Here is a 72089-nt window from a genome sequence, read left to right as displayed (position 1 = left end):
TTGAGGTTGTTTTGTGCTTGAGCTTTAAGAGGTAGTTCATTTGCTTAGTATACTTGCTTTGACTACTTGTTTTGCTATCATTTTATACTGTTTTTTTGAGCTAGTTTTCAACTACAAAAAACTTTTGTTTTTGAGGCTTAACATGGTGGATTGAGGTCATTTTGTGTTAAGGGGTAGTCCACCATTCTTGATGCTTAATTGTGTAAGCTTTTGTACCATCTTTTAGTATATTCAAGCCAAACTTTTTGGGCCTTTAAGCCACTGAAATTCAGAGTTATTTCAGTGGTAAAAACCTCATTTTGAAGTCCAAAATTGGAGGGGGTAGCCTCTCATCCTTGTGTCTTGTTTGCATGCCTAGATAGCTTAACATGTGAGCATATTTTTCTAGCATTCTGTACCTTAATCTCAGCATGTTTTTTCTACTGTTGTAAGTGATTTCAGCTCTATTTTGAGATGGTTTGGTCCTTTGAGGCTTACAGTGTGTGGTTATAGTGTAAAGAGGCTTCACTAGCTTAATGTTTTAGGCTTTTTGGCATGAATTGCATGAGTTGCTTGCATGTTTTAGTGTCTTTTTACACTCCATTTCAGCACTGAAATTTTTGCAATCTCCCTATATTCTTCACTCTTTCATTTATTTTGAAAGGGGCTTTGAACCCCTTGTTGGCTTAAGTATGAAATTGAGACACTCGTGCTTAATGGTTTTAATCCTCTTTTGAGGGTTTCTACTAACCAACAGCATGAGGTCTCTTTTATACTCAAGGCACTTATGGTTTAAGCCCTCTTTCCATTAGAGGACACTCACCTTTTGAACTAATAAATTAAAGAATGGATTAGTAAGTTAAAATGAGTAAATAAAATTGGACAAGTAAAAGAGGCAAGATAAAGCATCTTTTGTGTTGCATTGCATGTGTTCGGATCGAACGTTAATTCGAACACGAGAAAAATGGGACATTTCATACTCAAAGTGATGAAACGTGCCACTTTTCTTGGTCACCATCACCCTTGATCATGCATGATAGGGTTGTGGTTTTGTTGAGTCATGTTTTGCACTCATTAAGCTTCTACAAGCTTGGTTCTTTGGCCATCATGCATGAAAATGCTTGGTTGATGGTTTGAGGGCCAAGAGCTACACTCTTTTGAACTTGTGTGATGATAAGGAGAGTAGCAGTACATACACTCATTGAGAATATACTGCTTTGCCTCTGTTTGCTCTCTGTTGCAGCAAAAAAGAGAAGTTCAGGCAAGCGGTGGCCGACTGGCCACCTGTATCAGCGGACCGGTCACCAATGGTAGCAGACAGCCACCATTGGTAGCCGATCGGCTAGAAATGAAATTTTGCACAAGTATGTTCCTGAGTTAGAGCAGAGGTGTTCTGGAAGCTGGCAACACTGTTGGTGTTCAAGCAAGTGCAAACAGAGGCTGCAAAGGCAAGGCGGTGGCATTTTCGGGAGGAGAATTCGAGCATGCATGCATCCCTCGTCCCTCGAGGCCGTTTAATTGCTTTATTAGTTAGTTGTAGCTAATTCATTCATTCAATTGTTGTAAATAATTAGTTAGTTTAACTAGTTATTTGTTTTCGATTTGTAATAATTAGTTAACTAGAGTAGTTAATTAGTTTCGTGCTGTAATAGCTTAGCTTAATTAGCGTAGCTAGTTAGCTTATTCATTCAGACCCTCCTTCGCGAGGGTGTAATGTTGTAATAAGTGTGCGTGCGTGTGTGCATGTCTTCCAACCCTACATCTTTCTCCTTTTTATTTAACCGCTTTCGATGGTTAGATTAGGGACATTTTCAATTAGCATACCTTATGCTCGCATGTTTGCATCTATTCATTTGTCTTGCATACATCAAGGCTCGGCGCATCATTCAAACTGCATTGCAATTTCAATACTTCCTTGAATACGTGTTTCAAAGCATGGTATCAAAGTGTTGCAAATACCATGATTAAGTAGCTGAGCCTATTTAGTTACATCATTGCATGTGTTGCATTAGTCATTTAACATAGTTAGGATCATGCATCTTTCTAACTAGTTTTTGTTTTAGCTTGGAGTACTCGGTGAGTCTTTATGCTTTAGCATACTTGCATGAGTGTGATTGCCATATTACCATGTTCCGCATGCTTGCCATGAGGCTATGTGCTTAAATGCTAAACTGCATGAATGCCTGTGGATGAAGGCTTGTTGTTTGAATTGAAATAATTCAATGAATGTGAGTTTTAAGCCCACTTTGTTGTGGCAAAATCATGTTTTAAGCCCACTTGAGGTGGCAAATCCACGTTTTTAAGCCCACTTAAGGGTGGCAACGTCAAACCATTTTCGAAAACAAATGTGAGTTGAATTGTTCTAATTCTTGCGATTTTAGTCTATACTTGCTTGTGTGCATCACATAGTAAAGTTAGCTAATAACCGGAATAAGAACACGTGATGTTTATAAAACAACATATCATGATTAGTAGAGGCCGATCTTTGATCGGGCGAGCAGGGGTGCTTATTTCAGGACATTCCCCTCTCGTACTTAAGTTCCCAAGCCGAGACAACTTTGGTGATGACGGACACGTGGCCTTTGGCACGAGTCAGGGTTTCCTAAATTTCTTAAAAATAAAATATTTAGGTGGTGACTCTGTAATCTGGAAAAGCAATCTAATTTTGGCATTATTTGATTTAAAATCGATTTTCCAAAACGATTTGCCGTATTGGGCTCTTTGGTATTTATCAGTTTCACATTGCATTTGTGAGACTAGATTCAAAACCACAGGTAAAGTCCGAACTATGAGGCCTTCTTTCCTAACCCTTTTCCAAAAGGCAGGGGCGCGAAAAAAGGCAAGCCTACATCAACCTTATAATAACCTTATCACCACAAATATCAATAGAACTAAGGCAAAGCAAAGAGAGAGAGACTGAACCTAAAATCAAAAGTCAATTTTAGAGACAGACACAGAGGCTAATTTCAGACCTTACTTTGATCGTGTGAACTAGAGGAAGAGAGAAAGGTCACCAATACGAGCCACATAGAGGAATTACAGAGCTTCGATCGAACCAGATAAGGGGCTACGATGGTCGATGATGACCTAGGGCTCCGACGTAACTAGATGAATACGCAACCTAGAGTTCAGAACCAGCAACCAGCAAGAGCGAAGTGAAACGAAGAGAACAGAGACCCCAGCGAAGGCCTTGCAATGAGAGAGAAAGAGGCTGCAATGGTCAATGATGACCTGCAAAAGGTATGCTAACATCTGAGTCATGGCTTTGATACCATGATAACAAACTTGTGTATATAATTATTGAATGATCAATCAAACAAGTTCAAATATATAATCTAATAGCGTCAAACCCTAATCAAACCCTAACAACCTAAAGGACTAAACTATCCATAATGAATAATATAAACAACATAATTCACAAGGGTAAAGGATAGAGAAGCAATGTGGAAAGAAAGGTGAACCACTCCTTCACCCTTTAAGGCCTTAAACCACAAGTTTCGGCCTAAAATTATAGAGTTTATATAGCCCAAAAACAGTAGAAAAATAGTAGGAAAAAATAGCAAACAAAGCAAGGAAACAAATCAAGTTTTATGCCTCTTGAAGATGAGAACACTTTTAAGCAACAATTCAACACAAACACGCCCTCAAGAGCTCAAAGTAGGCTCAAGAGTACCTCAGCTCAAAGATGGCAAGGTTTGGTTTAGAGTGTTTAGGAAAAGGTTCAAGAAATTTGCAAGAGATAGAGAGAAAATAATTTGCTCCAAAATTTTCTAACCTTGAAAACAAGAGGGGAGGTCCTCTATATATAGACAAACATCAAACTCCCTCAGAACTATCAATACATACATGTGTAAGCAAGTGCATGCATCTGTGATAACAGTTGGCACAATTGGCAAAAAATATCTGCAAAACACACTTATGGCCAGCAGGCCACTAATTCTGGCCGGTAGGCCACATAAGTGGCCGGCAGCCAAAGGTAGTGGCAGGCAGGTTCCAAGGGTTTCCAAGCTTGAAGAATTAGGGTTGTGGTCCAAAACAAGGCAAGAGGTGTGTAGGGTTTGAACGCTCAAAGCTGTGGCATTTCGCTGAGGACTTCCGAACACTTAACAAGCATATACATTCATCATTGGGTGTGCAAGTGGTGACGTCCAAGTCGTAAGGGTGGTCAAAAATGGGGTGTCTATAGCAATCTTCATAATAATGATAGATATGAGTTTTGGGCGTTATCTTGGATATATGTGCATATAAATGGATATATGTGAAATTGTGGGAATGGTGGATTTGAAGAACATTGTTGATCATATGATGTTTCAATATAATGAACTAATCTTAGGGAAATTGAATCTGAAAACTCATGCATCATGTGCATCATAATTTCTCTTGTGATCCTATAATTTTGTAGAGGTTTGGAAAATGTTAAAAAGGGGTAAATAGCGTATAAGTCCGGGTTGTTGAGTCTGCTTTTTGAGTAATGGGATGCGTGTTGTATTTGGTACCATCGTATGGAGTCAAGATGTCCAATTGCCCTGTCTTGAGCATATCGTTGGACGAATGTGGGAAAGGTTTTTGGGTGCCCACGAGCTTGCCGTTTATAGAGTCCCAAATGTGAAAAATATGATTTTGGGTATCCACGAGCCCGCCGTTTTAGAAGTCGGCAAATGTGGAAGGGAAAGCTTTTGGGTGCTCATTGTCCTGCCGTTTTTAGAGTCGGCAAATGTGGGAATACATTTTCTGTATATAAATCCATATATATGTATGTTTGGTTTTACGGCTCTTGCTCAAGAAATCATAACGTATTTACCACCCTATATTTTGGTAATGATATGTTGTTGGTATCGAGCATTCCGCATCATGACTTTATAAAGGAAAAAGGTTTGGGTTTTCTCATTTCTAGTAGAGCATTATCATATGTATTTCGGTTAATTATATTACTTGTTAATGGTATTTCCTAGTGGGTGATTGCTCACCCCAAAACTTGTAACCTTTTAGGAGATGATGCTATTGTGATGTCAAAGTGAGTTAGCTAAGGATGGATTTTTGGATAGGAGGACAGAGGCTCTATGAATGTTAACTGTTGAAACCTTGGGCTATTTTCATGTTGGAGATATAACTCCATCTTTTGTGTATTTAAGGAAAATCCTTGAAAAGATGTAAATTCTTAGGATATTATGCTTTGTATTATCTCTTATGTTTTAAACTATTTACTCTATTGATGAATGTACTTGACATTGACAATGATGTAATCATTTGAATAGTTCAAGAAGGAGGAGACAACTTTTGGAAAGAATGGATTAGATTCATTTAATGGTTCAACGTGTTGTTGTACGATAGATTATCTTGGAATTAACACTGTGAAATGATGATAATTTTTGAGGGGTTACGAGTCTCTTGTTGGGGCAATAAAAAAAAAACTTGAATTTTTCTTTGGAAAATTAAAATTCAGTGGTAATTCTAAAAAAATTACAAAATCATGAAAAAGTATAATATTTTAATTATTAAAGGTTATAAGTTGTCACTTATTTGTAATATTTTTTTCTAAACATAGACTGTGCTTTTGCCATTCTTTCTTTTTCATTCAAATTCAATTTCACGGCATTAATAACTCTTTTAAATGAGTACCTTCCTTGTTATCTGCTTTCAATGAGATTTAATTATATTAATGAGAAAAAAAAAACTGTGATTTAGGTGAGAGAAGAAGAAGAAGAAAAAAAAAAGGAAATATTATATATCACTTAATTTTTGTAACTGCTTGTATCACCACTTATTTGACATTTATGATTGATTTCCTCGATCAGAGATTACTATTTAAAAATTAATAAAAGTAAATACTCTCATCTTACCGTGTACCCGTGATATAACATGATGATAAAAATTAGAAGAACTTATAAATCAGTGGTTTTTAAAATAATTATAAATCAGTGTTTTATAAATAAGGGAGTACATAAAATATTTAAATTAGGGTTGAGTATAAAAATTGAAAACATCGCAAATCAGTTTAATCCAGATCAAACCGCTCGATTTGGTTCAATTTTCTTACTACACGATTCGGTCTTGATTCTTAAAATATGTGAATTGTATTTCGTGGTTCGATCCATAATTTTATAGTTACGAATCTGTTTTAGAATCGAACAATATATATAATTTGCTAAATACCAGAAACATTAAAGTATCTGTAAATTTCATCCTCTACTTTTGCAAGTGTGTTCTTGTTTTCATCTAAATAATTGTGTTCTTGTGTTCATTTAAATAAGGAAAATGTTTGAGGGCCACAATTTTTGTGACCACATGGCTCAAAATTGTCAAAACGACGTCGTTTTGAGTGTAAAACATGCCAAAACGATGTCATTTTGACAGTTTTGAACCATTGTGGCCACAAAAATTGCGGCCCTCTAGCATTGTTATTTAAATAATTCTTAGATTGTGAACAATGTCTTGTCAATATATTATGGATGATGACAAGGTTTCTAAAAACCATGGCTCTAAATTGAATCGAATCACGTTTTGGTGGCTTGGTTCCAAAATTTTAATGATTTGGATTGGTTTTAAAATTCATAGAACTGTAAGTAATAGTTTCGTTTTAGTTTACTCTTAAACAGAAAACCTGTCTGAACCATGTTTAATTCTTTTTAAAATATTCTCTTTTATTGAGTTTAATAGTTAAAATATTATTTTTTTGCCAATTGGACTTGATAAAAATAAACAAATAATTTAAATTTAAAACAAAATTAAAATATTAAAATTTAAATTAATAAAACTAAAAAATCAAATCTATTTTTATTCTTTTCACACTAAGCTTGGCCCCGCAAATATAATTTCTGGTTCTACAACTGTCAACGGAGAAACAAAACGAGAGTTGAACTTCTTTCATACCTCAGAGCACCTATATCAGCCTTAATAAATTTTGACTCAAATTATAATTAAAAAGTTACTTTTTATTTATTTATTTTAGTTAGTATTTTTTGTTTGTACACACTACATTAAATTCTCCATTCTAAAATTAGATTTTACAAAATATTCATTTTGTATTATTAAAAAACAGCCAAAGTAGTATAGAAGAAATTAATTTTATATTGTTTAAATATATATATATATATATATATTCCAAAAAAAAAAATTTTGTGCCAAGCAGCGGTTGTTTGGCTGGACATCTAAAGTGTGTATATGATATATTCCAAAGTTTCATATTCCTATAAAGAAAAATAAAAAAAATTTGCAGCAGCCAATCGACCAGTAGGATGTTCAGTCAAATAACCGGCAAGATATCCGGTCACTCTTAGGAATAAGTGATAAAATATTGTATAACCTGTGAACAGTGTATCATTACATGCAACAATGTACTGTAGCAAAGTTAACCAACAGCTAGCTTAAAAATAAATTGTTAAGGCAGATGGAGTAAGAATTTTATGATTTGTTAACCATATTTACCTAAAATCTACATTTGTTGAGGCTGATGTGGATGCTCTTACATCTTTATATCCCCTTTGTGGGCTCCAACTTGGACCCAAATCAATGATCCAAATTGTCTCGCCTACCTCATAAGTTTTGTTGTAAAGATTATTCATGCAAAAAATCAATTTTATCAGACAATTATAGATACAAGAACAAATCGTATTTTATATTAATTTTTTACATGAATAATTTTTATTACAGGACTTATGAGTGAGATGGTTCAAATTATCAGAGAGGGCTCAAATTGGAACCAGGATCCTCTCCTTGAGGTTCCTACTTGACTTCCTACTTACTGGGTCATTGGGTCCACTTTTAAGCCCAATTTCGATAATCCAAACCGTTCACATTTTAAGATTTGCTGAGTATATCATACGTGTAAAAAATCAAGTTGATCGGATATCAGAAAATATGTATTCGGAAAACTGTTTATTAATTTTTTTTTAAATAATTTTTAGTTCGATGATCTGAACACATGCTTTCTGATATCCGATTAACTTGATTTTTTACAAGTATGATATACTCAACAAATCTTAAAATATGAACGGTTCGAATTATCAAAATTGAGGCTAAAAGTAAGTCTAATGACCCAACAAGTGAGAAATTAAGGAGGAACCTCAAAGAGAGGATCCTGATTCCTCAAATTGAGTCACACAAAAAGAATATAAAAAGTTTAAAAAGATATAAAAATACAAAGCTATAGAGGGAGCTTATCATTAAAAACAAACGCAAAGAGCAGCTTCCTAGAAATTTCTTTTTCAGGAATTATAAGTAGTTTGGCATAGAGCGAAGAGCAAATTCCTGGAAGCTGTGCTGTTGAAACTAGTTTCAAGCCTGGAGTTTGCAAGGCCTAGCTTCTTGGCTTTTTTCTTATTCTGTTTTTTTCTCGTACGTTTGATAATGTGCACTTCAATTATGACGTGTCCATGTTTCCATTAAAAACTTAGAAAAGTTGCATATTCTGCATGCAACGGCAGAGGTAGGAATTGCAGTATGAAACCTTTATAACAATGTTTGGTTTTTTGAGTTGGTTTTGAGTTTTCAAATAGAGTTTTTGAGTTCTTTTTTTTTTTTTTTTTTTCATGTTTTGTTATCTTTAGTGAGCATTTTATATATTTAAATTAAGTTTTTATTTAATTTAAATGCATCTAACCAAGATGCATCTAATCTAATAATTTAAAATATTTATGGATAAATTTTTTTAAAAAAATATTAAATACAAAAATATATTAAATTTTATATTATTTATTTAGTGAATTTTAAAAATTCACAATTTTTTTTTAAGTACATATAAAAATTATAAAAAATTGATTAAAATATTTGAAAAATCAATAAAGACACAAAAATACAAAATATAAAAAAAAATTATTTAAAACCAAACAGAGTGATATTTAAATTTGGTACCAAAATTCTAGTTATTTTATTCATAGTGACGAAGCATTGTATATAAGTTACACTACAACATACACTTTTGTAAGCATAAAATTTTTTAAAATATCAATACATCTGCATATAAAATTTTCATTTAATATCAAGATAGACATGTATAAAAACAAAGACGAGAAAATAGGATAATATACATATATTTTTTCACATTTTACAAAGTATGTCAGTGGTTAGAGCTTAAGGAGTTGTTTGAATCATAAGATTGTACTCCATGTCGAATAAAACAGTTAGTCCAACGTTCTGATAATAATAATGGGACTAATAATCTCTCATATGTGGAATAACTCAATCCTATAGGATTGTGGGATACAAATAAGCAAATTGAGCTAACCTCCGAATTAACTAATTAAATAACAAATTGACCCTCAAGTATATAGCATTTTTTTTAAACATGTATAAATTAATCTCACGATATATAATAGTCTTCTCTTTTTATTTTTTATATTAGCAAAATAATAAAATAAAATATATTTCCAATATTCAAAAGGAAAACAATATATAATATATTTTTTGTTCGTTTTATAAAACTTTTTTTTTTAAAATACGTTACTTTTTTTTTTTTAATAATTTTACTCACCTTTTTTTTTCTTTTTTTTTAAAAAAAAAATTTCTACCTAAATTTATAATTCAAACACAATCTTACTGTACAATATGCAAATAAACAAGCATATTTAAGGAAACATAAGTGACATTAACTAAATCAAGCATAACAATTAATAAACAATAACTAATGCTCATTGCTAACAAAATAAGTCATTAGTAACAATAAATAATATTATGTAACAAACATATTTATTAGATATAAAATTTTGATGAAATTATTTATTAAATTATTAAGATTTACAATAAAATTATATTAATCAAATTTTTATAAATTTATAGCTTATGAGTTGCAGGCCCAAAAAAAAAAAAAAATTTGTTCGAAACTTCTAAAAAGTCTTATTTTTGACCTGCAATGTTTGACGCCCATCTTTTGTGTTTTCAATATAATATGATAAATCTTACTATTTTTTCTATAAATATAATGAGTTATATATATAACTTTTATTAATATAAATAAAAAGTAAAATAAAAATATGAAATAAATGCAATAATAAATAGTCTTTGCGTTAAAACTAAAAGAAAAGGTAGATTTTATAAATCCATAACAGAAAAGCTTCTATCAATTCTATGCAATTTGCTTGTTTTGGATTAATTTCAAGTTAATCTGGACAATTTAAACTATTCATCTTACCAGGTCCGTTTAAAAAATTATTCATAAAAAAATAAAATTTTAAATTAATTAAATATCAATAGTTACCAAACAAATTACAAAATCATTCCAAAAAAAATTAAAAAAAAAAAGAAAAGAAAAAGGACAATCTACTCTACAAAATGAAACCATACTACCATAAATCAATGTAATAACGACGAAAGAAATAATAATGTTACAGCAGTGCACATCTACATAATTTTTTTATTTTTATTTTTATTTTTTTTACAATGTTCTTATTGAAATGGCACATTTTATTTTATTTTTTTTGTGAATAAAATGGCAAGATAAAACACGTATAAGGAGAGTTTTGAAAAAATATTTGAATATCGGTTAACTTTTGAAATTTTGTTTGTCATGTCATTTGAGAGATTTGGAGAGGGAAAAATTGTGTAGATGAATCATTTTTCTAACGCTGTGTTTGGTTGGAGGATTTAGGAAGGGAGATTGAAAGGTGTGTGAAATTAAATGAAATATAAATATATTTTATTTACATTTCACTTACCTTTTTATTTTTCCCTTCCCAAATCGTTTGACAAATCCCCTAACCAATAGATTTGGGGTGGTTGTTGTGCGGGGTGATGGGCCCATTTTGGAGCTCATTTAGATAATTCAAACCGTTCACATTTTAGAATATATTAAGTAAAATATACCTGCAAAACATCAAGTTAATCGGATATCGTTTATCCATTCATTCACTCACATTTCTATTTATTTTAATACTTTAAATCACAATTATTTTTCATACAAATGTGAGTAGATAAAAAGATAAACGATATCTGATTAACTTGATGTTTTGCAAATATGTTCTACTTGACGTATTTTAAAATGTGAACTGTTCGGATTATCGAAATGAGCTCATTTAACTGCACAACAATGGCTATTATGCACCCGTACAGCAGCAACTCCAAATCTACCAAACATAGCGTAAAGTTATATATAAAAATAGGAAAATTCTACCATACACAACTGTTAAAAAGGATGTATTATATGCACCATTAGTTATGTTTGTTTTTTTCGGTGGTACTACATGCACCAATTAATGTACACACTAGTATACCAACTAGTGTTATGTTATTATTACTGATTCCACATATTATACAAATTATAAATATTCAAAACCTCTAAAATTATTTCAGATGATCTGTTAATCTACTAATTAGTACATTAATTAATACGTATAGTCTTACTTTTTTTTTTTTTAATTATAACTCTGACATCTTCAATTACGTCTTATCTAGCGTTCTAAGTTTTTTTTAATTATCACTCACAAAATATAAATATTTTTAATTTTATTATTATAACTTAGTCTTTCCGACAAAATTGTGCATATCCTGCCATTAATGTACGTGGTGTGTGGGTAACGTATACAGGTTTCAGTGCCTACTCCATCCATACCTCATCGTCTCCATTTCGCCTCCTCTCCTCTGAAGACCCCATAATCGAACGAACGAACGACTGTGATATGAAGGCATGCAATGTAATCTTCTCTTCTCTGCGTTCCTCTCTCTCCTCCCTAGTTATTTCTTCTTTTTTTTTTTTTTTTTTTGTCTCCTCCCAACTCCTAATTAATTTAGTTGCAGACAATCAAATTCGTGCTCAATCCCAGCATCACCACTCTGTTCGTCCTAACTTTTCTCTCAGGTTTCTCTTCGTCTTTCAAGGTACTCCTCGATTACTCTACTACTCTCATCATCAACATCAAATTTCAAATTCCAGAGCAAAAAATTACATTGAAACATTTCCAAATTGAATAAGGTACACACTCCTTTTCAAAAGGTGTAGCATATGGATCTTGTAACTAAAGAAGAAAATTGTATAATTTCATACTTTTTAAATTATAATTATAAAAAAAAAATCAAAACAAAATATAATATAAGATATAACTACAAATATAATGAATAATAATTAAAATAATATTATAAAGGAGGTGTATAGTATTAGAATTTCCCAAGTTAATAAGGTCTCGCTCGACAATTTTCAGTTTTAGTCAAAAAAATAAAAATAAAAAATCATTATAAGTTGTAATATTATTCTCTTTATTTTCTGTATATCATTTTGTAAAAAATAAAAAAATTGTTAAAATAGTTTGTTTCAAACGAGGCTTTAGTTACTGTATTATTAACAGGAGGAAGGACAGACATGCGTGGCAGACCGAAACTGCAACGCTGGGCTACATTGCGAAATGTGCCTGGCTAGTGGAATGAAACGGCCTCGATGTACTCGAATTCGACCAGTGATTCCCACTTCCAAGGTCTCTCTCACTCTCTCTCCATGGCTTGTATCATCTACTATTGTAATTGTGTGTATGGTAGGAAATTTGATTTGTGTAGATTGGATTAGGTGAAGGGGTTGCCATTTAATCGGTATTCGTGGCTAACCACGCACAATGCGTTCGCTCGATTGGGAGAGAGGTCGGATACGGGGTCTCTGATTTTGTCTCCAACTAACCAGCAGGACTCCATTACCGATCAGCTCCATGTAACTCTCTCTCTCTCTCTCTTCCCCACACAGTTGCCTGTTTGTTTGGCTTTGACGATATTTTTTGTTCTCGTGCTTGTTTTCTTTTCTAGAATGCGTGAGAGGGCTGTGGTTCGATGGTGGAGGTTGTGGAATTATTATTATTATTATTTTTTTAATATTTTATGAATTTATTTTTAATTGGACAAATTATACCGATGATTCCTATATTTTATCTCTTTTGTCATTTTAGTTCATACACTTTCAATTAACTCAATTTTGATTTTTAATTTTAAATTTTGTGTCGATTTGGTCTACTAAATTGGATGAGATTAACTCACTAAATTGAGTAAATTTATAATTTTATTTTTAAAAATATGACACATGACATTCATACGCATATTTTTTTATAAAGAAATGCTAATATTTATAATTAATTGAATCAAATTGAGACAAAATTAAAAATTTATAGTCAAAATTGAGTCAATTGAAATTATAATGACTAAAATAATACAATGATGAAAATATAGGAACTACCATCATAATTTGTCCTTTTTAATTTGTTAAGAAAAATGAAAGGGAAATGGAATTATGTGGAATTATTTATACATGTTCATTTTTGTTATTAACTAAATTTGACAAATATGTATTTGTTTTGTTGTTGTTTTTATAATCTACCCCCCCCCCCCCCAAAAAAAAATGTTTTGCACTACATTTTATTTTGTACCTTTTTTTTTTTTCTTCACATATTCAAATCCAAATATATCATAGATAAAAGCTGCTTTTGACTTTGTGAAAATAATTATTACAATAGCACTAAAATGTAATTGGACAGATAGATAGTTCTTTCCTCATAGCCATACCAAGATGGACCTAGGGGTGCGGGCGGAGTGGCTGCACTCTAAAATTTTAAAAAATATCACATATTATATTAAAAGATTTTAAATAATTTAAAATTATAAAAATTTGCAATCTAAACATACTTTTGCATTTCTATAACGATAGTCTTAGATCTGTCTCTGCCCATATCACAGTGTATTATTATACTTAAGAAGAAGTTATTTGATGATGTTAGTATATGATCAGATGGTATCACAAAAGTATCGTAATTAGTGGAGGGAGAGGGCCGATGATTTGCTAATGGGTGATTGGGAAGAGATTTGGTATTTTGTAATTGGTGAGAGCATTGCCAGGTGATGCCCAAGGCGACCTAATTACTTTTCGAGAGTAAGAGATGAGATAGAGTTCATTGTAAAACCAGATAAGTGGTTGATGTAATTCATCATTGTATTTAACATGCAATCGGAAAGGCTTTTCCCTACTTTTTTACCCCCATGGAATGGACCTAATAAAAATCTTATCATTCCTTTTTATTTAAGAGCAATAAATAGTAAGTACACATTTTTTTTTTCCTTAATACATGTGTCAACTAGAGAATAAATAGGATATTCGTTAGAAGAAAAAGGGTGGCTTTTTAACTTTTTCTCAATCCATTTATAACAACATACTAAAGAAAAATTTAATGTTTATTTTCTTAAGTTTTTTGAAATATTAGTTTTTCCTAGTGATTATGCATTCAATATTTTTTTTTAATTTTATTTTAAATATCTACTGTTTATATTAATTTGATTTTGAAATTTTAATTATATTGCATTGATTTAGACCCAGAAACAATACCTATACCTGCATAATTGTAGTAGGTAACACAATACAATTAGAATAAAAGAGTTTACAATTCAATCATGTTTCATATGGATTCATAGCTGCCAAAGATCATATGACCAGGATTTTTTCTTGGGTATCGTATCCAGGACAATTAGCATACTCCCACAATAGTGCTCTTGACTTCAATGCAAATATTATGAAGGCTTTAATCTTTTTAATGATTTCAATTAATTCCTTTTCATTTTAATGATGATCTTTACTGTAACTGTGAACAGATTGACCTGCTCTTAGTAGGATGCAATTTATAGTAGATTGGTTAATCTGATGCTTTAGTTTACAAACATTTCAAATGACTTTCTATTTTGAAAATGGTCCCCTCGCAGAATGGTGTTAGAGGTTTGATGCTCGATATGTACGACTTCCACAATGACATCTGGTTATGTCACTCCTTTGGTGGCATATGCTTCAACAACACAGCTTTTGTAAGTATGTTAGCACTTTCAGAAATTGCACGGGACTGACTTCATTCTATTTATAGTCTTTATATATAGAATTTAAAACAGGTTTATATTGGTCATTTCAGGATTTTACAAAATTATTTGTTTATTTATTTTCTATTTACCTTCTCTCATTTAAATAAGACAAGCACTCCTTCCCTACATTTTTGTTGAATATGTCCAGTCCAAAATTTTTAATGACCATGGAGCAGACAAAATCAACTGTGGCACCAAATCTTTCCTTTGAATATTGAATCTATTTTACAGAAACATCTCAATTTAGATGCCTGAAAATTAAAGTGGTAATTACATGCCAGTGTAACTTTACAAAAGTATTACATATACATGGAAAACTTTATGATTTTAATTATTAATATTTATAAAGTTTATCACTACTTTGTAATTATTTTTTGAAAATGCCACTGATTTGATATTTCCCCAAAATTGGGGCAATTACATGGTTGACTGGTTGTGTTCTTTATGTAACTAACAATCCAAAATCTAATCACCAGCAACCTGCCATTAAAGTTTTAAAAGAGATTTATGTGTTTCTGGAAGCAAACCCCTCGGAAATCATCACCATAATTATTGAAGATTACGTTTCATCTCCACATGGCCTAACCAAAGTGTTTGATGCTGCTGGCCTAAGGAAATTCTGGTTTCCAGTATCTCGAATGCCAAAAAATGGTGAAAATTGGCCGACAGTTGATGATATGGTGAGACACAATCAGCGTTTAGTGGTTTTTACTTCGAAACAGTCTAAGGAGGCTTCTGAAGGGATTGCGTATGAATGGAAATACCTAGTGGAAAACCAATGTGAGTTTTACATATGTTTCTCCTCAAATTTGACTGTATAATAGTGAAAAAAGTTGAATGTGACGGGCATTTTTTAATGTTGTTTGAAATGGCAGATGGTAATGGCGGGATGAGAGAGGGTTCCTGTCCAAACCGTGCAGAATCATCTCCCATGAGCATGAAAACAAGGTCTCTAGTCCTAATGAACTACTTCCCCGACACTCCAGATGTAACCCAAGCTTGCAAGCATAACTCAGCTCCATTAATTAGCATGATGAACACTTGTTATGAAGCGGCTGGTAAACGATGGCCCAACTTTATTGCTGTTGACTTTTACAAGGTACAGATAGTTTTCAAAATCATTTTCAACCTAAAGCTTTGAAAAATTGGGCCATCGTATCTGTACAAGGTACAGATAGCATGGTAGCTTTGAAAAAGTGCTTTTAAATTTGAGTGGAAATAATTGATTTCGAGTAAATGTCACAGAGAAGTGATGGAGGGGGAGCACCTGAAGCTGTTGATATTGCCAACGGGCATCTAGTTTGTGGGCGTGAGGGTATCGCCCTTTGCAAGGTTTGCAATAACTACCGACTTTCAATTGCATTTCGCTGTTTTTGATTTTTTTTTTTTGGTTATAAACTACACAAATAATCCCTAAAGTATACTTACTTATTTCATTTTGGTCCTTAATCTTTAATTTATTTCAATTACATCCGTTAACTTCAGACCAAAATGTTGAGATCATGCTTACATTGGCCTTATATTAAGCATGCAAAAGACATTGGGAGGAATTTATTTCATTTATCCCCTAAATGAATAGCAAAGCCTTATTTTCTCTGTTAAATTTTTTAAAAAAGGGCAAATTACATATACTTCCCTTGAGATTTGGCTAAATTACAGATATCCCCCTGAGGTTTCGGAAATTACATCCTGCCCCCTGAGGTTTGTATTTTCATAACAATTTGTCCCCTGAGGTTTAAATTTCATAACAAATTACCCCCTAATTTGTTATGCAAATATAACATTCATGGGGGAATTTGTAATTTTTCAAACCTCAGAGGGGGTATTTGTAATTTAACCAAACCTCGAGAGGGTATATGTAATTTTCCCTTTAAAAAAATAGCAAGGCACATGAATTTGACATAAGCAAACAAAGTTAATTTTAAGAACTGATGTTAATCTTAATAACCAAAGGGAATTCAACATAGCATTTGAAAGACAATCGATCAACATTATCTGGCATAGATTGATCATTCAAAGCTTGATTTAAACATTATATCTATTTTATTACTCAAAGTTTGTAATCAGTCAGAAAATACAATCATAGAGAAGGGATAATCATAAATGAAACACGCTATTTTATTACTCAGATTCAATATGTCAATGTAATACCATAAGGTGCTTCTTATATAGCTAGGGAAGCATCTTAGGACTAACCTTGGCTTGTACACAGTCACATAAGTTTGTCTAGTAACCAATATTAGAATACAAGACACATTTATTCAATATTATTATTCACTCACATATGCAAGATGCGTTGTCACTATCACTCATACAATTACATGACAAGTCGTCTATCCTACGTGTATGGTGTGTCTATCCTGTGTGTACTATAAATGTACTATCATCTTGTGTAATAATGCGAAGTAACATGTAAGGTGTGAATGATTGTATTGTATATCTTTTATGTTGTACTACTTGTCATTTAATCAAATGAGTGAGAGTGACAGTACAGGTTGCGCATGTAATTGAATAATATTATTGAATAAAGGTGTCTTGTATTCTAGTGTCAGTTGTTAAACAACCCCATGTGACTAGTGTAGGTTGGTCCTAAGATGTTTCTCCTATTTAAGGAGCTCCTTATGGTATTTGAGCATTTTTCATCTAAAGTTAATGGTACTTATAGGAAGACCACATTGACTCAATGAATTGATACAAATCAAAGATTATGGAGGAAATGAAATAAGTAGTATACTTTAGGGACTATTTGTGTAATTCACCCTTAAATTTGTTTGTTTTGGATTAAAATATTGGAGTTAGGTCTTGAAAATCATTAGCAAAATTTTTTTTGCATGGCCTTGTACAATCATTTAGGTCATGAAATGAAAACTGTTTTCAATGATTTCTTTCAAGACAAGAATTAAGAAAGATTATCTATTTGATAATTATTATGTGCAGGAAAATGTGTCTTTTGGGAGCATGTGACCTACCTTGGGACAGTTTTTTGATGGTTATCACAACATGAATCTTGTAACTCTACATAAAGTTTCTTAGTGAGAAACACACAAGAAAAATGAGATATAGAGTTTGCAACTTATTTGGGATATATAGTTTGTAATTGGTGCCATGTGATTACAACAACAAATAAACAGTATTATTAATGTTTGGGCTGATCTCTCTTTCTGTTTTTTGGAACGAGATGATAGGTATAAAAAAAGAGGTTCTTTCTAAACAACAGATAACCCATTTGGAATGGTTGGTTACAGGCACTAAAGCTAGGTAACCATAAATTTATCCAGAAAAGTGTTATCTAATCACTATCTTTGTGGGGATTACAACTAAGAAACGTCTCAACCACACAATGATGTTTTAAAAATTTATGGGCTTGTTAAGTTGTTTCTCTTATACAAACCAAATTACAATTGTTTGATTTCGAAGAAGCATCACACTTTATACATATGAGAGAAACGTCACACTTTAGAAATGGAGATTGTTAAGCACCAGCATAAAGTTAAAAGGTTAAAAATAATGACTAATAGTCCGTTTAGATTTGGCAGTTCATTCATATCACATGGTTTGATTAGTAAAGAGGACAGAAATAAGGTAAAATAGAGAGAAATTCATTTCTTATGCTGTGTTTGGTTGGGGGATTTGGGGAGGGATTTGGAAAGGGAAATGGAAAAGGTAAGTGAAATGTGAATAAAATATTCCTATATTTCACCTAGTTTCACACACTTTTTCCCTTTCCCTTTCCAAATCTCTCCCTAAATCCCCCAACCAAACACAATATTAGAGAGCTACTAATAATCCACCACCGCTTGCCGCCACCCACCCCGTCCTCTCTCCCCCGACACATCCCTTGGCCCCTTTGTTATTGACAACCCCACCATAAACAATATATTAAAAGAATAATAAAAAAAATATAGAAAACTCATAGTTCAAACGTATATATGACAATTGTAAATAAATTATATACTAGACAATTAGTGTTCAAGAGATGTTCGGGTGGTGTAGGTGGTCATCATTTCCATACGATTTGAAAAAAATAGAGTTGAAACTCCGTTCGGTTCTAGTTCACCGAAAAAATTAAAATTGTTCAACTTTGGTTGCCAAATATTTTAAGGTTCTTTGAACTAAATGACCGAACAAATCAAATTTGTTCGACTTCGATTATCCAAACAAAATTCGAATGCAAAAAAAATAAAGTACTAAAAAGGTTGCTGAGGTGGGAGATGGTTGTTAAGTAATAATGGAGTTACGAAAGGGAGGCTAGGAAGGGACTGGGGTAGGGAGAGGGTTGGGGAGGGCTACCAGAGGTAGTACTGTGGCGGCCAAAGATGGGGTGGCAGGGGAATAGATTTGCTGAAGGAAAGGTTGTGGTAGGGTTAGGGATTCCAAAGAAAAAAAATATTTTGGGAATTATTGTGGGGTCCAAAGAAAAAAAATATGACCAATAATTGAGATCCCACAAATCTGAACCACTCATGATGTGGATCTCACACATATATGAGTGGACTCTACACATATATAGAGACCAGGATCACTTTGGGAGTGTGGGGGTCAACCCGAAAGGGGTCCCAAACATTTTCCAAAAAATATTTTGGAAATTATGGTGGGGGTCTCAAAAAAAAAAAGGGATGGGGAACAATTTGGGTGGTAAGGGTTCAAGAAAGTGGGGGATCCTAAGAAAAGAGGTGAAGGCAAATAGCAGCATTCTTCTTTTATAATCGTCATTTAATTATTATTTTTCATAATATCATGTCTATCCTATTGGAGATGCAATTATAAAAGGCTATTTTGATAATACAACATAAAATAATTTTTATTTTATTTATTTTTAATATAATTTTACCAAACAAGATACGGAAAAAAATTTATCTTTCTCATTTTTTTCTCTCAAATCCCCACACAAGTTCGAGAGTAGGAAGCCAGAAACTCTGAGAAGCCATGGTTATCAAACTGAGAAAGAGATTATTTATTTATGGACAAAAAGAAAGAGATCACTTCCTTCAATTTGCTGCCAATGAATTTTGACAAAAGATTAATGAACAATTGGTTTGGTCGAGCTAAGGATTACCACATCTTCCTAATCCCATGCTATTGCAACCGATACCTAATCCAACCTCCAACAAAATGACTGGCAAGATCCGTTTCAATAGATGTGAATTTAAAATCAAAAGATTTGATCTTAATCATTTAAGAATAAAAATTCAAATTTAAATTGAATTTCAAAATTGAGTTTAATAGTTTTATCAATAATTATATAAAACTAGTTATTTGAAATCATGTTAAAAAATCATTTCTGAATTATAAGAATTCCACTAAAATGCATATATCCTCTATATCTATTTATCTTCTTCTATTGCTTTATAGTTTGGGAAGTTAGTTTTGGTGGGTTAGGGACTAAAATAACCACAAAAAACAAAATAGGCTATTTTAACCACAAAAAACAAAACATCAAATCCAACCCATAATCATTACACTCATCTCTCACAAAAAAAGTCAAAAAAGCCAAAAAACCCTTCCCAAACCAGGCTTTTTAGCCCCAGGCTAAAAAAGCCAAAAAGCCAACCCACTTCTCAAACGGAGACTCATTTAACCTCAAATCCCTTGTTTGAAATTCACATCTATCCAAACAAATCCTATGAGTCAACTAAGCTCGACTCCTCCAAACCCCAAAATTTCCTCCTTTTGTTCCTCCCCACTTCCATTGACCAAAAAATGGGTAAATTACACTTGTCTCTCTTAAAATTTAGAGAAAATACAACTAACGTACACTTTTGATATAATTACACTGGTCTCTCATTTTTTAATATGATTAAAGAAACTGAAACTAATACAAATGGTGGATAGATGCTAAAATAAACAAAGAAAAAATATATATATTTTAGTTAAAAAAAATGACTATCATTTTTTCATTAATATAACTAATGAATTAATAATGAAAAAAGACTCAATTGTTATGTGAATTAAAACCACAAGGAAAGCCGCCCAATGTAATTATGGTTAACATGTGAGACTAACTGCATTTTATCCAAACCTCAGGAACGTGAATGCAATTTACTTATATATATATCGACAATGCTACGTAGTTCAAATTTTGTGGCTCAAAAGTGACTCAAATGGCCAAAACGACGTCGTTTTGAGTACAGAACAACATAAAAATGGCCAAAACGACGTCGTTTTGGCCATTTGAACCACTTTTGAGCCACAAAATTTGAGCTACGAGACATTTTCCTATATATATATATTTCGTTTTGGCCATTTGAGCCACTTTTGAGCCACAAAATTTGAGCTACGAGACATTTTCCTATATATATATATATGAGACAAAGGGATAGCCTAAGTGGTAATGGCTTCCGTTGCCAGATGTCTCGTCACCCCCTCCCTTAAGATTAGATTACACACATGTTGTAAATACTATGATCTTCTATATATATATATATATATTCATCCAACCCCTATCCATTCTCTACTCAAATACCTAAAATTTCTCTGTGCCTATAATACATATAATTACATTTATGTACATGTGCACAAAGAAATAAATAAAGCTATGGAAAGCTTAATAATGTCATTATTTTCTTTCATGGTTTGACCTACAATGTAATAAAATCTCTTAAATCCCACAATCTTTAACTTACAACCATCATTTCCAACTTCATGAACTCATGCAATTCAAAAGCTAGTAAAACCCGGTTTTAGATGAGGTAATGGGATACATTACTTAATTTTTAGCAGAAGCAATGAATGAGTTTAATGATCTGCGGGGCAAGAAGATAATGTTTTTAGGGTTTGAGAATAATGAGGTTTCCCTCTCAAGTACCCAAACCAGTCATTTTGCAAATGGGGCAAAGGTTCTTCTGTGCCAGCCACTGTTTAATGCAATTGGTGTGGAAGTCATGCCCGCAATCCAACGTCCCAATATCATCACCGGTAACATACGCCTCCTGCCACAACAAAGGTTCAAGGAAAACACAGTTTAAGCTAACCAATCGACCAAAGAAGCACGGGCAGAGCCAAGTAGAGCTGAGTGGATTCAATTGAACACACTTAACGTTCAATTTTTTATTTTTTAAAAAAATCACATAGTATTGGGGTTTTAAATATCAACCGATACCATCCGATATTGACTGGTGTATAATTGTATCGCTGATATCACTACATATCCCAATAATGTTATTTAAAACTATTTAAAACTTTGGAAAATTCCCCATAAATTGACACCACTAAAATTGTTTAAAAAAATTAAACAAGACGCCATTATTTTTATGCATGGGATTCTTTGGTGTTTACAAGACTTTCTTTGTCTCTTCCATGTGTTCTCTGTCTCTTCTCTCATTCTCTGTTCCAGCGACTGAAAATCACGGAGTATTGCTCTCACTATAAAGTTGCTAAATTTTGTTATACATGTAATTCGACAAGTTTGAATTACTTGCGAATACATGATATCACAATATATTATGTGAAAGTTTACTATGATAAGTTTTTTGAACTAAAAATATGACAAAATGACATTGATGATGACTAACTGAATGACACAATTGAAAGAAATTTCCGGCTGTCACTGCATATAACACCCATATTTTTTTCCCTCACTCAATCTCTCAAAACCTATAGAGAATAGAGATGCTGGCTCTTACCTGACATATACAGCATGGCTCCATGTTTGATGGGGTTCTTTCCAACAAGGAAAGATATTTTCGCTGTTGCATAGACTTCATAATGGTTTCCTCACTCAATCCTGTGTTCACGTTTCCTATGCGCTCTTCCAATGCCAACAATTCCTGATATTCAGATCATGGTATAAGGGAACAACCTTCCATGGAAATCAGATGACAGGAAAACAAATATAAACAAAAAGGAAGACCTTTCTTACCTCGTAAGACATGTTATCGACATCGAGTCTCATATCTCTATGCCTGTCATTCAACTCTACAACCCCGTTTATAAACGGATCAAAGAGCATATAATCCTGATAAGTCCATTACATGCAGGCCAAAATGTCAGAAATAAAACGAGTTGATTCATGACCAATACATTGTTTCACAAGTCAAACAACCTGTCTGCCCCAGAGAACGTTTAATTTAGACTTCCTTAAAGATATGAGTTTTTGAAATATAAACATTAGAAACAAAATAAAAAAAAGAAAAAAAAAAGAAAAAAAAAAAGAAAAAAGAAAAAAGAAAAAGAAAAAGAAATGGAGAGAGTAGGAAAGCACGAAAGAAAGTGTAAGAAAACTTCTCCTCATTTGTTGCATTGGAGTTTCAGTCAGAAAACTTATGCTCAGTTGGAAACATCAATTAACAAGCTGACTTGGTCACTGCTCAAACTAGTTTCACGAATGTTTCCCCACCCACCCCCTTTTTCTTACCCGCATGTTAATTTTAAGGGAAACACTATAGGCACAAACTAGTATTTTTTTCAACACTTTTATCTTGAAAATAGACATTTGGAGGGATTGTTTATGAAAAAGCCACCGAAATACCCAGGAACAGGCACGAACACTTCGGAAGGGATCTACGTACTATGGTTTGAGAAAAAGTAACAGTGTCTACTTCTGCTGTATTATAAATATTTCCAAGAAAATAATGACAATTGCAACAGTCTTACTAAATTGTAATCAGAGCAGAAAGGAACCTAATACAGAGCATAAGCAGTTCTTTTTTTCTTTTTTTTGGATAAGTAGAAAACATAAACAATTATAATTAAGAAATTTAGAAGTACAAAAAGTTGTGCTCAAGTTTACGAAACTTTTGCCATCTCAAATGAGTTCCATTTAAAAATAGAACAGTGAGAAATAAATTATCTCTATATCAAACAAAGTCAACCATACTCTTGTGTCAATTGACAAGACCAAATGGTTTCAGACATTAAGTTAGCAACTCAACATATAAAAATTAATGAATTATCGTATACGAGTAAAAATCAAACCTCAGCTCGTAGGTTCTCGCCCCTACGCATAGCATTCAAGACTTGACGAATCTGTCACATAGAAAGAAAAAGAGTTATTAGTTCAATGGTGCAAAAAAAGTTGTTAGTTCAATGGTGCAGCTACTCTTAATCAGAAACTAGTCAATTTTGATAGCAACAGAATATATGTTTACTAGCAAGATAGAAAATACAAAAAGTCACAAATTATACAGTTAGGAACACGCAAAAGGAAGCCAGATGATAACAATCATATATAAACAGTAAAACAAATCCATATAACTTTCACAATCTGGAATTTATGACAAAGAAAATTGCTAAATTCACAGACACTATGATTTTATCCATGGGCCCTTCTCACACAATATGGGGACCCCCATGTAAGAGGGAAGGCTTTAGATACAACCTTTTAGGGTTTGTGGATTTAGCAATATTCTGTGATAAATTAATAGATTGAATTCCATGAAAAGCTTATGTCCCTATGTACATCTTATTAGCAGCCCAAATCCATATTATTAACAAAATAAATAAATAAAGGAAAGGACAAAATTGACATTATAATTTGGCTCCCATGTGTAGATAAACTCTTTTGTAGCATTGGGTTCAATGAAACAACTTTGAAAAAGTAGTAGGTACCTAGCAACACATCACCACCACCAAAAGTAGATATATATGAAATTCTAAATGTAAACATCAATATCATTTCTGTTTTTTTTTTTTTTTTTTAACAAACTTGTAAAAGCTTCAATAAAATTTAGGGCTAATCCATATTTAGCCCAAATAATGCTTGTTTATTGTATTAAATAAAAAAAATTAAAGAGTAGGATACTTGAGTATACTGATCAAAGTAGGCAATTTGGATGTGTGGGGCTGTGCATTTGTGTTACGTGTCCACATACGTGGACAACCACATACAAGCACACATACGTGAACTCTTAAAACCATTAATTGCATAAAAAAAATTTAGTGTGCTTTTTACTATCAATTTCACTGCTTCTTTATAAAATAATAATAAAAAAATAGATCTAAATAACTAGACCAACTACCATTGTATGCTCTAATGCATTGTTGTACTGACCTAACTAACAAGTTATATAAATAACAGATAAACAAGTAAAATAGAGGTTGAGTTCATCCATTCCATCAAATATAATTAGGGACAAATATTTTGCTGGTTAAAACATATAAATTGAACCTAAGAAGCACATACACTCAAATTTTAAAAAAATGTGAGACACGATACATCAGGGACACGTGCAAAGCATATAATTTTATATAACTATTATGGCCTTGTTTGGCAAAGGCTCTTCTTTTTTTCTTTTTTCTTTTTTTTTTCTTTTTTTTTTCCTCCTTTTGGGCTAAAATTCACAAAAAGACAAAATAAGCTAAAATAGCTAATACGACAAAATGTCACATTAAATCCATAATTATTTCACTTTTTCTCTCACAAACATCACATCCAACTACAAAAAAATCCAACCATCTTCCCACATACAAATATTTTAGCCTACTAAAATAGCCAAAAACTAAAATAGCCTATTAAAATAGCCAATTTTCCAAATGAGGCCTATATGTCATATTTTTAATATTATATATTTATTCTATGTCAAATATTTATTCTCATCAAATTCATTAACCTTGATATGCCATTCTACTGGAAAAAAAAAAAAAAAAGGGGTTAAAAATGGGCCCCCAACGTGTTCGACTCCTTCTCGCATGTCTGACACATGTCCGGAGAGTGTCTCACACATGCCAGACACCGGTACGTAACCTTCAGAGAGGTGTCCATGTTTCATAGAATTGAACCATCAACGCAACACATTTGCACAAGGAAATGTTCCTCTAGTTTTTCTTTCACCTTTAAAAAACAAAAAAGAACAAAACAAAGCAAAAACAAAAATGAAACGAGAAGTAACAAATTTGAGCAGATAACGAGAGCCATATGAAAACAAAGTAAAAAATTCTTATCCCAAGCCTACCCTAGGAAATAATAATAGATCTCCAGCTAATGATAGTTCACTTAACCCAAAAGGAGGACCATCAAATGGTTCTGGACATTTTTTTTAAATCCATTCTATTGGAAGGTAAACATTGTTAAAACTGCTGCGAAAAGATTTTAGAACACAGTCCACATCACCAACCCATGTTGCTTTTCCTTCTCGAGAGACAAATCAACTGATGGAATTTATACATGCAACAATGCCACTCATGCATTTCGAGCTTGAAAATACTAGAAATTATGACATGCATTTCAAGCTCAACAAAGCAATGTTAGAAATGAGAGCATGATTTCTCAAATAGAAAAAGATGTTAAACTGAAGTAATTATGACATGGTATTGATCCATACCAAAATGTTGCAATCAGAAAGATGCAAGCTAGGCACACATATTTGGAATTCCAAAACTTAAGCAGTAACAGTATTCAACATATAGGTACAATGATACCTGTAGAAATTTAATGTATAAAGAGAAATGATTGTATTATTAATTGATATATATTGATATCTATTACAATGATTCATGATTCCTATATATAGAAGAGGGTGAGTGTGTAGTAGGTAAGGAGTAGGTGACGTGGAGGTGGTAGTGGTGTAGTGGGTTAGGTTTAGTGGAGTAGGTGAGGTGGTAGTGGTGTAGTGGGTTAGGTTTAGTGGAGTAGGTGAGGTGGTAGTGGTGTAGTGGGTTAGGTTTAGTGGAGTAGGTTTAAGTGGGTGAAGTAGGTGGAGAGTAGGTGGATTTTAACAGCCCCCCGCAAACTCAAGGGGGATAGGAACTAACCAACTTGAGTTTGGAGAGAGTAACAAAACAAGAAAATACATAAAAATAAAAGAGGATAAGAGGCACTGTATGGTCGTGTCAGACCATTGGTGAAGACACTGGATGGTGGTGTCATAACGTTGTAGAGGACACTATATGGGGGTGTCAGAACCATGTAGAGGACACTGTATGGTGGTGTCATAACGGTGTAGAGGACACTGGATGGCGGTGTCAGACCGATGTAGAAGACAGTTTATGGGGTCATGTCGGACCGTTGTAGCAGACAATGTTGTGACAGTTGTGGTGATAGTTTACGGAGTCTTGCTGGACCCTTGTAGAAACTAACCGGAATCAATGTCGGGACAGTTTACAGAGTCTTGTCGGACCCTTGTAGAAACTAACCGGAATCAATGTCGGGACAGTTTACAGAGTCTTGTCGGACCCATAAAGGAGCTAACCGGAATCAATGTCGGGACAGTTTACAGAGTCTTGTCGGACCCTTATAAAGTCGCACCCTCAAAAGGTGTGCCCAATCCATAAAAAGACGTGCCATCAAAAGGCGAGCCCAAGTCATAAAAAGATGTGCCGGACATGATGGCGAGGCACGTGAGTGCCTTGACTGGCGCGCCCGTTTGTCGTCTGGCGTCAAGTGGCGCGCGATACGCGTGGCTGCCTCGCTATTTAACCAAGGTTGATGCTGAGGCTGAGGCAGACAAAAAAACTTCTGAAAATCCTCTGAAAACAACTCTTCCTTTGCTGGGAAAGAAACTCTGTAATACTTTGTAACCAACCCGTCTCTGAAACACTCAGCAACATGGCCTCTTCTTCCCGTCCAGCTACCCAGAACATGGCCTCCTCTTCCCGTGGTCTGCTCACGCTCTTTCCAGAACTGAACGAGTCCACAAGAGAAATAACTGGTGCGGTGGCCAGTGAACCTCAACCAAACACCTCTGGTTTTGCTCCGTTGAACTTTCCGATGCGGTCGGTGGAGCAAAAAATGGCGGTGCAGTCGGATGTGGAGGCCAATCAGTATACCTTGAAGTCATGTGTGGAAACCATGACTGCGGTTACAAATTTGTCGAACCGGCTGCAGAGTAGGACAAATGAGGTGCAGCAGTTAAACGCCCAACTGGCTCTGCTCCAACGCATGTATAAGGATGCGCGAGCAGAGATAAGTGTGCTAAAGGCGGTAAATAAGGAGCTGAAGCGGAAGGCCACCGTGATGTTCCGTTTTGGAGGTCCGCCATATGCTGCAGTGGAGGAGCAGGGAGTAGTGATCATGCCCAGTGGAGTGGGAAATACGGAGGCAACACCGGCAAGGGCCGCCCAGGACGGAGGCAAGAAGAAAAGACCGGCGGCAGAGTAGAGAAGAAAAATCCCACTGTGGGTGGGTGTTTGTTTGTTTGTTTGTTTTGTTTTGTTTTGTTTTTTTTTTTTTTTTGTGTGTGTGTAAAATTGTGATCGGGGTTGATCCCTGAGATGAATAAAATATGGGTGTATTGTGCAAATCCGAATGGCTGGAAGCTACAAGACTCAGCAGAAAAAATGAGAGGGAATGAATATATATATATATATATTTTTTTTTTTTTTTTTAAAAGAAAAGATAAAAAGTTGAGGTTCAAGGAAAAGTTGGGCGGTGGAAAGAAGAAAAAGAAATATATATATATATATATATAAGAAAAAGAATCAATTTGTGTTTCGTTTTCTTTTCAAAAGATGGAGTAAAATAATAAAATAAAAAAAAGAAAAAGAAAGTTGAGTGGGGAACAGGAGTGTGTGGAAAGAAAAAAGGAAAAAATATGGGTTGGAGAATCTGAGCATCGGAGAAGATGAGAGGAAAAGGAAGTGGAGTGGTATATGCCAAGTGGTACAGCAAAATCTACGTCCCAAACTTTGTTTCAGCGGGAAAACATCAGTGTACAGATGAGAACATTTGGATTCGGAGTAGCTGTCACAGGAGAAACATAATCCCTCTTCTTAACAAACCGAGCAAAACCAAACAATCCCAATAGGAGCGTCCAGAAGGACAGCTCGGAGATGAAGTCTCTCACGGCTGCAAAACCGATTAAGCCAGCTACTGTAAGAAGGTATGGTTGGCTGTCTACAGAGTCTGGAACAGAAGCTTCAGCAATGGCAATTACGGAAGACACCAGCACGATGATCAGAGTCAGCTCTGGAATAGGAGTATATGCTATCACTGCTGAGTAGAAAGCTCGAATGGTGTAAAGTGTAGTTTCTATTCCTCTGATCAGAGAAGTTACTGGATCACCAATGAAATGGAAAATAAGGGCCAGTGCAAGTTTTAAGAGGTATCCCACGAACTGGGTAATACTTGATAAAACCTTTTTCCAGTTGGACAACTCCCACAAGACTGTTCTCCAGGCATACAAAAGGAAAGCAAGAGTTATGAACCAAGGCCACCTAACAAGTGGGCTTGGGGCTTCCTTGGTCAAGGGCTTGAACCGGTCAGGCATGGTACTGTGCCCAGAGTGTACCCAGTAAAGGGTAGTAGAGAGGGATGATTGTGAAGAGGACGCTTTCGAAGCTGCCGTTGCCGACTTGGATGACGCCGATGAAGGTGGTGATGATATTATAGCGAAAGTGACTTTCGACATGAATGAAGTGCCTACAAGGGTTCCACCAGATAGCCCTTTGGCACCTCAATGGTATAGACTAGAGCATCGGAAAGGTGAGACCAAGGTGAAAGGAGAGGAGGTATGTGTTGAGGTCCGGCGGGCGGCCAAGGCGAGACTGCCGCCCGCCGGTGAAGCAGAATGACTAGGTTGTTAACCTTGCTCTGATACCATGTAGAAATTTAATGTATAAAGAGAAATGATTGTATTATTAATTGATATATATTGATATCTATTACAATGATTCATGATTCCTATATATAGAAGAGGGTGAGTGTGTAGTAGGTAAGGAGTAGGTGACGTGGAGGTGGTAGTGGTGTAGTGGGTTAGGTTTAGTGGAGTAGGTGAGGTGGTAGTGGTGTAGTGGGTTAGGTTTAGTGGAGTAGGTGAGGTGGTAGTGGTGTAGTGGGTTAGGTTTAGTGGAGTAGGTTTAAGTGGGTGAAGTAGGTGGAGAGTAGGTGGATTTTAACAATACCGCATCCATTAATATAGCTTATATAAATAAAGTACAGAGAAGTAATCCTTGGATATCAGTGAAAAATAATAAAACAAGTAAACTAGATGCAAACCTCAGATACCAGCCTCTGTCTCCCATCAATATCAGCAGTTAAAGCATGCCAGCCATGCACATCATCACCAGGGACCTCCATCAATAATGCTGACCTTGGAAATGGTGGATGATTACCTTGGTTATTAGCTCCAGATGACATCATTCTTTCCTCTGATGAAGGGCCCGAACGCAATGGAGGAAATTGACCTCTCTGACCTCCAGACTCAGAGTCAGCAGAAGGAAACAGAGACCAAGGTGCAAATTCTGATAATCTTTGCTGATTTTGTGCTGGGGGGTTGTGATGAGGTATCCATGTAGTGGGGAAAGGACGTATAGAGGAACTGGGGTCAAATCGAGAACTAGAAGGGACACTTGCAGAAGTACTGATATTTCCAGTAGATAAATTCCAGTTATTTCGGTCTTGCAGCAAATTTCTCATCTCAGTTGCAGGAGCAAACATGGGATGCTCCATGCTATTTCTCGGGGTGCTTTCAAAGTTTGCTTCATCTCGCAATGATGCACCTGTGTCCCCCGGAAGCATTAGAGAGCTTGAAGAACCACCAGACCTTGAATTAAGAGCCCCATTCCAAGGGAAAGGAAGCATATTCACTGAGAAATCAGGAATATGCATCCAATGAGACTGGTTAGCGGGATTATTTGAACTGGGTGCTTCCGAAGTCGTTGGTCTCAAGTCAAAAGAACCAGTAAATGAGCGAGGTCTAGATGACTGGTTAGTGGAACACAAATCAGAATGCCTTACTGCATTCCCTGTTGATGGTAAATTAAACCGACCAGATTCATGAGGCCCCAAACTCACTCTGACACCATAATTTCTTGAGGAGCTTTCTGCATTTCCTGTCATACTTAAAGGAGGAAAGACATCAGAAGCAACACCATGCATTCCAATGCCAATTCTCGGGTTTAGCTGTTCAGGAGGACTAACACTAGTAGAGTTCATTGGTGGTGATGATATACTTAAGCTACTAGAAGCACTATAACAAGCAGGGACACCATGCTGTGCAAAATTTTCAGATTGTTGAAAGCAGTTTGAACTCCCACCTGGATAAGACTGTCCAGAAGTACCTTCAAGAGCCTTTCTCTTGCAGGATGAACCCCAACTGCCCAAAGAAGAAGCTGATCCACCATCATTGTCCACTAAATAACCAGAATTTCCATAAGAAGTCTCAACATTATCAGAAGAAGCATTAGCAGTTAAGATGTGTTCTGTGTCTGGTCCACTTAACTTGTAGAGATTATGGCATGCATCTGGTCCCAAACCCTGCACATTATCACCACTACTGCCCACATGTCCAGCATTTAAATTTATATTCAGAGGGATACGACTATAACTGGAACTCTGCGTAATTAAAGGTCTGCTGGTGCCCTGATTGCCACCAATACCACTGCTAACACTCTCACGAATAAGGATATTAGATGGCCCAACTCGCCTTTCTTCTACTGTTGCATCAGACCCAGGATGCGTACCAAACAGAGAAGACCGACCATTTTCTATCTTTAGACCATCATCAATGCCTTGGCTTTCTACATCTGCACTAGAGCTAGATTCTCCCATGTCCCAGCTACGAAAAGTCCGAACACTATGACCAACAGTATTTGCACAAGTAAAGTTCCCCTCAGCAGAAGAAAGCATGTAATTTGATGACCGGCTTTCTACTGGATTTAGCATGCTAGTCCAAGCAGTCGACTGATTCATACCAGTGTTGTTGGAAACAGATCGCTGATTAAGATCTACAGTTTCTGTAAAGGAACTGCCTCCACTCCTTTGCCCTTGCATTGGAGCTAATGGAATTCCCCAAAGATATGTTTACAGTGCAGAACAATACTTTAACACTTGATAATGCAGAACATCATTCGGGCAGATACAAATTCATAGAAACTCCAGAAGGAAAACATAATAGCTTAACCGGTAGCTGAAAAATGCAAAGTCATTCACAAATTCAATTAGACCATATGCTTTAGACATTTGTGCATATCATTAGAAGCAAAACTTGAAAATATGACAGTTGTATCTATGATAAATAAAGCCCTGTACTTCTTCAATTCCATTCACAGTCAGAGCCCAAGATGCAGACAAAGGCGAAGCAGCTTACCTTCCTTTCATTCCAATATGGCCTGTGACTTCATCTGAATCTGGATCTTCCGCAGAAATTGGGATCAGCCACTCATCTGGAGTATGTCACTAGGTTACAACAGAGTGCAAATGGTAGTGATTATTAGACAACCAGTAAATAAGAATGAGAGAGAGAGAGAGAGAAGCTCATTCCCGCAAGGTAATACACACCTATACAAATTTGTTATTCAACCAGAACACTAAAAAGGCTCCAATTTTTATCAACTTCAATGGCTGAAACAGAATTGAGTGGATTAATTATGCATTTACTGTCAACCAAAACATCTCAGCAACAACATATGAAACTTCAAAAGAAAGAACCACCTTTAGTGCCACAAGACAATAATTTTGGAACAAGAATGAAACAAAAGAGAGTGCAATTATGACTGGAAAAACAAAATGATAAGTACATGGACATTTGACAGCCCCTACTAGTACTTCTAATGGACATTGAACACCTTATCTGAGTTTAAAGTTACTGTTTTGAACTAGTAACCATAATCTTCCAACCCCAAATACAGTATGCTAAAATGGTGCTAATATAACCTGAGCAAGTAATTAAACACATCAACAGATTCATGGATAAAGACATGAGAGAGAAACAATAGCTTTACAAATCCATATCCTATATATGTTTTTCATGATCCTAAAACCTCCAGCCAGGTCCTCTTCCAAATGAAATCAGTTAACAAGCCTTAATCTGAATTCATGGATCATTCTTGTAACAACCCTCACCTAGTCTTAGTCATACTCGCATGTATTTGCATGATCTTTGTCTTGATTAAACTTGCATTTTGCAGACCTTGATTTGTTTTGCCTAAGTGCTGCTTGCATGCTTTGTTCCTTGCTTAGTATGTGTTAAGCCGAGGTCATCTTAAGCCTAGGTCACGCCTTTGAACCTCTGACACCTAAGACCATCTTGAAACCACTTTGGTTGACATCCACCTTCACCCTGGCATATTGGCCGAGATGTCATCATCTAGGGCGAGATGTGTATCATCTAGACATCCTAGATCTTTGACCCTTGCACCTAGTGATCTTGTTCCTGGACTGGTATGACCTAGACTGAGGTGTGGCACAGCTGGGCCAAGTGTTATCTTTCTTAGCCGAGATCATTGAGACCTTACTTGCCGAAGCTTATGTCTCGATCTGAGGTCATTGCCTTGTTAGAGTACCCATGTCACCTTACTTGTTGTACACACTTTGTCATGCTCTTGTCTTGTCATTCTGTCACCTTTTTGGAGGAAACCCAATCCGGTAGTGCCACGTGTCCCAGCATAGTTAAGTCAGCCGGCAGAGAGAGAAAACATATCATTTGCCATATCTTTGTCCTAGGAAGAGAGAGAAGCTCTAGGAAGAAAGGGAGAAGAGTTCTTAGAGTGAGAATAGATTTCCAAGCTTGATCTTCACACCTTGAGCTGTTAGATCCGTGTTTTGAGGTTAGAATCTTGATATGCTCTTGTTGTTCTCCATGTTCATCTAATCACATTGCATGATCTAGCATTATTCATGAGCCATGCATTGATTTAAATCTTGTTTTAGAAAGAGAAAATGATGTTCTTGTGTTCTTGAAATAAAACCATGTTTTGATCCGAAAGTTTGTATTAAGATCCATGTTTTTGTGTTTATTTTCATAAGATCTTCGAGTATGGGTACCCAGGTCCATGTTTTTGAACTCATCTCATGAAATCTCGAATTTTAAATAAAGAAATTATGATTTTAGCATTTATGTTCTTCATGTTCATGTTCATGTTCTTCATGCCCTTCAAGGAGGAAAACCCAGATTTTCCAGACTCCATTTTCTTGAATGTGGTCATCGAGACCACACCTCGGCCAAAAGGTGTGGGACCTCAGCCAAGACCTGGTTGGTACCCAGCATGTTTTCCCGAAATGAGAAACAGTGTTTTAACTCCCAGTACGTGTTTTGCTTTGTCTTGACTTAGTTTTGAAAGAAATGCCGAGATCATTTACACTCTTGCAAAGCTTGTTTTAGGAATGCATTTCATATCCATCTTTGAGCATCTCTTCTTGTCTTCTTGAAATGCATTCAATGGGATTTATTATATATTTGTAGGCCTTGGATCCTTGCTTGTAATCCCCACACCCGAAGAGCTATGTGAGTGGTATTTTTAATAAAGATATGTTCTAATGTTTCGATAAAAACTTTGCTTATTTCATTTTGAAAAAAGTGTTTGTTCGAGTATGAATGATTATTCCTAGTTTTGTATCAAGCATTATCTTGTTTTGATGACATTCTTGGAAAGTCCTTAGTGCTAGGGGACTATAATACAACTAGTACCCTTGTTTGAGATATCTCCCTTGCCACCGACGGCCTTGTGCGGGTGGGTTTGTCTAATCGATTCCGGGTCGATTATTCCCTTGTTTTGTCAAGAATGTCATCCCTTGTATTATGTAGATGCTAGTAAGCATCCCTTGAAGCTTTGAAAGACTTGATAGATGAACTTGGTTCGTCTCTTGATTTGTACAAGCTATGATGTGCATTGTTTTGATAAAGGTCTCAGATATCATTCATTTAAACCTTTATTTCTAATATCATTCACTGAGTATCCAAACTCACCTTCTCCTCATATATATGTAGGTGACGAGCAAGTAGGCGGTGACGCCTAGATGTGTTTGCAAGATGTTTTTGGATTCATATTTTGTAGCATCTTGAAAATTATGCTTCTTGCCTTGGTAGTTTATTTCTTTTGTATATGTCGGCTTGAGAGGCCTTTTGATCAAAATATAACATGTACTTTATTTTATTTGTATCCAAGTTGTAAAACCATGTTAAGATGTATGTCATTTCATTTAATTTATGCACAGCTCTTATGGGCTAATTAGATTTAAATATATTGCTTCTGCACATGTAAGCCTTATATGTATACTCTGATTGTGTGTGAATCTTTATAAGTTGGCCTTTAGTAATCTCGGATTACTGGCCATCACGGCACCATTTTACTAGGGGCGGAATGGGGTCGTGACAATAGCTTTTGTTGTTGATCAAAAAAAAAAAATCATATCCAATAACTTAATAAATATAATGAACACTGTTCAGTCTATCATATTTGGAACAGCAGTTATCCCAACCAAAAAAAAAAAACAATAATTTGAGTGATGAGGTTATTGGCTTAGACGTCGTATAGGGGCTGCAAACAAGCCAAGTCGAGCCAAGTAGTAGATTGTTTAAGCTTGGTTTGTTTACATAATGAGCCAATCTCGAACGAGCTTTTAGTGAGCCAAACACAATTCGAGCTCAACTAGCTTGGTTTTTTATAGTGCATATATATGTTCATCAAACCAAGTAGTAGGTTGCTCAAACTTAGTAGTAGGTTGTTCAAACTTGACTTGAGAACCAAACTAGTGCTAAAAGGTGTTCAAACTAGGCTTGCTTACATAACGAGTCGATCTCGAATGAGCTTTCAATTTAACGAGCCAAACATGAGTCGAGCTCAAGTAGCTTGGTTGGTTTTGCAGCCCTAGCTGAAGCTCAGATGCGCTCTTAACTTACAATATAAATAGATTCAAGAATGAGCCAGGTAATTGTTATTTTTTTATTACAAAAAAAAAAAAAAGCAATCCAATTGTTAATTCAGTTTTGTTGGGGTTTCTAGACACTAGTGTGTTTTAATTTGATCTTCTCTTTTTGTGATTTCCCTTGTCCCATATTGGAGGGGAAAAAATGAGAATCAGCTCATCCAAAGGGGATTTGCACTCAAGGAGAAGCATTTTGCTTGGACACCAGAATGGGAACTTCAGTGTGCCATTCACATAGCTTCCCTAGAATTAAGCACACATGCAAATCCACACCTTACTCTGCCACACTTGCCCAATTAGATTGTGGCATCCATATACAGTCTCATCTTAGTAAGATGTCACTAGATTAAGAAGGGTCAATAATCATCAATATCTTAATTATTCAAAACACATAAATTCCCAATTTTCATTTTAACCAGCTGATGTTACAGAAGTAATTGCCACTATTTGTCATCATTTTGAGTATACTGGTTTAAGCATATGCTAAAGGATTTATTACTCTTTGTACATATTTCCACATTCTCTCCCAAGCACAAAAACTGTTCTCCTATTTGCATATTCTAGAGAAGCATGCCCCCACTGCATTGCTGAATGTGAACCTATGTTACCTGAAAAGTGGATCGTTCCGATACGTGGAACGGGAATGGGAACGGGAATGGGAACGGGAACGGAAAGATGGTACACCACATACTCTAAAATGTGGTACGTTGGGGTAGACTTGTATATATTACACTTAAGAATTTAAGATACTTTTAAGGTAATTTTCTTTTAACTATTAGACATAATAAAATGTAAAAAAAATTTCACGTAGCAACACATTTCTATGAGCATTATGACCCATTTTTGAACTCTTGTGTTGTCAAAACTTAATTTCAACTTAGATTTTAGTTCATTATATTTGATTTTTTTCCTCCTAAGAAAACATTTAAGGAAATACATTTAAAGAAACTTTTGGGATCGAACCACAAAATTTATAATTTTGGAACAAAAGTGTACCATGTTTCGGAACATGCGTACCAATAAGTAATTCGCTAGAATATTAGTATTTTCTAGTAACATGGATGTGAACACATTTGCCATAAAAATTCAGAAAATTAAAGGTCCCTTGCCACAGTGCACAGCTAACTCACTAATAACTTCTTAAAACTTCAATGTTTTTAGTAATTTTCCTCTCTCTGCACTCTTCTGAACCATCATTTTCTAACTAAAACAAAACTGGTTCCAAACAACTGCAAAATCAATACAGATAAATTGCGCTCCCTGCAATGAGGTTACAGTACAAGAAGCTAGCAATTACCCTTAGCTTTCCCTTACTAACTGATATACATACAGTTATTATAGTAGAATCCTTGCTGGAATAATGAAAAAGTAAAAAAATTGTCATCAAATTAAACCTTGAATGAATAATTCATTTCAAATTAAGTAGGAAAATTTTAAGGAAAACCAAAGGTAAAGGTTTGAAAAAACAAACAAAATAAACTAAAAGGACCAACATATTAACAGACGAAAAGTACCATCTGCAAGTTTTAGCATCAATGCATGACATTAAAAAAAAAAAAAATATATATATATATATATATATATATGCATAACATGAACAGTGTAAAAGAAAAAAAATAAACATCAATGCCCAAAGAAGGAAAAAAAAAAAAAAAAAAAATTTGTGAAGATCACCACCAAAGCCACTTCTTTTGCAGGTGGGGTTTCCAAAAGACGAATCAAAAGTAGAATCTTTCGACATCACCGATGAAAAAATGCACAAATTACAAACAAACCTTGTAGCAAAATCAACAAAAACAAAAAACTACAGATCTCCATTTTCAGCACCAGGCAGAAAATTGTAAAATAATATCATGTGAAGAAAAAAAATATATATATATATATATATATATATGGAAAAAAAAAAAAAAAAAAAGAACAGATTGAAGAGAATGAATCGAACCTGAGTGAGTGAGAAAACAGAGGAGAAGGATCGATGAATCCAGCACCGATTGTTTCAGGTGGAAATTTCAGAGAGTAGGTGGTGGAGAGTAAGAAGCGTTTCTGGGCTCTTGATATTGGACCGTTTCGTTTTGTTGTGGGGACATGATCTATACACGACACTGATGAGCAAATGGAGGAAAGATGATGATGTTGCTGTTGGTGTTGTGGATGTAGAGAGAGAGAGAGAGAGAGAGAGAGTGGGGGTGTCTCGGTCTAAGCCTTCTTTGAGAGCAGATTTTTTTAATAATTTTTTAATTTTTTAACTAAAATATAATATAAAAAAATTAGTATATTCAAGATAATTTTTTAATTTTTTATGAAAAGATGTACAAAAAATAGAGAGAAAAATAAATCTTTAATTTTTTGATATAAATTATTAGTTTTTTTATTTTTTTAATAATTTTTTGACTTTTTCCTAATCTAGTCACTTGTCAAACGAGGTATATGGATTGGATTAGGCAGGTATATTTAATTTAATTTAAATAGAGGGTGTTTATGTGTTTTGAAGATTTCGTTTATTAATTATATATTTGAGGGGTGGTTTGAAATGTTTTAAATAAATGTATTTTTAAATTTTTATAAAATGATGTGTAAAAAAATAGAGAAAAAATGTTAATTGATGTGATTCAAAAAAAGATAAAAAGATGAACTAAAATAGTGTATGCCAAATCACCCCTCAGTCAAAAAATAAAAAAAAAATTATTATAAATTATCACATTATTTTCTTTATTTGTTTACGCGTATATCCGTGTCTGAAGGTACAGCGTAAATAATGTTTTAGTATTAGAATATAATTGTAATCCTAACACTATTTAAATTTATTTTTTAATTCGATAAAATCACAAATTTATTATAAAATTTTGGAGTTCTCACAAAATTCCTCACGAAAACTCGCTTTTGCCTATATAATATATAGCTAGATAGATAGATGTGCCTAACATACATATAATTTTCACGGGCATACATATAATATTGTTTTTGCTTATATAATTTGTGGAGATGTATTTTCTGAAATACCAACACGTGGCAAGGTGACGCCGACGTGTCAGCCGAGGTTCCACGTGTCCAGATTGCGACGCCGCGGTTATCTCGGCAAGGCCGAGGTTATCTCCGAAGATATCGGAATCCGAGATAAATAGATAAAAGATAAGGGACATGAGTCCTAGAGTAAATAGAAGACTTTGCTAAGATAAGGATAAAGCTCTTAGGGAGTTTATCTTTATCTCTTGAAGAGTCCAAAGTCAGCACTGAATTGGAGTCCATAGAAGTCAGGCTTCTAGTGGGACTTGGATTAAGTAAACTATAAAAGAGAGGCACCCCCATGGGTCTAAGGTACGCAGTTTTATGCTTAAGCTTGTGAGTTTAGCACTTGATTATCTTTGAGAGATATACTGACTTGATCGTCGGAGTGCCCCCGGGTGGAAGAGCCACCGCCGGAGCCTTTTCTTTCTGTTACAGGTTTGCTGAAGCCATCTATTCTGCCGGTGCTCTCCAGCTGATTACTAGGCGGGCAGTGTGGTCAGAAAAATACCCACACAATTTGGCGCCATCTGTGGGAATCTTAGAAGAATAGATGGCCAGTAACGGACAGAAGGAAAACATTAGGGGCGACACTCCTGCTGGGAGTGGCAGATCAATTGACCTTGACGTTGAAGGAGACAACCATAATGCAGAAACTCATGGCCAAGGCCACGGTGAAGAAGACATCGGCCAGGAGGGCAATACTTCGAAGAGAACAGACCAAGGCAAGTACTATCACGAAGACAACCTTTAGGTATGGAGGGATAGGTGCATTCGGAAGGATGAGGAAGTAAAAGACTTGGCAAACAAGTTGGCAGACCTTCAGTCGGTCGTCAACTTCATGATGCAAAATAATATCATGCAGCCACCATACCCATTGCAGGATACGTCGATACCAGCAACTAACACCTAAAAGGGAGGAAGAAGAGCAATCCCCGAAGCCCCTCTGCACACCAGGAGTGGACGGCACTCTCACCGACCTTCCAGGGAAGTCAGACGAGAAGAGCCAAGACGAGAAGAGTCCCGAAGGACGTATTAGACGAAGGACCCAGAACCCAAAGAACATCGGCATGTTCAAGGGCAAGCACTCTGCTTTGACACAACCCATGGGGAAAGATCGAAACAGACCCACCACGAGGCCGAAAGTAGTGTGCCAAAAAGATTGAAGTCCAGAGATAGCCGAGCTCTAGGTAGGAGTAAAGAAGACTTGAGGGATTACCTCAAAAGGAAGCAACAAAATGTTGAAGCTGAGGTAACTTCCCCAGTGAAGCCGAGGACACCATTCTCGGTAGAACTGGACAAATTTGAAGCGCCAAAGAGATTCAGTATGCCGAGGTTCCAAATTTACGATGGTAAGTCAAATCCCAACTTTCATGTTGGACTATACCTGAATTCAATGGCATTATATAGTGGGAACGAGCCATTGCTCTGCAAAGTATTCCGCTCATCCTTTGGGGAAATTGCATCCGATTGGTTCCATAAACTACCGAAGGGAAGTGTAAAAACGTGGGAAGGCCTGGCCGAGATGTTTGTGGCCAGGTTTGTGACGAACAAACTACATCCCTTGAGGGTCGACGCCCTAATGGCTTTAAGAATCACAAAGAAAGAAGGCCTTAGGGCCTACGCAAAGAGATACTACAAGGTATTCAATCGAATACCCGAATGCAACCAAGAAGTGGCGGTCGTGTCTTTCAAGAACGGCCTGAAAGATGACTGCCCACTACGGAAGTCTTTGGCAAAAACATTGCCAAAAAGCATAGAAGAACTCATGGCGAGAATCGAGAAGTACGCCAGAGCCGAGAAAGATACGTCGGGAAACAAAGAGATAAAGTACGAGAAGGGAAACGGCTCGCCGAAGCGAGGCCAAAGTAACAATGGGCCAACCAAACAAGAAACAGAATTGAAAGGTAAACAGGCAGTAACGACGGTGTTCCGAATCCCTATCCATAAAGTCCTGGATCAAATACAGAACCAACCCTATTTCAGGGCATCGGCAAGAGCACCAGGGGAATTTATGGAAAGAAACGTTGGTAGGCGCTGTGCTTACCACAATGAAGAAGGACATCCAACTCAGGGTTGCAGAGCCTTAAAAGCACACTTAGAAGACCTGGTAAGACAAGGCCACCTGAGGGACCTGGTCGATGAAGCCAGGACAAGGGAAGAACAGGCAAGATTGCCTCAAGCACCAGCAGCACCGCCACCCTCAGCACAGCAACCACAGGGAGGGGGACCTAGGGTGGTTAATGTAATTCACTCAAAAGTGAACGAAAGTGACATTCGGGGAGAAACCCAAAGAGTAAAACACCTGCAGCACGTGAACCAGGTCGGACATAAAAGACATCGGCCTGAAGAGTGCCGAGGACCGATCATAGCCTTCACTGAAGCTGACCTAGAGATGGTCCAACATCCGCATAATGATGCCTTAGTAGTATCCCTCCGGGTTGGAGAGTGCCAAGTGAAACGCATCCTAATAGATCAAGGCAGCTCTTGTGACATTACGTACGTTAGATGTTACAAGGAGCTAGGCCTTCACCCAAACGACATGGAGCAATCGAATGGCCCGATGGTCGGCTTCAATGGAACGCCGACATGGCCACTGGGCGCAACAAGCTTGGAAGTACAAGCTGGCACTAAGAAGATCAGGACAGAATTCATGGTGATTGACACACCTTCCACTACAAAAAAAAAAGTGTTTTTTGCGACGGCAAAACACCATCGCAAATGGTCCCGCGCGCCGTCTCTAATATTTTTTGCGACGGTAATTTGGCTTTTTGCGACGGCAGGTAGGGGTCGCGACAAAGGGGGTTGCAAAAGGGCTTTAGCGACGGTAAGTGCCGTCGCCATTGTTTTTTGCGACGGGAGTCTGCCTTTTTTGCGACGGCAATGTTCTGTCGCCAATAATGGAAGAAAATCTGCGTTTTTGCGACGACACAGTATTTCCGTCGCTAAACAAGGTCTTTTGAGACGGCAAGAATGTCGTCGCTAAAAGTGTCGTAGCTGAAACTATTGCCGACGGCAGCCTGAGTCGTCGCTAAAGGTTTTATTTTAAATTACATTGCGTAGCATTTGCGACAGTATGTCTGCCGTCACAAAAGACTCCTAAAACTTTTTGCGACGGGATATTAAGCCGTCTCAAAAAAAAAAAAAAAAAAACCTGTTTCGAAATTATTAAAAAAATTAAAATAACCTGTATTAAATGAAAAATAACTATAAAAAAATCCAAAAATTACATAATAATATAAATACATACATAAACAAAAGTTGACAAATAATGAAAATTCATAATGTTGTTCCATTCATAACAATACATAAATAAAAATTCATAAAAACAAAAATTATGCCACTACATAATGTCGCATACTACATACATAATGTTATTCAGAAATTTAAATAACATAAATCAAAATCAAAACCAAAAGTTTTCGTCTTGATTCTTTCGTGGGTTACAAAAACAAAAGTTGGTCATAATCTTTATACGCCCGCATTCCACAAGAAGCAACTGCTACTCAGGAAATATCTGAAAAAAACAAGATAAAAATAATTAATAACCATATAATGGTGTTAATATTTTAATTACAGAAAAATATAAAAAAAAATTGACTACTATATAATTAGAAAGATAGTTTAGTAAATAATTTTGACTAGACCGAAATCCGGCTCTAACTCCCAAACCGGGAACCCGATTCGAGCCCCGTCTTCTCCCACAAGTCTCTCAAGCCTAGGCGGTTGCGTGTGCCAAGTTTCGTGCTCAACCGACGCCGTTTGGTGATTTTGGGGCGTTAACGCCTCGAATTCAAGTTTCTTAAAGAACTAGTTTGCCTAAAGTGAAATCCGGCTCTAACTCTCAAACCGGGAACCCGATTCGAGCCCCGTCTTCTCCCACAAGTCTCTCGTACCTAGGCGGTCGCGTGTGCCAAGTTTCGTGCTCAACCGACGCCGTTTGGTGATTTTGGGGCGTTAACGCCTCGAATTCAAGTTTCTTAAGGAACTAGTTTGCCTAAAGTGAAATCCGGCTCTAACTCTCAAACCGGGAACCCGATTCGAGCCCCGTCTTCTCCCACAAGTCTCTCGTGCCTAGGCGGTCGCGTGTGCCAAGTTTTGTGCTCAACCGACGCCGTTTGGTGATTTTGGGGCGTTAACGCCTCGAATTCAAGTTTCTTAAGGAACTAGTTTGCCTAAAGTGAAATCCGGCTCTAACTCCCAAACCGGGAACCCGATTCGAGCCCCGTATTCTCCCACAAGTCTCTCGTGCCTAGGCGGTCGCGTGTGCCAAGTTTCGTGCTCAACCAACGCTGTTTGGTGATTTTGGGGCGTTAACGCCTCGAATTCAAGTTTCTTAAAGAACTAGTTTGCCTAAAGTGAAATCCGGCTCTAACTCCCAAACCGGGAACCCGATTCGAGCCCCGTCTTCTCCCACAAGTCTTTCGTGCCTAGGCGGTCGCGTGTGCCAAGTTTCGTGCTCAACCAACGTTGTTTGGTGATTTTGGGGCGTTAACGCCTCGAATTCAAGTTTCTTAAGGAACTAGTTTGCCTAAAGTGAAATCCGGCTCTAACTCCCAAACCAGGAACCCGATTCGAGCCCCGTCTTCTCCCACAAGTCTCTCGTGCCTAGGCGGTCGCGTGTGCCAAGTTTCGTGCTCAACCGACGCCGTTTGGTGATTTTGGAGCATTAACGCCTCGAATTCAAGTTTCTTAAGGAACTAGTTTGCCTAAAGTGAAATCCGGCTCTAACTCCCAAACCGGGAACCCGATTCGAGCCCCGTCTTCTCCCACAAGTCTCTCGTGCCTAGGTGGTCGTGTGTGCCAAGTTTCGTACTAAATCCGGCTCTAACTAGTCCCGTCTTCTCCCACAAGTCTCTTAACTTAGAATGTAAAGAATGCAAAGATACATTTTAGCTTAGAATGCAAAGATACATTTTATACCTAATCTTCTGGTGGTGGTGTATATGGATTCTCGTCTTCTGCAGATTCCCTAAATGCCCGGTGGCCACTTGATGCATCAGGAACCTATGTTAGTTGATGCATAATGTGTTAATCATATTCAAATTTTATACATAATCTTGAGTGACAATTGAACTATCAAACAATTTCATTTATATGGAACCTGTCTGTTGGGATCTACACTCGCCCCCTGTGACACAAGGGCCATCATCTCAGCTCTCATCTGCTGTAAATGTGTAGAGAACTCTGCTCGCAGCTCCTCCCTCAACTCATCCCTTAGCTCTGCACGAACCTGCTGCGTGATCTGATCAATAGTCGATGGCTGGGGTGTTGACTGTGATGGCCCAGCACCATCTTTATACACCGCTCTCCGAGGCACAATTCTCCCGTACGTGCGATAATATCCATGTCCGTCATGACCTATCAACTCATGGAAAATGGCATTCCTAGCCTCCAAAGTCCGACCATCCTCTGGTAGCATAGAGAGTTGACGATTAAACTCATCCTGTATTGAACAAGACATACAAGTATATGCCAAATTAAGATGATTGACACACAAAAAATAAACTTTAAATACAATCAAAGGTGTTTGGAAACTACCAAGGTCTGGATAACCTCTGGGTCATCTCCTCTACGTGTCATAAGCCAAACATTCATCTTATCAGTAGACTCCCTCTTACTGGTCATCTACATTTTTTTAGAAATATGAAAATTAGAATCCAAATAATTTGCAAATATACAATGTTTATTTATATACAAAAATAAAACAATAAAATGTAAACCTCATGCCGTATCTGAGAGAAAGTAGTACGCCCTGTGGTATGAGCTATGCCGTGAGCTCGCCGATTTTTAGCGTTCCTACTTGCAATTTTCTAGAACAGGTTCAACAAATGTAAGTATGTAAATATGATTTGTATGTTTACATATCATAAATATAACTTATTTGTATACCTCAGCATCGGAAGTACGCCAATACTCCACAAGTTGTTTCCACTGGCTTGGCACAATGTGCATAGAAACATCATCCTTCATATTAGGATCAGAACTTCTAGGCTTGAAATACTTCGCCTTAATCTTGTTCTTGTGATCCTTCCATATGCTGTTGCAGTTTTTCATGCAGATTGGCTTGTACTCCTCTGGACATATATTCAAATTGTCCTATAAAACACAATTTCAAAGTTTAAGGCAAAGTATAACACAAATTTGGAAATCGAATTTGTGGAAAAAATTATACTTTTACCTTCACATCATTCCAGATAGCATCAACAATATCATCAGGCACATTGTTCCAGTCAAGAAAAGTAAGAGGAACAATGTTACCATTCTGCACAATAATGCCAAGTTGAGTAGTTAACTTAGCCACGTTATCCCCTATTGGACAGTGTAACAAGCCCGTGGGGGACCTCGCTACAGCTCGGACTCGACTTTTGCAGTCACGGTTCTAAGTCTGAACCAAAGAGTCCAAATCTGGCAAATCGTTTTGAGAAAAACAGATTTTTGAAAGAAGTGCCAAACATGGACTGCTTTGCCAGATACAGAGTCGCCACCTAAATATTTTTTAAATGGGAAATTTAGGAAACCCTGACTCGGTGCCAAAGGGCCACGTGTCCGTCATCACCAAAATTGCCTCGGCTCGGGAACTTGGGTACGATTGGGGAAGGTCACTTCGTGAGCACCCCCGCTCGCCCGGTCATAGACCGGCCTCTACTAACCATGATATCAATTTTTGAAAACATTGTGAGTTCTTATTCCGGTTATTAGCCTAGGTTACTATGTGATGCTCACAGCATATAAATATAGACCGGGTCGTCCGAATTGGAACAAAACATTTCATGCTTGTTTATTTGAAAATGGTTTGATGGTGCTACCCGCAGGTAGGCTGAGACACGGATTTGCCACCCTCAGGTGGGCTTTTGGAAAAGATGGTTTTGCCACTATCTAGTGGGCTTAAAACAAACATTTGATGAATTGTCCCAATTCAAGTAACCCAACCTTCACCCACAGGCATTCAGGCAGATATTTCACATAAGCACATAGCCTCATGGTAAGCATGCTATTCATGGCAGTCACTCACACACATGTAAGGATGCTAAAGCATAAAACTTACCGAGTTCTCCAAGCCAAAATAGGAATTCATTAGAAATCATGCATGATCCTAAATATACAGAAATGCCTAATGTGACACATGCAGAATGCAACTATAGCAGGCTCGGCTATTCTAAGATGGTATATGAAATGCTACAACTATCATGTATTCAACTTTGAAATTGAAAGTACAATGCAATTAGTATGATGCGTCGAGCCCGGTGCATGCAATACAGATGAATGATGCAAACACGCTGTCATACTGTATGCTAATTTAAACATGCCCTAATCTAACCATCAAAAGCGGATAAATAAAAGGGAGAAAGACGTGGGGTTGGAAGACATACAACATACACACGCACACTTATTACAGTTGTGGCCCTCGCGCAGAGGGTCCGAATAAATATACAGTCCCAAATAAAAGAATATTACAGTCCAAATATTACAGTCCGAATATGTACAAATTCCTAATTAATTTACAAATTAACTAAGAAAGCAAATAAAACTGGCATGCAAGCCAAGGACTGCCTTGCTTCTGATGGATGATGCATGTCCGGATTGTCTTGCACGGAAATCCACCGGAATGCCCCAATTAGCCTCTGTTTACACCTGTTCTTGAAATGCGTGCCAAGTCCCAAAAGGTTGCTGATTCCTGGTTTTGCTGCAACAGAGAGCTGGAAAGGGGCATAGCAATGTATTTGCACAGATATATGCATGTCTCGATCCTCGTGCCACCAATCACGCATACCGAGGCATGATGGCAGAGGAGTCGAAATGCACAACTCAATATAGGATGAATGCACATGAAACTACAGCTAAAACCTAACTCCATCATGGATAATCCGGAGTGTCGGCGACTGGGGAATTGAGACATATTCCGTCACTTGGAGTACGAAATGTACCTCGTTTCCCGTGCCCGGGCTAACTCCTATTCCGGACACGATGCAATATGCATGATATGCATGAAATGCAACTAATATACAATCCTAACATGCACAATGTTATGAAAATGAGGTGCCTCGAAGTGCGTGCACGCGGGCACGCGAACCGAGGTAATGATATGTGTCTCGAAATGCATGCACGCGGGCACGCGAACCGAGGCGATGATATGTGTCTCGAAATACGTGCACGCGGGCACGCCAACCGAGGCAATGATATGTGTCTCGAAATACGTGCACGCAGGCACGCAAACTGAGGCAATGATATGTGTCTCGAAATACGTGCACGCGGGCACGCAAACCGAGGCAATGATATGTGTCTCAAAATACGTGCACGCGGGCACGCAAACAGAGGCAATGATATGTGTCTCAAAATACGTACACGCGGGCACGCAAACCGAGGCAATGATATGAAATGTGATGAAATGACATGGAAACATGATATGGACTTATACCAACATAATTGAGCCTCAGCCACACTCACATAGGATGCCGACGGATAAAAATGAAGTGCCTAGAAATGCGTGCACACGGGCACGCAAACCGAGGCAGTAATAAAATGCAATGAAATGGCATGGAAATGACAAGTGGGCTTATACCAACATGAGTGAGCCTCAGCCACACTCACATAGGATGCCGGCGGATAAAAATGAGTGCCTCGAAATGCGTGCTCACGGGCACGCAAACCGAGGCAGTGATAAAATGCAATGAAATGGCATGGAAATGACAAGTGGGCTTATACCAACATGAGTGAGCCTCAGCCACACTCACATAGGATGCCGGCGGATAAAAATGAGTGCCTCGAAATGCGTGCTCACGGGCACGCAAACCGAGGCAGTGATAAAATGCAATGAAATGGCATGGAAATGACAAGTGGGCTTATACCAACATGAGTGAGCCTCAGCCACACTCACATAGGATGCCGATGGCAGAAAATGAGGTGCCTCGAAATGCGTGCACACGGGCACGCAAACCGAGGCAATGCAAAACGCGATGAAATGTGACAAAAATGATATGCAAGCATACTAATGGAATTTAAGCACTAAAATATGGGGGAAAACAGCCCCGAAATGAAGCGAAATGACATGAAATGCAAGGAAATGTCCCGAAATGCAACATTAGGCATCCGAAATGGCCTATAGCTATATCAAACATGCACAATATGGACATGCAATGCAAAGACAGAAGCTATACAGTCCCAAAAGATGCACTTTCACAGTTATAAACATGGCGAAACAGCAAGCATAGGTAAAGGAAACATAGCATGCAAGAATAGGGGCCAAAAGAGGGGTAATGAAGCAAGTGATATAAGCAAAACTCAAACTGAAAAATTTCCTTCTACAACACTGAAGATGGACCAAAAATATGAACATTTACAGTATATGGAAGCCTCAAAATCAGTATACAAACATGCCAAAAATATGATGCAAAATGAGGCTCGAAAGGTGCTAAAACATGAAGTATACAAAATAATCACCAAACAGAAAAAAAGTGTGATTGAAACATGAATTATAGGCCAAAATAAGGCCACTTTCAGTTCGGACCAAGGTCCAAAAACAGAAGAAAAGAGGGCTATCAATTTATACAAAAATGGGGCCAAATAAGGGATTGAACTACAAGTGCCACATGGAGACACCAAACAATGTTGAGCCCTTCTCCAATGTTGAAGAGGGGCTCAAAATAAGCCTCATATCAGTTTACAACATGCTCGAAAATAAATTGCTCATGGGTCAAAAATAGCATGCAAAACTATGACATACAAGATGATCAATGAAGCAAGTGTATTATGGAGGGCTCAAACAGGGTTGAGCCCTTAATGAGAAGTGAATATGAGCTCAAAATATGGCCCTTTTCAGTTAGGGCCGAAGCTTGAAACCAAAAAGAAATGAGGCTTAGAAATAGATCAAGGAAAAGGGTCAAAAGGATCAAAGTGTAACTTACCCTTGAAGATTCAAGCTTTTGTTGCTTCTTGGATGGATTTGCAGCTTCTTTAGCCTTCAAGAATCCCTCCTTGCTGCTGGAAATGAGATGGTGGTGGTAGAGCTTGGTGGTGTAGAAGGAATGATGGTTAGGGAGTTAGGGTTTTTTGAAGAATTGAGGAGGAAGAAGATGGAGTTGGCTATGGAAGCTTGAAGAGTAAATTTTCTAACCCTTGTAGAGGAGGCCATCAGCTGGTTATATGGACAAAAAGAGGGTGTAAAGGTGGGGCAAAAAGGAGGGTAAAACTCCCCCACAAAATATCCCCCGGACACAGAAAATATCTGGGGGATATTGCCCCACAACTGTAAAGTGCACAGTGCAAGGAACACGGCCGGCCTATCACTTTTTCTGCAGGTGGCCGGCCAGCCACACCCCCTAGCCGGCCAGCCACCCCCCCTAGCCGGCCAGCTAGGGGTCAAAAGGGTCAAGTTGAATTAATGGCCGGCCACCACTTTTTAGTGGCCTCCCATGTGTGTACATCACAAATATGTGGTTTGGGTTTGAAGAAAATGGCTCCAAGGTGTTCAACATTAGCCCGGAAGGAGGGGTTCAAAAGGGTCAAATTGAATTAATGGCCGGCCACCACTTTTTAGTGGCCTCCCATGTGTGTACATCACAAATATGTGGTTGAAAGTTGGCAACACTAACCCTAGGGTGTTCAACATTAGCCCGGAAGTGCGAAAAACGGGTGCTGGGAGGCTCCGGAGGAGAGATAACTGGTTGCTGCAACAATTACTAGCCTCCCACCCTTCAGTGACCTTCCTGGTGATAAAACAGAGGTACCTGCCAAAAATGAACGAAAACCGATGCAAAACGAATGTTCGGGGGCCAAAACACGCAGTTCGGGGCCCCGGAAATTGCCCGTTAAACACCGAAAGTGGCGTTCGGCCACGAAGTGGGTTTCTCAGACCCCAGTGTCCCTCAAAAGGGAGAAAATAAGATATATTCCAAAAATCAGAGCAAATGGAGATGGTTAGGCGGTCCCGAACCGAGGCACACGGCCTGACAGCTCCGAAAACCGAAAACCGGGCTCCGAAATGGGAAAAATGGCCTATGGCCACCAAATGTAGCCCACGGGCATTGAGAGATGGTCTGCTGGACCTCTCCCTCCCCTCAGGAAAAGAAGCAGGGAAAACCGAGTCTGGTTCGCAAACCGAGACAAGGCACAGAAGAGGGTTCGGAAGTCCGGAGGCAGGGCTCACGGCCGCGACTCCGAGACTTCTGAACGAGCACATCATGCAATATCACCAAGTGCTCAACTGGTGACGTCTGAGTCTCAAGGTCGGTCAAAAATGGGGTGTCTACAGACAGTAATTTTCATCAAATTGTATGTCCAGCTTTTTATCAGTACCCCACTCTTTAATACCCTTGGCACATCCTCTACCACGCCTAATTGAGGTTGATGAAGAACTAACATGACCTGCGAGATACAACAACAATAAACAATATGCAATGGTAATAAACAAATGCAAATTTAAATATTGTGAATACAAATCATATCAAATAAACCTGAGGTAGGCTGTGAAGAAGTCGAAGGGTCTGCAAAATACAATGAGAATAAACAAGTTATATATAATGAGCATAAATAAATGTATGTGTAAATAATTTTCATACAAATCAAAGCAAACTTATATACCTGCAGATGGCTCATAAGCTGATGATGATAGCTGCTGTGGTGCCACTGATGGTGGACGCACCGATAGTAGGCGTGGAGGCTGAGTACATGGTAGCTGCTGTGGTGCCACTGATGGTGGTCGATATGGTGGTACTAATGGCCCCTCAGATGGTGGTGGCACTAATGGCCCCTCCGATGGTGGCCAATGTGATGCCTCCTCTGATGGTGGTGCTACTAATGTCCTGTTATGTAGCACATCAGATATCATGCGCCGGGGATGATCAGGCTTCCTCTTCCTTCCCATAATAATCTGCAAGCAATATAACACTAATTGACATTAGAAACATAGACAATGGTTTGTCATCAACTATAATATGACATTAATTGAACTAATACAATTACGAAGACAAAATAAATTAAGAAATTGATGATTAACTACAACCTTGGCCTTAATTGAATTACTAATGTTGATTAAATATCAGCCTATTTGAACATCAACTGTTTCCCCTTCTGCGGCTTCCCTCACCCAACCAACTTCTTCATCACGAAGCATTATATTTTCTTCCAATTGTTGGCTCATGTATGGCTCGATTTGTGGATCAGTCGAACTCATGTCAAATAAACCTCTTTGAGACATCTTCACCACGACTTGCCAGTCTGGTTGTAACAGGTCTGCAACATACCAAACTTGCTCTGCTTGGGACGCCAAGATGAAAGGTTCATTGGTAATTCGCTCATCTCGGTACAACAAATGATTGAAGTTCACCAACGTGAAATTGAAGACATCTTCTTTCTTTCCGTGAATGTTGTCAATCCAATCACACTTAAACAACACATGTTTCTTCTCATTGGAATATCGAATCTCAACAATATCTGTCAATTGTCCATAATAGTACACAGACCCCACACGAGGATTCTTGTCTTTTCGACTAGCATAACTTATGGTATCTGCCTTCAAAGCTACACCACAATTTTGTGTGGCTCGACGATCATCCATGGCCTTTACTCGATACCGAAACCCATTCAGTATATACCCGTTGAACCTCTTTGCCAGGTTATGAGGACCATTTGCCAATAGAATAATCTCTTCAGAAAATATGACATCAGTAGTACTTCGCAAAGTTTGGACCTATTTAACACGAAAATGTAAAATTTGAAATGTAGATCGACTTAAGTAACTAGAATCTATAGAGTTAAATACATACATGTTCCTTGAACCAAATGTAAAAAGTTTCAAAATGTTCACGCCGAAGTTGATGATCATCGACACGAGGCATTTTGAGCTTAAGTACTTCAAGGTGTTTGCTGTGTAGATTGAAATTTTAGCAATACAAAAAATTTAGTTGAAAATTCAATAAAACATAATAAAATATTGAGTGAGTGACTTAACCTACTTTATGAATGGTTGAACCGCGCTTGTATTGAATAAGATGTACCAATGAGCTTGTACCCAAGAAGTATTATCAAGATAAAATCTTGTGTTTTCACCAATAGCATGACCCAAATTATCAGCACCACTATAGTTCCTCACGGGTCGACTAGATTTGATTTCCACATCATTGAGATATTGTGCACAAAAATTCATGCATTCTTCCATAAGATATCCTTTAGCAATTGATCCTTCAGGATGAGCTCTATTACACACGTATTGCTTCAAAGTAAGAAGATACCTCTTAATTGGACACATCCATCGAAACTGAATCGATCCACCCAATAAGGCTTCATCAGCTAGATGTATAGGCAAGTGCTCCATTATATCAAAAAAACTTGGAGGAAATATTTTCTCTAGATGAGAAAGTGTTATAGCGATACGATCTTGAATATATTGCAAATCCGTCGCACGATTCACTTTCGAACACAATTGTCTAAAGAAATTGCTCAATTCAATCAAGGGTTCAATTACATTCTTCGGTAACGATCTTCGAATAACCAATGGAATAAGTTGTTGCATCAGAATATGACTATCGTGGCTCTTAAGACCCCCAATGCTTCTATCATGTAAGCGCACACGACGTGATATATTGGATGAATACCCGTCAGGAACTCTTACTTCCTTCAACACTTTTAAGAACAAATCTTTCTCATCCTTGGTCATCGTGAATTGTGCTGGTGGTAAATAGGCTTTATTCGACCCTCTTAACTATAAATGTAGGGGTTTTCTAATATTCATATCTTGTAAATCACGCCGAGCATTAACACCATCCTTCGATTTTCCTGTAACCCCTAATATTGTCCACAACACATTGTCACAAACATTCTTCTCTATATGCATCACATCGAGGTTGTGTCTTATTAGATTGTGCTCCCAATATGGCAATTCATAAAAGATACTCTTTTTCTTCCAACTATGGGTGCGATGTCCAGCTTTCTCCTTCTCTACCTGTCTCCTATGCCTCTCCTTAAGGTCATCCCTCTTGTATTGGGTTAAAATACCCTCAGATTCTAATTGTAGAAACATCTCAGTTCCAGACAACAATTTTGGTTTGAGTCTAACTTCCCGACTACCATCAAATGATACTTTATCCTTCCGAAATTTATGGCCAGTATGTAAAAATCTGCGATGACCCAAGTATGATTGTTTCTTACTATGCTTCAACCAACACGATGTAGTTTGCTTATTGCAATAAGGACATGCATATTCGCCTTTAGTGCTCCATCCTGACAAGTTTGCATATGCAGGAAAATCACTAATTGTCCACAGTAAAGCTGCATGCATTTGAAACATTTGATTTGTTGATGCATCAAATGTTGACACACCCTCATTCCATGGTTCTTTCAACTCCTCAATCAACGGTTGCATATACACATCAATCTTGTTACCAGGTCCTTTCGGGCCGTCAATAAGCACGGATAAAATTAGAAATGGTTGCTTCATGCACATCCATGGCGGCAAGTTATATGGAATGAGCACAACAGGCCAAGTGCTATGAACTATGTTCATCGTCCTGAATGGGTTAAAACCATCAGATGCTAAGCCAAGCCTTACACTTCGGCAATCATTACTAAAGTCAATATTCCGATGGTCAAAATCTTTCCATGCAAGGGAGTCAGCAGGATGCCTGAAGACACCATCATCAGTTCGTTCCTCTGCATGCCATCTCATGAACTTGGCCGTCTTGGATGATATAAACAACCTCTGCAACCTTGGCTTTAAAGGAAAATACCTCATCTGTTTTGCAGCTATTTGTTTGCCACCTTTGTTAGGACCATTTGAACCACCATCACCATTTGATTTCCATCTAGAACTGTTGCATATGACACATTTATCAAGATTCGCGTCCTCGTTTCGAAACAACATGCAACTGTTCGGACATGCATCCCACGTCTCATACGTGAAGCCCAAATCTGTTGTGACCTTTTGAGCTCTATAATATGAGTCCGGGAGTTTCACACCCAACGGGAACGCCTCATTCAATAACTCAAGCAACATGTCAACAGACTTGTCTGTCCACTGATTAAGCAACTTCAAATGTAGAAGTCGAACAATGAATGACAAAGATGTGAACTTCTGACAACCCGGATACAATTCACTTTGTGCATCTTGAAGAAGTTTGAAATACTTTGCAGTCTCTGCATTTGGACCGAGATGGGGTTCAGATGCATGGGGATCAGGCCCCTGTGGTTCATCACCCTCAACACTTGTACCGGCATGTGGATTTCCCATAGCCCCTTGTATCATTCCAACATATCATCCCCAATGTCTAAATTAGCTAATGTTTCATTCTCTCGATTACCATGCAGAGATATGTAAGATTCCCCATGATTAATCCAATGTTTGTATTTTTTAAAAAAACCATTCAAAATCAAATGCTCTCGTACACCCTCTCGTACAAAATAGTATCGATTCTCACACTTCCTACACGGACAACTGATCATCGAACCTTCAACCCTATTGGTGTAGGCAAACACAAGGAATTCATCAATCCTATTAATGTATTCACTCGACATCCTATTTGGCAAATCAATCTAACTCTTATCCATCATCTGTACACATCCACAAAAATAAGAAAGGAAAGTAAAGAAAGAGAGAGAGAGAGAGAGAGAACAGTATCAAGGCAAGATCTCCAGAATATAGGGATCAATACTCATATAATAATATATAGCATACATATGGGCAGTGCGTGAGTTGGACAATGAGTTGTTTCAGTGTACTATATTGTAAAGCAAATGATAGAGAAGAAAAATAAATAAATAAAATAAAATAAAAGGGAATAGTTAAATAGCTTCATATCTTTTGCCTGCCAAATCAAATCCCTATATCACATTCTTTATATCACTGGTTGAGGTTATGGTAGCATTAGGATATTGTGTATTATTATGCAACACTTACATGGACCATGAATTAATGCCTTGTACCCTGACCTAAGGACCCAATATTATAACATGGGTCCAAATTAGTGCCAACTTCATTTTCTTAAAAAAAAAATTTAATTAAAAATTAAAAGTAAGTAAGGGCAATCAACACGTGGCAATTTTGTATGCATAATTATTAAGTGTCTCAATTTAATGGGGAATTGAACAAGAGGGGTTTACTCTAGCTGAGGATAAAACCAAGACTATATCTTTACATGGCAAGGAGGAAGGTATGGGACAGCTTCCATTAATTGGACGGTGAGTTGCTCAAACTTAAATTGTTTAATAAGTAAGCCTATAACATGTGTTTTATCAATAAAGTGAACATTTTAAAATTTTGAGGAGTCAGATTAAGTTTTAAAATAGGGGTTATTTAAATTTTTTTTGAAGGATATTGCTCACACAAAAATAGGGATCTCCAAATATTTGGAGGGCCAAATCCCCAATTCTATTTTGCTATACTATAGGCATGGCAACGCAGATTCCTCAGAACAAGAGTCTAGCCTCAACTCAATTGAGGGCACAATGGCAAAAGAATTGGTAGCCCAAAATTAAAAAACATGAGTCTTACCCTCGAGCAACTTCTCCAAACATTATCCATTTAACTTGAACCCATGGCCTATGAGTCACTAAACCACATGATAGTAAGCCCCATATCACCAAATTAATGAAATTTTTACCCTCCAAGAAAACCCAATATAAGTACTTATTGTCTCAAACTTGACAGAAAGGTATATTAATCCTAGCTTGGCTTGAGAGTTGAGTCCATAAATGGCCATGTGCAGATAATTTTCTCTTTTTATGATCAAAGTCGATACCTAATCGCTTTCCCGCTTCTCACTGTTGGCTTTGGCTAGAAATGTCCTTTTTTTAATATTATTATTATTATTATTATTTAGTTGGCATAATTGATGCCACATGAGTCATTTGTTATACAATGTTCTAATATGACGATTTCATTGCCTTGTTGTCTTTATAATAATTTAATTGATCAAACAATATTTTATCCTGGGAGGATCCTCATTTAGTAATCCTCTCGAATCATTTCTTTTTTGCTTTTTTATTTAAATAATACATAAAAATCCTTGAATCATTGACACTAGAAGAACAACAAAGAGTTTTAGAAAATAAAAACTTTTGCAACTGCCAAACCCAAGTTGATGTTATTTGATTGCAATCAAAATAAATGAATAGATTACACAATCCTCATATCACAAAATTAAACAATGGTCAGTATGTAAAATACATATACACACACATACAATCTACATTCATGCTTTAAAGATTTAATCATCTAAATGCTGATAATATAAAAATTATATAGATTTATTTGCATATATATATATATACAGATTTATTAATTCCATACAGATTTATATACAGATTATAACTTCATCCCCAAATTATACACATTAATTTATATATATATATATATATATACAGATTTATAAAAAAAATTGCATATATATACAGATTTATAAAAAAAAATTGCATAATATATATATTAATCAATAGACAGATTTATATATATATATACAAATTTATAAAAAAAAATTGCATATTAATCAATAGACATTCATCTATATATATATATATACAGAGAGAGAGAGAGAAAGAGAGAGAGCATACGCAGAGAGAGAGAGTCGTCGCCGGAGCACCGCTACCTGTCGCCGTCGCCGCCGCACCACCGCTGGCTTGCTCGCCGCACCACCGCTACCTGTAGCTCGTTTGAGAAATTTGGGGGATGAAGTTAGGGATTTGGATTTGGATGAAGTTAGGGATTGGAGAGGATCGAGCGGCAAGATGAAAGGAAGGGGCGGGGGACTTTTTATTTTTACTTTTTGCGACGGTATGTTTTAGACCGTCGCAAATGGTTGTCAGTAGTTCGTAAAACGGCGCTGTTTCAATAATCTTTTTTTAGCGACGAAAATTTGCCATCGCAAATGGGCCACTGTTTGCAACAGCAAACATATGCCGTCTCAAAAAAGTTTTTTTTTGCGACGGGACAAAAAACCGTCGCTAATACTTCCGCATTTCCGACCCCTCCACGTAGTTTTATTACCGACGGGACAGTACCGTCGCTAAACATCTTTATTTGCGACGGTTGAAGTTGCCGTCGCAAAAAATCCATTTCTTGCGACGGGAGGCGGGCCGTTGCTAATTCTTCCGTGTTTTTGCTATGTTTTCTTGTAGTGTTCACCATATAACATCATCTTAGGAAGACCATGGTTGCATGCAATGGGGGCAGTTCCCTCAACATTGCATCAACTACTACGGTTCCCAACAGAGCATGGGATTGAAGAAGTCAGAGGGGATCAACTGTAGGCAAAAAGTTGCTCCATGGCAGCAATGAAGTCTACTTGCAGCATTCGAGAGCCAAAAGAGGCAGAGATTGAAGACGAGGACATGGAGGTCCTAGATGACGTCGGCAAGGAGCCAGCCGAAAAGAGTGAAGAGACACTAAAGAAAATCCTCGTCCAGGAGGGCAACGAAGAGCGCTTCTTTCTTTTCGGCTCAGGCTTCGCCAAAGAAGAGGAAAGAGAACTGGAAGATTTTTTGAGAACAAACATAGAGGTGTTCGCCTGGACACCTTATGAAATGCCTGGTATTGACCCCGAGGTCACATGTCACAAACTGAACGTCGACAGGTCGGCCAAACCTGTGATTCAACGAGCCAGAAGACCGACGTTGATGCACGTCGAAGCAGTAGAAGAAGAAGTAGATAGATTTCTGGAGGCCAGGGCCATCCGAGAAGTTCACTACCCAACATGGCTGTCCAACACAGTAGTGGTGAAGAAGAAGAACGGCAAATGGAGGGTTTGTGTAGACTTTACCAGCCTCAACAAAGCCTGCCCCAAAGACAGCTTTCCTTTGCCCAAGATTGACCAGCTCGTAGATGCTACTTCAGGGCATGAAAGGATGAGTTTTCTGGATGCATACAGGGGGTACCACCAGATTGCCATGTACCCTCTAGACGAGGAGAAAACCGCATTCATCACCCCTAAAGGCCTATACTGTTACAAGGTAATGCCTTTTAGGTTGAAAAACGCGGGAGCAACTTACCAAAGGTTAGTAACAAAGATGTTCAAGCACCTGATTGGCAAAACGGTAGAAGTCTACATCGATGACATGGTCGTGAAGACCAAGGAATCTAAGGGTCATCTTGCCGACCTAAAAGAGGTCTTTGATATACTCAAAAGATACCAGCTCCGACTCAACGCATCAAAGTGCGCGTTTGGAGTTGGATCAGGTAAGTTTTTAGGGTATCTGGTAACACGAAGGGGCATTGAGGCCAGCCCAGACCAAATCAAGGCCATCCTAGAGCTGAAGAGCCCGACGTCGGCAAAACAGGTTCAGATGCTTACGAGAAGGGCCGCAGCCCTAAACAGATTCATCAGCAGAAGCTCAGATAAGTGCAGACCCTTCTTCAACTTGGTGAAAAAAGCCACAGACTTTCTGTGGACAGAAGAATGCGAAGCCGCTTTGACCGACCTGAAGAAGTACTTGACCACAACTCCGGTTCTTTCCAATCTAGAACCAAGGGAAGAACTGTTTTTGTACTTGGCAGTTTCAGAACACGCAGTCAGTGTAGTACTAATCCGAGAAGAAAAAGGGGAGCAAAAGGCTATTTACTATGTAAGCAAAACCTTGGCCAACACAGAAACAAGGTATCTACCACTAGAGAAATTAATGCTAGCCCTAGTAATGGCTTCAAAGAAGTTGAACCATTACTTTCAGGCGCACAAGATTGTGCTCCTAACAGAGCATCCACTGAAGTCCTTGTTGCAACTAGGAGACTTAACAGGAAGGATAGCAAGATGGGCAGTAGCCCTGGGCCAGTATGACCTGGAGTTCAGGCCAAGAACAACAATTAAAGACCAACTTTTGGCCGACTTCGTGGCCGAATTCACGCCAGAATCCGTCGAACATCAGGCTCCGTTGAGCCAAGATGAACAACGTTCAAGCAAACAAGGAGAAGCCCAGCCTAAGGCAAAAGAGCAAAGGAAGGGAAAACTCAGACCCTGCAGTATTTACATCGGCAACTCATTCAGACTGTTTGTAGATGGAAGTTCGAACCGACAAGGAGCGGGAGCAGGAGTACTGCTGATATCACCAGATGGCGAAATAATAGAACAGTCCATCCGTTTGGGGTTCAAGGCCTCAAACAATGAAGCGAAATACGAAGCATTAATTGCAGGGCTAAAACTGGCAGCAGGAGCAGAAGCAAATGAGATAATAGTTTTTTGTGATTCACAACTTATTGTTAACCGGTCAACAAGAGAATTTGCAGCCAGAGACGAAAAGATGTCGGCATATGCAAAAAAGGTCATCAGATTGGCAGCCCTATTTCAGAACTGCCGACTACTCCAAGTCAGCCGAGATGACAACACCCACGGCGACACGTTGGTTAACTTGGCAAGTTCAATGCAGACTGGAAAAACAAGAACAATTATGATCAACTATATGTCGGGCCCAAGCATAGAACCACAGAACACAGAGCAAGAAGCAATGTACGTGGACTTGGGACCAAGCTGGATGGATGCAATCGTTGCATTCCTAAAAGAGGGAAAGCTGCCAGAAGACCATAAGGAAGCACATAAAATCAGATTGAAGTCGGCCAGATTCAGTCTGACAGCAGAGGGCCATCTCTACAGAAGGTCCTTCACTGGACCCCTTTTAAGGTGCGTACACTCTTTGCAGGTTGAAGATTTTCTATACGAGATTCATGGAGGGATTTGTGGAAGCCACGCTGGGGGCAGATCATTAGCCCACAGGGCCATTACCCAGGGGTATTGGTGGCCCTACATGAAAAAGGATGCTGAAGCCTACGTGAAGAAGTGTAAACAATGCCAAAGGTTTGCACCTTTGATACATCAGCCAGCTGCTGACCTGAACCCAGTATCCAGCCCTTGGCTGTTTGCCCAATGGGGCATGGATCTTGTTGGGCAACTTCCCTAGGCAACTAGGCAGAGAAAATACTTGCTGGTAGCAATAGATTACTTTTCGAAGTGGATAGAGGCAGAACCTCTTGCCAAAATCCGAGATGTGGACGTCAAGAAATTTATATGGAGAAACATCATCACTAGATTTGGGATTCCAAGAGCAATAGTTGCCGACAACGAAACACAGTTTGACAGCAAACTCATCAAGAACTTCTGTGTGAAATTCAAGATCAAGAATTACTTTTCAACACCAAGTTTTCCCCAAAGCAATGGGCAAACAGAAGCATCCAACAAAGTAATTTTGGATGGAATAAAGAAGAGGATGTAGGAAGTAAAAGGAAAGTGGGTAGACGAGTTACCCAACGTACTTTGGGCATATCGGACTACACTGAGAAGATCAACAGGGGAATCCCCCTTTGCCATGGCTTATGGCACAGAAGCAGTCATCCCATTGGAGATCGGCATCCCAGGGATCAGAACCCAAGAAGTAGAGAATGGCACGAATGACACACTCTTAGCCCGAGATCTGGATCTTTTGGAAGAACGAAGAGAGAAAGCTGCAATCCAGCTCGCAATATACCAGCAACAACTTGCAAGAGCTTACAACAAGAAGGTCAATCCGAGAGATTTTCAAATCGGCGACCAGTCCTGAGAAAAGTCGTCGGCAACAAAAAGGATCCCAGAGAGGGCAAGCTTGGCCCAAACTGGGAAGGACCCTACAGAATTACTTCGGTATTAGGCAATGGAGCTTATCGGCTTGAAGATAACGAGGGCAAAGCACTGCCAAGACCTTGGAACACTTGTAATTTGAAATTCTTCTATCATTAGATGTACATTATTTTTGGCCGAAGTCATCAATAAAATCTTTCCCTCTTCTTTAAACACATATGATTGATAAAGTTACACATTGGTGTTATGAATAATGAGAACCCAAGTAGAACTCAGGTTCACATTGGGGGCAGAGAGAAGACAGAGACACTTAATTCACTTGTTGAAATTTGTAGCAATTTACAAGTTAGAGTTAAGCTGGTTCCTTATCTTCACTTGTTGAAATTTGTAGCAATTTACAAGTTGAAGTTAAGCTGAGATGGTTCCTTATCTTCACTTGTTGAAATTTGTAGCAATTTACAAGTTGAAGATAAGCTGAGATGGTTCCTTATCTTCACTTGTTGAAATTTGTAGCAATTTACAAGTTGAAGTTAAGCTGAGATGGTTCCTTATCTTCACTTGTTGAAATTTGTAACAATTTATAAGTTGAAGTTAAGCTGAGATGGTTCCTTATCTTCACTTGTTGAAATTTGTAGCAATTTACAAGTTGAAGATAAGCTGAGATGGTTCCTTATCTTCACTTGTTGAAATTTGTAGCAATTTACAAGTTGAAGTTAAGCTGAGATGGTTCCTTATCTTCACTTGTTGAAATTTGTAGCAATTTACAAGTCGAAGTTAAGCCGAGATTATTCCTTATCTTCACTTGTTGAAATTTGTAGCAATTTACAAGTTGAAGTTCAGCTGAGATGGTTCCTTATCTTCACTTGTTGAAATTTGTAGCAATTTACAAGTTGAAGTTAAGCTGAGATTACTGTTTCTCTTCACTTGTTGAAAATTGTAGCAATTTACAAGTCGAAGTAAAGCCGAGGTCATAGTTTGCACACTTATAGCAATCTACAGGTTGGCCCAACCAAAGAAGATGCTTAACACTTGTTGAAATTTGTAGCAATTTACAAGATAATGTTAAGCCGACATGTGATCATCTATTGAAATTTGCAGCAATTTGCAGGTTGAGGTAAAAGCTAAGTATATTGTTTAAACACTTGTTGAAATTTGTAGCAATTTACAAGTAGATCATGGTTTAGCACTTGTTATAACTTGAGAAATGTTTGCAAAAATAGCATTGAATAGTATATGTCTTACACTTGTTGAAATTTATTAAAAGTTTGCAGGTCAGTATCTTGCCGAAGTAAAGCTTGTAGTTATTATACCCAAGATATGTAACCCCGAGAAGATTGCACAAAGGTGGCAAAATATGAAAGGCATACAAAATATTCTAAGTATAGAACCATGCAGAAGCAAATCAAGAGAAATTAAAAGATTAAAGCATCCATAGAAAAACAGTTGCAGTTGTGTACAAAAGAAGGCACTACGGCCTACCAGAAGTAAATTGTTTTGAAATAACAAAGAAAGGCACATCAGCCATGAAAGGAAGCTTACATTGTCCAGAAAACAAAACAAAGTACAAGGGTGCAAAAGAAAAGACATGAAAGTTAAGACTTTTCAGCATCAGCAATTGGCTGGATCTGAACCTCAGAAGTCTCCTGAAGAGATACCTCGGCTTCCTCATCTGCAGCAATCTCAGCGTCGATCTCAGCAAGGGTTTCATCAATGCTCTTGCTGATTTGAGGAATGTCAGATGAACCCTACTCCGGGGTAGCCTCCTTGATAACTTCATCACCATCATTATCTTGAGTCAGGTCCAGGACCTGCTCATTCAGAGAATGAGACTTAGCCCCAACAGCCTCCTTGGATTTTCTTATTAAACCCTCTTCCTTATCCCCCTCCACATCTTCATACTCAGATTCGGATTCTTCTTCAGGATGACTTGGAGGAGGAGGGGGAGGGAATGGCAGAGGGATATCATCAGCCTTGCGCAATGGCGAGTCATCTGAGATGTTGAGCTTTTTGGCAAGGGCCATCCAACCAAGGGAGAAGCCCCTGTTGCATGCCTGCCTAACTTGCAGTTTGTACTCCTCAGTGACGTCGGCTATTCCTTGAGCATAAGCCTTCTCGTCAGCCTCCTTAATCTCAGCATCTTTGGTAACTAAGACCTCCTGAAGCTCTTTTTCGGCTTGGGCCTTTTTTACCTCAGCCTCTCTCTTCTCGGCCTCAACAACCTTCTTAATGGCCTCGGTAGATTCGGCTTTTTCCTCGGCTAGACTTTGGGCTTTGGTGGCGGCCTCAGCTTGGTCCTCCAATTTTTTCATCTTTGATTCGAGAGTTTTGTTCTCCTTTTTCAGGGCAGAAACCTCCCTCTTCATGTCGGCCAATCTTTGCCGATTTTCAAAAGCTTACATTGAAAACGAATGGGCATGCTGGATGGCCTGAAAGAAAACAGAAGTGTAAGAAAATATTTTAAGTATGAAACAGAAAGAAAGTAGAAAGTTCCAAGCAGGAACACTTACTTGAACGGAGTGCTGGAGCATTAGAGCATAATTCTCGTACTCACTATACTCAGCATTTCGCTCGAGGTCACCCGGAAGAAGCAACGCCGTACTGAGGGCAACGCCAACATTTATGTCATCGGCGCTTTCACTGGACATAATTGGCCTGTCTTCCAAAGTAATTTTGGGAGCCCGAGGGACATCCGGTTTCTTGGACCCCGAGGTAGTAGCTGAGGCCGACCTTGGCTTCTTTGACTATGTGGATTCAGAGGGTGGGGTTTCAGCAGACCTTTTTGCAGGAGCAGAAGAAGTCTTCTTACTCTCAGCCAGTTTGGAAATAGGCAAAGTGTCCTCAAATTCAACCTGAGTCACTTTGGCCTTTGGCTGAGCCCTTTTTGTTCTTTTTGGCTTTGGTGGGGGCACGGATTGGGTTGGTTCAGCATCAGCATCAACTGGGAGGTCGGCTAAGAGATCTTGGGCAACAGGTTTCGGGCGACCCATCTCAGCAGTTTTGACAAGTCGTCACCGACGTTTTCTTTCTGGTATTAGGATTAAGTATGGGGCTGAAGTTGATGGTTGATCGGCTGGATTAGAGGTTGACCCTTGATCAGCCCGAGATGTTGATGCGGTTTGTGGAGTGGCAGCAGAGGGAGGAGAAAAGCTCTTCTTCTTTCTTTTCGAGACGTCGGGCAGTGTAGACTTGTACGTCGGAATAAAATTCAGTACTAGTGGAGCCTTGCGCTTTTGGATTGGCAGATCTGGGAGCCTTTTTAAGTCTTTGCTGGGAACGTAGGACTGGCAAAAATCCTTTGGTGGCTTGCGAACATCTGCAAGAAGAACAAAACATTAGAAACAGACAAAGTTTTGAAGACTTGAAAAGAAACAACTAAGTAATTGACACTGGGCTCTTACCCTTGCCCTTTTTAACTGTTCGAGGAAGAGGGTATAGATGGACATCCTCGTCTAGGGCAAACTCCCAAATTCCAGAGGTAATGAAGTAGTCATCTCCAGCCCCCTTGTTGGAATCTGGAAGGTCGGCTACAATTTTGAATTCGGTGGACCTTGGCTTGAGGTAATAGACGAAACCTTTTTCTTTTAAGTTTAGGGTGCACATGGTATAACAATATTGGATATCGGCAAGGGTGATCCTAACGTTCTCCTGCCTAGCTAGAACTATGATACCATTAATCACTCGATAGGAGTTGATGGTAAGTTGCATGGGGTTCAACTTATAGTAGTGAAGAACTTCGTGAAAAAGGGGATTAAGTGGAAGCCGAAGTCCACATTCAGTAAAGGCTACAATGGGAAAGGGCATCGTATTGTCTGTAGGCATGATGGAATCATCATCCCCAGCTAGCCTAAGGTGAACATCGGCAGGAATAGAGAACTCTTACCTAAAGTACTCAAGTTTGGTCAGGGTGTTTACCCTGTGCCTCCACATACCCATAACGTCGGCCTAAAGACAGAGGGCTTGGTTTCAGAAAGAAGATGCTCTTAAGGGGTTACCAGGACCTCGGCAAAACCCTAGGTATATGCTGGTAAGGATTGTTTCAGTTTTTTCCTAAGAATTGATAGGTTCTATAGACAAATCCCAAACCTAAATCTATGAAGGCAAAGATTGAAAGTAAAAATTGAAGGTAGAGATCTGGCAAAGACACAAAAAACAGAAAACAAAGGCAAAATTTCAGAAACAAGAATAGGGATGGGCTATCAAGAACATGAAGAATACGAGAAATAAAGGACCAAGATCAGTGGCAAAAATACAGTGAAGCGGTGCAACGGTGCGTGTGTTCAAGATATAGGCAAAGGCCAAATCAAAGAGTAAACACATTCAAATGAATGATTCACAAAATAGGCATTTGAGTAAGGCAGTAATAACAGGAGATTCCAGAAATGGTCAAGAATTGAAATCAGAAGGAACAGTTATTTACCAGAAAAAATGAAGCCGATGTGAGGACTGCCGGAATCAGTCGGTAGTTACAGATGTGGCAGAACGACGAAAGTTCCACCAGGAAGACAAAACACAGAGCTTGGAAGCTTCAACAATGGCGGATTCGAAAGAACGAGTTTAAAGAGAGAAACAGCAAATGCAATAGTGAAAAAATGAAAGAAGAAGGAAGAGTTTTTGTCAAAAACCAAAAACGGCGGCAAAAGATAATCAATGCGCCTGGAGCAGCGCATACGTCAGGCGGCGTACGTAGGAAAAACGTGGTTTATAGGTGCGTCACAAACACGGACCAATAAGGTAAAGACGTGTAAGAGAAACGGTTGAGTAAAAGATGCGTGACAGCTCACACATATGAAAAGGATCACTGGAATTCTTGTTTTCCGAAAGGAACATGTCGGCTTGACATAAATGATCTCGGCCGAAGAGTACTTACGCCGAGGTTCTAGAAGACAATACAGATACAGGTTCCATCACCTCAGAATGCCAAGATAATAGAACCTAGGGGGCAGTTGTGGGGATGTATTTTCTGAAATACCAACACGTGGCAAGGTGACGCCGACGTGTCAGCCGAGGTACTACGTGTCCAGATTGTGACACCGAGGTTATCTCGGCAAGGCCGAGGTTATCTCCGAAGATATTAGAATCCGAGATAAATGGATAAAAGATAAGGGACAGGAGTCCTAGAGTAAAGAGAAGACTTTGCTAAGATAAGGATAAAGCTCTTAGGGAGTTTATCTTTATCTCTTGAAGAGTCCAAAGTCAGCACTGAATTGGAGTCCATAGAAGTCAGGCTTCTAGTGGGACTTGGATTAAGTAAACTATAAAAGAGAGGCACCCCCATGGGTCTAAGGTACGCAGTTTTATGCTTAAGCTTGTGAGTTTAGCACTTGATTATCTTTGAGAGATATACTGACTTGATCGTCGGAGTGCCCCCGGGTGGAAGAGCCACCGCCGGAGCCTTTTCTTTCTGTTACAGGTTTGCTGAAGCCATCTATTCTGCCAGTGCTCTCCAGCTGATTACTAGGCGGGCAGTGTGGTCAGAAAAATACCCACACATAATTATATGAAAATTGTATGTATGCCCATAATGTCCTAGTGTATTACGGGCATATATACATTGTATGAAAATTTGTGTAAAATATATTGAACAAAAATGAGAAAATAAAAAAATAAACAAATAGAGAGAAATATAAAAAAGGGAGAAAATAAAAAAAATAAAAAAAAGAGAGAGGAATGTGGGATCATGGGATCATAGAAGAATGGTTGAGAAAAAGAAAAAGTAAAAGAAAGAGAAGTGAGAAAGAAGAAAATATATATGTAGGATATTTTTTGGAGAAATATATGTCAGCCATTGTTTTATAATTTGAACAAATCTGAGCCATCCAAATGTTCTAATTGGACAAAAATATGTTGAAGATTCAAAAATCATCTTACTTTTTAAAAATATGTTGAAGATTCATATAAGGTCTAAATTTATGAAATCTATCAGGTATTCAATCTATTTAAAAATAATAATTAATTGATCAAATTCATTTAAGTTGTGGACCATAAAATTCATTAATTTAATCTCCACTACATACGGTAAAATCTGACTCCTAATTCTGGGATCGTAAACTTTCCATATAATATGAATAAAAATAAGTGAACAAAAAGGAGAAAATAAAAAAAATAAACAAATACAGAGAAAAATAGAAATGAGAGAAAATAAAAAAATAAAAAGAAAAGAGAGAGGAAGGTAGGATCATGAGATCATGGAAAGATAGGTGAGAAAAGGAAAAAGTAAGAGAGAAAACTGGGAATATAGAAAATATACATGTAGAATATTTTTTGAAAAATATATCTCAGCCATTGTTTTATAATTTGAATAGATCTAAGTCGTCCAAATGTTCTAGTAGGACAAATGTGTGTAGGACAAATTCAAAAATCATACTGCTTTATTATATAGATGTTGAAGATCCATACGAGGTCTAAATTTACGAAATCTATCAGGTATCAATATATTTAAAAATAATAATTAATTTTTTAAATTCATTTAATTTGTAAACTAAAAAATTCTTTAATATAATCTCCAATACACGCAGTAAAATCTGGCTCCTAATTCTAGGATCACAGTCTGTTCCATATAATATAAATAAAAATATGTGAATAAAAAGGAAAAAATAAAAAAAAAATAAATAGAGAAAAAAATAAAAATGGGAGAAAATAAAAAATAAAAAGAAAAGAGAGAAAGGTTGGATCATAGAAGGATGTGTGAGAAAAGGAAAAAGTAAGAGAGATAAGCAGGAAAATAGAAAATGTACATGTAAGATATTTTTTGAAAAATATATCTCAACCGTTGTTTTATAATTTGAATAAATCTGAGCCGTTCAAATGTCCTAGTAGGACAAATGTGTTTAGAATAAATTCAAAAATCATTCTACTTTATTATATTAATGTTGAAGATTCATATGACGTCTAAATTTACGAAATCTATCAGGTATTCAATATATTTAAAAATAATAATTAATTATTCAAATTCATTTAATTTGTGGACTAAAAAATTCATTAATATAATCTCCAATACATACAGTAAAATCTGGCTTCTAATTTTGGGATCGCAAACTTTTTCTATATAATATGAATAAATATATGTGAACAAAAAGGAAAAATAAAAACAAATAGAAAGAAAAATAAAAATGGGAGAAAATAAAAAAAAAATAAAAAGAAAAGAGAGAGGAATGTGGGATCATAGAATGATGGGTGAAAAAAGGAAAAAGTTAGAGAGAGAAGCGGGAAAATAGAAAATGTAGATGTAAGATATTTTTTGAAAAATATATCTCAAATATTATTTTGTAATTTGAATAAATCTGAACCGTTCAAATGTCCTAATAGGATAAATGTGTCTAGCATAAATTCAAAAACATCATGCTTTATTATATAGATATATCTTTTCGTAAAGTCAAAAAATAACTAAAATATCCTATTTCCAAGCGAAACCTAAGTCAGATTTTTGTCTTTTGTAGGATTAATCAAAATCCAAGCCATTTGATTCTACTACAACTGATAGATGTTGGAAAAAATGTTGAGATATTATGGGACATTTTGAAAAATTGGATATAAGAGGAGCTCAATTTGATATGTTAAATCAATGGGGGGTGTACGGGAAAGAAATAAATCTTCTCGTATAATCCTTTTTATCAAGTCTGCGCTCCTCCGTACGTCGTCGCTTTACTCCCTGAAAACACAAACGTGAGCTAACCGACGGGTGTGTGCCGGAAACCCCTCCGATGCCTAAGTCAGCAATTAGACAATAGACAATATGCTCTGTGTATTCTAGAGTAAGAATTGAGATACCTGTACAAAGGTCTGGTCATGAGCTTTTATAGACTTTACTTTGGCACAATCCTAGTACGATTCCAACTCTCCCTATGAGAGTCCTCCTAGGAATCACACACCCTACTCACTACTAACCAAGTGAGATAGTTTTGCACAATCCTAGTAGGACTATACTCTCCTTAGCAGAGTCCTCCTAGGAGTCATACTCCTACTCACTATCAACCAAGTGAGATAGTTTACACAATTCCAGTAGGACTCTAACTTTCCTTAGCAGAGTCCTACTAGGAGTCTCATCACTGCAAGCCAAGTGAGATGGCTGAACCTTTTACCTTGGTTATACATTCCTGCACGAACTGATTTATCTCGGTCCCCTGCCCTTCGAACCATGTGATCGAAAGCCGATCTAATGGATGCCACCCTGCCGAGCTATACATAGCTCGGCCCTCGCTATTGATGCTACCTCCTTTTAATAAGCTGCTGCAACCACACCGAGCTAAGTTACCTCGGTCACACACTTAAGTAATGATGTAGATAGCGCCCGGCCGAGTTATACCAAGACCGGCCGAGCTATACCAAGCTCGACATCCTTTCTCACCAATACCTCGGCTAACCATCAGGCCCACTTATTTCGGCTGACATCTTTACCTTGGCTAACATTGCGGTCAGCCAAGTTACTTCGGCTCTGTGATACTTTAAGCACTACTATCAGTCTTGACTTCGAGATGACGCCCTGTAGAGCTATCGTTTAGCTCGGTTCTCTTTCTACCGATACCTCGGTCCATAGTTCGGTCCAAACCCAAAATATGAGATGTCTTCTTGGCCTAAGACCGAGCTACACCAGCCCTTATCTTGGCCCATTACGCGGTCCAACTCCTAAAGAAGACTCTTCCTAGCTCGGCCCAATTTGTTTACAAATTACCCTCTCAGGGGGTAATTCAATAATTCTATTTTGGCATACCATATAACCTCTAGTCGGTGTGTCAAAAATTGATATGATTTTCGGCATCACTTCTTCATGTCTTCTTGCTTTTTATTTTTTTTTCTTTTTTCTTTTTTCTTCAAATAAAAGAAGACCAATGGTACACAAATAAAAGAATTCAAATTTTAAGAATAATAGAATAATAAATTTGACATACTGAGTAGAGAATTTTCATATCACCCAAGCCTTCAAAAAAAATTTAAAATACTAAATTTTGAAGGTTTTGGTGAAGATGTTCTAAGCCAATTTTTTACTTATTTCAGGCCTCATTTGGCATATAACAGTTTTAGTTTAAAAGTTAAAAAATTATTAAAAATTTCAAAAAACCTGTAACATATACTAAAAAGTCAAAAATTTTCTTTTTTCTCTATTTTTTATACATCTTTTTATAAAAAGTCAACTTTTTTGAGCAAAAAGCAATTTGGTAAGATGAATATAACGCAGCTTATGAAATTATCTAAATGCTCTCGCTTCTTTTCTTTTCAGACATATGCATGAGAGTAAAATGAAAATTTTATAATTTTAACAAATGATGTGACATCATATTATAATAATTTTCAAAAAAAAATTAAAAAAATAAAATTGCTTATTTAGTATTTTCCAAATGCATTGAAAAAGCCAAAAAGCCACAAAATAAGTTTGAAAAGCTACTTATTTTTGTCTTCTCAAAACATCTATTAATTTAACTGTTTAGGATTGCTAATGGTGCTTACTCATACTTATAATTAGGTTTTTTTTTTATTTATTACAAAAAAAAAATGTACAGAAAAATAAAGAGATAATGTAACTCAAATGAGTTAATAAGTCAATGAGCTAGCTTTTTTTTTGATGGCTCCGCAAAGGTTTGAGACAGTGGTGTTTAATAACTTAATTCAACATTTAAAATTAAATGTATTAAATGCTAATCAATTAAATCCGTTTGACAATTACAATTGATATCACTTAAAAAATTAAGTGCCTATTAAAATGTAAGCTAAATTAGTTTTTTTAAAAATTAAGTAATATGAAACATACTTAATCCTCACTGAATTTATAAATACTAAACATATACTACTATAAATCCACTATTACCATTGTTGCTGCCGTTGCCACTATTACCATCACCATCGCTGCCACTATGCCGCCACCACTACTACTATTGCCGCCACCACTACCACTTTCATCAACATTATTATTGTTGTCATAAGTACCATTATCATTTCACTATCGCCACCACACCACCATATTTCACTATTGCCACCACACCACCATCATAGTCTTTACTACCACTATTGACATTGTCATCGCTGCTGCTACCACTACTACTATTGCCCCATTCATCACTATTGTCATTATTTCCATAAGTACCACCATCACTTTATTGTTGCCACCACAGTCGCCATTGCTATTACCACCACCAATCCAATAGCGACTACAATCTTTTACCTCCACAATCATTGCAACTGTTGTCACAACCACAACTATTATTTCACTACCACTATCACTACCACCTCTTTTTTTATCTCCACAATATTACCATTCCACCATCACCATAATCACTATCCATTAATCTCCACCACTAGTGTCATTGGCATCGTAACTAATGCCATCAATGCCTCTTCTACCAATATTAACTCACTATCACAATATAAAAATTATACAATATATAAAGAAAATGTTTAAGACCTATAAAACAAACCTCTCACAATTTGATCCACAATTTGATCAACTTTTGATTTGCCACGATATATGTCAACTTTTGATTTGCCACATGCTCTATAACACTTGTGTTCTATAAACCTTTGAAAAGTGTATTTAATTTCCATTTATTTTTCCATTTGGATCTTTGGGTTGTTATATCATTGTTTTGGTGAAGTAAAATTCGATCTAAACTTGTTGAGATTGTTTGTTCATGCTTGGTTTTGTTGAAAAGTTCATTAGGACCTAGAAATTTTGCTCTGGATGTCAACATAACATTCATGGGGTCGATATCTGTTTCCTCTTCTTTTTCTCTCTTATTGTTCTGCTTGCTAGTGTTGACACCATCTCTTCTGAGTGTCGACACTGCATGGTCTGAGTGTCGGGCGGGCACTATTGCTCTTTAGTGTCGATACCTGGACTAGTTGGTGTCGATACCCTGTCTGCTAATGCCTTACTTGTTTCACCTTTATTGCAAGGTGTCGACACTCTTCTTGGAGGTGTTGACACTTGATATTAGTACACAAATTTTTCTACTGCTTTTTTTTCTCTTTTTTTTTTGGGTTTTTGACTTATTTTTTGGTTGACTTTAGGTCAAATATTCTATTATTGACCTCTTTTCTTCACTCTTTATTTTTTTTTCTCTCTCTCTCTCTCTCTTTCTCTTCTCTACTTTGTGGATCCTGATTTCTCTCTCTCTAAATTCTAACCTTTTTCACACAAGATCTTTAGATCTACTCACTTAGAGTCGTCTTCTCATCTTGCTCCTTTGAGATAAAGTGTAGAGCTCGTCAAAGGGCTTCATTCTAATCAGAACAAATCACCGTTTCACTATTGTCAATTTTTGGGATTTTCTTTATTCTTCCTCTTTGCTTTGAGGTAGGAATTTCCTTAATGATTTGTATGCTTTTTAGTTTTGCTATGTGTTATTTTGATAGCTTGAAGTCTTTGGGAAAGTGTAATGCCCCAAAATAGTTACAATAATTCGACCCAACACAATTAACACGAGACAACATAATCGAAATAATAAACTTTCATTAATCTGAATTGTTACACAAAAGTAACACATGCGATATACATTCATAAATAGTTCATCCTAAATCTACAATATGTGTTACAAGTAGTAAAGAAGAGTGAAAGTTGAACAGATATTTATATGCCCTAAAGGCTTACATCTTTCCAAGTCATTGCTTGGTTATAACAAAAATGAGACTAGCCAACACAAATAAAGCCCTTGGCTATACAAAAGAGAATACAAAAATGAAGCTTTTGCTCCAAGGTCCCTTTAAGCTATTGTCTTGGTGGAGGCATATCACCAGCACCTGAAAATGGTTTTTCCTAAATAGGGTGAGTCAAAGCACAGTAGGAACAATCCAACAAAATATATAAATCTGAACAAATATATAAGTACAGTGTGCATATACAATACCTGTGACAAAACATCCATATTCTACATGATTATAAAGTGCCGAATGTCATAACTCAATTCATTTTCCTTAAATTCATTTTAAGTTAATTTATTTCATCTCAATTCATGAGTCGATTTTATTATTTCCTGGACAACCCAACTGAGACTACAACTCGGTGGTTCTCAAATCAACACAACTATCACACAAACACTTCAAATTGCCATTTTACGAAAATTTCGTCCGCCGAATCGGCACCCATATATACATGCAGTTTTGCGACTTTCGCCTTAGACACACAGGCCAACGTAATTCAATGGAGTCCATCTCCTATCTCTTCCCAAACGTAAAGTACATTCCCTTTCTCCTCCCAAACATCATACATATATAGTGTAGTAAGACATAGTCATATTCAATGACAACCAACAAGAGATTAGTTTCAATTTATCTAA

The 72089-nt window shown here is 37.3% G+C and overlaps 3 protein-coding genes across 18 annotated transcripts; 1 reads left to right on the top strand and 2 right to left on the bottom strand.

Annotated features, from left to right (window-relative positions):
- The first annotated feature begins 11435 nt into the window (after window positions 1-11435).
- Window positions 11436-17933, top strand: LOC114273171 (PI-PLC X domain-containing protein At5g67130). Of its 7 annotated transcripts, none has more exons than XM_028214935.2 (9): window positions 11436-11603; window positions 11707-11787; window positions 12252-12377; window positions 12467-12604; window positions 14632-14730; window positions 15258-15561; window positions 15657-15880; window positions 16027-16113; window positions 17719-17933. In XM_028214935.2, the coding sequence occupies exons 1-9, from the start codon at window positions 11589-11591 to the stop codon at window positions 17743-17745; spliced, it is 1101 nt and encodes a 366-aa protein (XP_028070736.2). In that variant the 5' UTR covers window positions 11436-11588; the 3' UTR covers window positions 17746-17933. The 7 variants fall into 7 exon arrangements, with proteins under 7 accessions (XP_028070736.2, XP_082773619.1, XP_082773621.1 ...); XM_028214936.2 differs by having other exon boundaries at window positions 11448-11603; window positions 12255-12377; XM_028214933.2 differs by having other exon boundaries at window positions 11448-11603; window positions 11701-11787.
- Window positions 17934-21305: 3372 nt separating this feature from the next.
- Window positions 21306-37497, bottom strand: LOC114273172 (E3 ubiquitin-protein ligase MBR2). 10 transcript variants are annotated; one of them, XM_028214937.2, is made up of 8 exons: window positions 37242-37497; window positions 31934-31996; window positions 31743-31831; window positions 29651-31562; window positions 23695-23745; window positions 22640-22735; window positions 22404-22547; window positions 21306-21710 (listed from the first exon to the last, which is right to left on the bottom strand). In XM_028214937.2, the coding sequence occupies exons 4-8, from the start codon at window positions 31424-31426 to the stop codon at window positions 21579-21581; spliced, it is 2199 nt and encodes a 732-aa protein (XP_028070738.1). In that variant the 5' UTR covers window positions 31427-31562; window positions 31743-31831; window positions 31934-31996; window positions 37242-37497; the 3' UTR covers window positions 21306-21578. The 10 variants fall into 10 exon arrangements, 7 of the variants coding, with proteins under 7 accessions (XP_028070738.1, XP_082773617.1, XP_028070739.1 ...); XM_082917491.1 differs by having other exon boundaries at window positions 31743-31818; window positions 31934-32031; window positions 37242-37496; XM_028214938.2 differs by having other exon boundaries at window positions 31934-32067; window positions 37242-37474.
- Window positions 27706-29204, bottom strand: LOC145820862 (uncharacterized). The gene has a single exon (XM_082917492.1). It carries the CDS (start codon window positions 29061-29063, stop codon window positions 28347-28349), a length of 717 nt encoding a protein of 238 aa, XP_082773618.1. The 5' UTR covers window positions 29064-29204; the 3' UTR covers window positions 27706-28346.
- Window positions 37498-72089: the final 34592 nt, after the last annotated feature.

The sequence above is a fragment of the Camellia sinensis genome, chromosome 3, assembly GCF_055761805.1.
Source record: "Camellia sinensis isolate YWXY chromosome 3, ASM5576180v1, whole genome shotgun sequence".
Lineage (NCBI taxonomy): Eukaryota > Viridiplantae > Streptophyta > Magnoliopsida > Ericales > Theaceae > Camellia > Camellia sinensis.
This window is presented reverse-complemented; position numbering and strand designations above follow the sequence as displayed.

Bases quoted from the DNA above. Each gene is read 5' to 3' on its own strand.
- LOC145820862 (XM_082917492.1), bottom strand. From the start codon at position 29,063: ATGTCGAAAGTCACTTTCGCTATAATATCATCACCACCTTCATCGGCG.
- LOC114273171 (XM_082917495.1), top strand. The intron at 14,731-15,257 runs GTAAGTATGTTA...TCTAATCACCAG, and splicing joins GCTTCAACAACACAGCTTTT to CAACCTGCCATTAAAGTTTT. The intron at 15,562-15,656 runs GTGAGTTTTACA...TTGAAATGGCAG, and splicing joins ATACCTAGTGGAAAACCAAT to ATGGTAATGGCGGGATGAGA.
- LOC114273172 (XM_028214937.2), bottom strand. From the start codon at position 31,426: ATGCAAGGGCAAAGGAGTGGAGGCAGTTCCTTTACAGAAACTGTAGAT. The intron at 22,736-23,694 runs GTTTGATTTTTA...TGGACTTATCAG, and splicing joins GCGAGAACCTACGAGCTGAG to GATTATATGCTCTTTGATCC. The intron at 21,711-22,403 runs GTAAGAGCCAGC...TTGTTGTGGCAG, and splicing joins AGCCATGCTGTATATGTCAG to GAGGCGTATGTTACCGGTGA.